This window comes from Oryx dammah, unplaced genomic scaffold (assembly GCF_014754425.2).
Source record: "Oryx dammah isolate SB20612 unplaced genomic scaffold, SCBI_Odam_1.1 HiC_scaffold_20, whole genome shotgun sequence".
In the NCBI taxonomy this organism is placed as follows: Eukaryota; Metazoa; Chordata; class Mammalia; order Artiodactyla; family Bovidae; genus Oryx; species Oryx dammah.
In genome coordinates, this window is record NW_024070204.1 from 59,192,602 (window position 1) to 59,264,690 (window position 72,089).

Here is a 72,089-nt window from a genome sequence, read left to right on the forward strand (position 1 = left end):
AATAAAGGAAAACAACAGAAAAGGAAAGATGAGAGGTCTCTTCAAGAAAATTAGAGATACCAAGGGAACATTTCATGCAAAGATGGGCTTGATAAAGGACAGAAATGATATGGACCTAACAGAAACAGAAGATATTAAGAAGAGGTGGCAAGAATACACAGAAGAACTGTACAAAAAAGATCTTCACAACCCAGATGATCATGATGGTGTGATCACCCACCTAGAGCCAGGCATCCTGGAATGTGAAGTCAAGTGGACCTTAGGAAGCGTCACTACAAACAAAGCTCGTGGAGGTGATGGAATTTCAATTGAGCTATTTCAAATCCTGAAAGATGATGCTGTGAAAGCATGGCACTCAATATGCCAGCAAATTTGGAAAACTTAGCGTTGGCCATGGGACTGGAAGAGGTCAGTTTTCATTCCAATCCCAAAGAAAGGCAATGCCAAAGAATGCTCAAACTACCACACAATTGCACTCATCTCACATGCTAGTAAAGTAATGCTCAAAATTCTCCAAGCCAGGCTTCAGCAATACGTGAACCATGAACTCCCTGACGTTCAAGCTGATTTTAGAAAAGGCAGAGGAACCAGAGATCAAATTGCCAACATCCTCTAGATCATGGAAAAAGCAAGAGAGTTCCAGAAAAACATCTTTATTGACTTTATTGAGTATGCCAAAGCCTTTGACTGTGTCAATCACAGTAAACTGTGGAAAATTCTGAAAGAGATGGGAATACCAGACCACCTGACCTGCCTCTTGAGAAACCTATATGCAGGTCAGGAAGCAACAGTTAGAACTGGACATGGAACAACAGACTGGTTCCAAATAAGAAAAGGAGTATGTCAAGGCTGTATATTGTCCCACTGTTTATTTAATTTATATGCAGAGTACATCATGAGAAATGCTAGACTGGATGAAGCACAAGCTGGACTCAAGATTGATGGGAGAAATATCAACCTCACATATGCAGATGACACCACCCTTATGACAGAAAGTGAAGAGGAGCTAAAAAGCCTCTTGATGAAAGTGAAAGAGGAGAGTGAAAAAGTTGGCTTAAACCTCAACATTCAGAAAACGAAGATCATGGCATCCGGTCCCATCACTTCGTGGGAAATAGATGGGGAAACAGTGGAAACAGTGGGTGACTTTATTTTTTATTTTGCAGCTTCAAAATCACTACAGATAGTGACTGCAGCCATGAAATTAAAAGATGCTTACTCCTTGTAAGGAAAGTTATGATCAACCTAGACAGCATATTTAAAAGCAGAATTGAAATAGACACATGTACCGCAATGTTCATTGCAACACTGTTTATAATAGCCAGGACATGGAAGCAACCTAGATGTCCATCAGCAGATGAATGGATAAGAAAGCTGTGGTACATATACACAATGGAGTATTACTTAGCCATTAAAAAGAATACATTTGAATCAGTTCCAATGAGGTGGATGAACCTGGAGCCGATTATACAGAGTGAAGTAAGCCAGAAAGAAAAACACCAATACAGTATACTAACACATATATATGGAATTTAGACAGATGGTAATGATAACCCTGTATGCGAGACAGCAAAAGAGACACAGATGTACAGAACAGTCTTTTGGACTCTGTGGGAGAGGGAGAGGGTGGAATGATTTGGGAGAATGGCATTGAACATGTATAATATCATATAAGAAATGAATCGCCAGTCTAGGTTCGATGCAGGATACAGGATGTTTGGGGCTGGTGTACTGGGATGACCCAGAGAGATGGTATGGAGAGTGAGGTGGGAGGGGGGTTCAGGATTGGGAACACCTATGGCGGATTCATGTTGATGTATGGCAAAACCAATACAGTATTGTAAAGTAAAATAAAACTTAAAAAAATAGAAGAAAAAAAATAAAGTTCATCCATGTATAAAAAAATAAATAAATAAAAGCAGAGACATTACTTTGCCAACTAAGGTCCGTCTAGTCAAGGCTATGGTTTGTCCAATGGTCATGTATAGATGTGAGAGTTGGCCATAAAGAAAGCTGGATGCAAAAGAATTGATGCTTTTGAACTGTGGTGTTGAAGAAGACTCTTGAGAATCCCTTGGACTGCAAGGAGATGCAACCAGTCCATCTTAAAGGAAATCAGTCCTGAATATTCATTGGAAGGACTTAGGCTGAAGCTGAAAGTCCAATACTTTAGGTCACCTCATGCAAAGAGTTGACTCATTGGAAAATACTCTGATGCAGGGAGGAATTGGGGGCAGGAGGAGAAGGGGACGACAGAGGATGAGATGGTTGGATGGCGTCACCGACTCAATGGACATGAGTTTGGGTAAACTCCAGGAGTTGGTGATGGACAGGGAGGCCTGGTGCGCTGCAGTCCATGGGGTTGCAAAGAGTCGAACACGACTGAGCAACTAATTTGAACTGATTCTAATAATGCAAGATATTTAATGTCAGAGAAAACATTAAAAATCTATCGTACTAACAGAAAACATTAAAGGTTCACAATAATAATAGAACTACAATACAAAATCATACTAATAGAAAACATTAAAGATCTATAATACTAATAGAACTACAACACAAAATCATACGATCACTTCCATCGATGCAGAAGGGCTTCCCTTGTCGCTCAGCTGGTAAAGAATCCGCCTGCAATGCAGGAGACCTGGGTTCCATCCCTGGTTTGGGAAGATCCCCTGGAGAAGGGAAAGGCTACCCACTCCAGTATTCTGGCCTGGAGAATTTCATGGACTATACAGTCCATGGGTTTGCAAAGAGTCAAACACAGTTGAAAAACTTTCACTCACGTGGATGTATAAAAGGCCTATAGAAAAATCCAGCTACTACATGTGCCAAAAGACTCAGTAGAGTGTAAATGATAGATGCATCGTTAATAAGGATAAAATATAAATCAGTTCAGTTCAGTCGTTCAGTCGTGTCCGACTCTTTGCGACCGCATGAATCGCAGCACGCCAAGCCTCCCTGTCCATCACCATCTCCCGGAGTTCACTCAGACTCACATCCATCGAGTCCGTGATGCCATCCAGCCATCTCATCCTCAGTCATCCCGTTCTCCTCCTGTCGCCAATCCCTCCCAGCATCAGAGTCTTTTCCAATGAGTCAACTCTTTGCATGAGGTGTCCAAAGTACTGGAGCTTCAGCTTAAGCATCATTCCTTCCAAAGAAATCCCAGGGCTGATCTCCTTCAGAATGGACTGGTTGGATCTCCTTGCAGTCCAAGGGACTCTCAAGAGTCTTCGCCAACACCACAGTTCAAACACATCAATTCTTCGGCACTCAGCCTTCTTCACAGTCCAACTCTCACATCCATACATGACCACTGGAAAAACCATAGCCTTGACTAGACGGACCTTAGTTGGCAAAGTAATGTCTCTGCTTTTGAATATGCTATCTAGGTTGGTCATAACTTTTCTTCCAAGGAGTAAGCGTCTTTTAATTTCATGGCTGCAGTCACCATCTGCAGTGATTTTGGAGCCCCCCCAAAAATAAAGTCTGACACTGTTTCCACTGTTTCCCCATCTATTTCCCATGAAGTGAAGGGACCAGATGCCATGATCTTCGTTTTTCTGAATGTTGAGGTTTAAGCCAACTTTTTCACTCTCCTCTTTCACTTTCATCAAGAGGCTTTTTAGCTCCTCTTCACTTTCTGCCATAAGGGTGGTGTCATCTGCATATCTGAGGTTATTAATATTTCTCCCATCACTCTTGATTCCAGCTTGTGCTTCATGTAGCCCAGCATTTCTCATGATGAACTCTGGATAGAAGTTAAATAAGCAGGGTGACAATATACAGCCTTGACATATTCCTTTTCCTATTTGGAACCAGTCTGTTGTTCCATGTCCAGTTCTAACTGTTGCTTCCTGACCTGCATACAGAGTTCTCAAGAGGCAGGTTAGGTGGTCTGGTATTCCCATCTCTTTCAGAATTTTCCACAGTTTATTGTGATCCACACAGTCAAAGGCTTTGGCTTAGTCAATAAAGCAGAAATAGATGTTTTTGTGGAACTCACTTGCTTTTTCCACGATCCGGCGGATGTTGGCAATTTGATCTCTGGTTCCTCTGCTTTTTCTAAAACCAGCTTGAACATCACGAAGTTCATGGTTCACGTATTGCTGAAGCCTGGCTTAGAGAATTTTGAGCATTACTTTACTAGCGTGTGAGATGAGTGTAATTGTGCGGTAGTTTGAGCATTCTTTGGCATTGCCTTTCTTTGGGATTAGAATGAAAACGGACCTTTTCCAGTCCTGTGGCCACTGCTGAGTTTTCCAAACTTGCTGGCATATTGAGTGCCACGCTTTCACAGCATCATGTTTCAGGATTTGAAACAGCTCAACTGAAATTCCATCACCTCCACAAGCTTTGTTTGTAGTGATGCTTTCTAAGGCCCACTTGACTTCACATTCCAGGATGTCTGGCTCTAGATTAGTGATAACAGCATCCTGATTATCTGGTTTGTGAAGATCTTCTTTGTACAGTTCTTCTGTGTATTCTTGCCACCTCTTTTTAATACCTTCTGCTTCTGTTAGGTCCATACCATTTCTGTCCTTTATCGAGCCCATCTTTGCATGAAATGTTCCCTTGGTATCTCTAATTTTCTTGAAGAGATCTCTAGTCTTTCCCATTCTGTTCTTTTCCTCTATTTCTTTGCATTGATCGCTGAAGAAGGCTTTCTTATCTCTTCTTGCTATTCTTTGGAACTCTGCATTCAGATGCTTATATCTTTCTTTTTCTCCTTTGCTTTTCACCTCTCTTCTTTTCACAGCTATTTGTAAGGTCTCCCCAGACAGCCATTTTGCTTTTTGGCATTTCTTTTCTATGGGGATGGTCTTGATCCCTGTCTCCTGTACAATGTCACAAACCTCATTCCATAGTTCATCAGGCACTCTATCTATCAGATCTAGGCCCTTAAATCTATTTCTCACTTCCACTGTATAATCATAAGGGATTTGATTTAGGTCATACCTGAATGGTCTAGTGGTTTTCCCTACTTTCTTCAATTTAAGTCTGAATTTGGCAATAAGGAGTTCATGATTTGAGCCACAGTCAGCTCCTGGTCTTGTTTTTGTTGACTGTATAGAGCTTCTCCATCTTTGGCTGCAAAGAATATAATCAGTCTGATTTCGGTGTTGACCATCTGGTGATGTCCATGTGTAGAGTCTTCTCTTGTGTTGTTGGAAGAGGGTGTTTGCTATGACCAGTGCATTTTCTTGGCAAAACTCTATTAGTCTTTGCCCTGCTTCATTCCGCATTCCAAGGCCAAATTTGCCTGTTACTCCAGGTGTTTCTTGACTTCCTACTTTTGCATTCCAGTCCCCTAGAATGAAAAGGACATCTTTTTTGGGTGTTAGTTCAAAAGGTCTTGTAGGTCTTCATAAAACCGTTCAACTTCAGCTTCTTCAGCATTACTGGTTGGGGCATAGACTTGGATAACTGTGATATTGAATGGTTTGCCTTGGAGACAAACAGAGATCATTCTGTCGTTTTTGAGATTGCATCCAAGTACTGCATTTCGGACTCTCTTGTTGACCATGATGGCTACTCCATTTCTTCTGAGGGATTCCTGCCTGCAGTAGTAGATGTAATGGGTAATGGTCATCTGAGTTAAATTCACCCATTCCAGTCCATTTTAGTTCGCTGATTCCTAGAATGTCAACGTTCACCCTTGCCATCTCTTGTTTGACCACTTCCAATTTGCCTCGATTCATGGACCTGACATTCCAGGTTCCTATGCAATATTGCTCTTTACAGCATCGGATCTTGCTTCTATCACCAGTCACATGCACAACTGGGTATTGTTTTGCTTTGGCTCCATCCCTTTGTTCTTTCTGGAGTTATTTCTCCACTGATCTCCAATAGCATATTGGGCACCTACTGACCTGTGGAGTTCCTCTTTTGGTAGCCTATCATTTTGCCTTTTCTTACTGTTCATGGGGTTCTCAAGGCAAGAATACTGAAGTGGCTTGTCATTCCCTTCTCCAGTGGACCACATGCTGTCAGGCTTCTCCACCATGACCTGTCCATCTTGGGTTGCCCCACAGGCATGGCTTGATTTCATTGAGTTAGACAAGGCTGTGGTCCTAGTGTGATTAGATTGACTAGTTTTCTGTGAGAATGGTTTCAGTGTGTCTGCCCTCTGATGCCCTCTTGCAACACCTACCGTCTTACTTGGGTTTCTCTTACCTTGGACTCTCGCTTACAATCCAAGAATTTTTCTCTTAAGGAACTCTGGTACATAGACCCCAAAATGTCTATGATAACATTGTTTATAACAGCAAAAAGCTGGAAATAAGCTAAATAATCATCAAAGTACTACATTACTGCTACATAACTACTACAGTAGTTAATACAAATTAGTTAGCATGAAATAGATTGGCTGTGCACCTATCTGCTAATTTCAAATACATGACTTTGTCAAACCTACTTGATTCCTTGGGCTTTTGGTGTTCCTATCTGTAAAATAAAGAAAATATCTATTCTGCAGTGTTACAGTCAGAATTAGAGTTAATATATGTGTAAAACTCTTTGCACAGTGTGGCGTAGGCACTCAGTTGATGATTATCTCATAAGTGCACTAATGCTTCCAAGTTTACTTTGCTAGGTTATAGCAACTAAAATAAATGGAACTTTAATAATAAGGCAAAAGCTATCAGATCCTTTTGATTATGTTGTCTTAGCTGAGGTCCACATCTCTTTTTTGCTTGAATTACTATAATAACCTCCTATCTGATCTTCCTGACTCCAGTCTGTTTTTTCTTATCAAGGGTTTTTCAAACCATAGGTCACATCCTGTTAGAGTTATGAAGTCAACTGAAGGCTGAGACCAGAATTTTAAACAATGAAACAGAACAGAAAATATCAATGCATCACATGCAGTGCAACCCTGTTTTGCTTTGTGAAACTGTTCTTTAGTTCTCTTTCTGTGTTTAAGTGTACTATTTGCTATGTATTTCCTATTGGTGATGAAGTTTGATGTCTCTGTATCTGGTCCGTTCTCTATAATTCAGCTAAAGTGATCTGTAATGCAAATCTGGTTATGTCACTTTCCAACTTACATAGCTTTGATGAAAAAAATTAAGCCCTTACACACAAGTCTCCTGGAGATCTTAAGCTATTTTTCCATCCTTGACTCCTGTCTATGGCCTCTGTATTACCCCATTTGCACCATGGTGATCTATTGGTAGCTCAATGAACAAGTTATACTGTTGGCCTTCACACCTTTGCACATGTGGGTCCTCCCCTTGGTTACCCATCTCCTCCTTCTGTGACCTAATATCTCTTGATTATACTGTAAAATTTAGCATATACCACTTCTTTCAAGAAGACTTCCCTAATTCTCTGTCTCTTCTGGGCTCTATAAGTGCCACGTTCTTATTGTTACAATAATACTTATGCCGAGTATAACAATTTTAATATATTAGCTGGTCTTATCTGCTAGAACATAAGTTTCTTGAAAACAAGGACTGTTTTTATTTAACTAAGAATCCCCCATGAAAAGCAGAAAATCTAACATCTCTCAGGACCCCAATATGTGATTACTCGTGCTTACTTGGGTGGCAAGTGAGAGATCGGGGTGCACTTGATGAAAATCTTAGGAATTTATCTGCTTTGTTTTATTCTGTTTTTCATGCCCCAAATTTGGTCTTTAATTGATATTCAAGGCAAAAAAAAGACCTTTTGGAGTCACTGATAGAAAAGCAGATTTGAATGTAGTTACCCTTTGATATATTACAATCTTTTGTCTATTAATTTTAACTAGAATACTGTAGTTATGAAACCAGTGCTTTAGTCTCTCTCTCTCTCTTGATTGTTGATGTCTGAAATCAGCTTGTTAAATAAAGTTCATCTGCAGAGACTCTTTTGTGGCAGCTGTCCCCAGTAAACACATCCCCTGCACTATAGCGTGCTAAGTCTTTTGAGCCAAAAGATATGTCAAACCATTAGTTATCAAAGAAGACATGACATGTAAGTAGTGAAAATTCCTTAAGCTAGATTGCATGTGGATCTGATATAAATGAAATATAGCATTACTCTTCAAAGATGGATTTTCTGGGTTTTAGGCTGTTTTTATTTCACATTTTCCCTCTCATTTCCTGTCTTTTGATCGTTTATTTATGGCTAACAGCTTTGTAACAGCACAGATACAGGGAGAATAGAGGAAAATCAAAATGTGTATTAAGTTCCTAATATTCATAAGAATGAGAGTTGAGTGCTCACCATTCACTGTCTGTCAGACACTATAATCAATGCTGTTCTGTGCACTGTGCATTAGCTCACACCAGCCCTGCAAGCCTTAGTTTGGGAAATTAAAGTTTGGCAAGATAAAGTAAGCTGTCACAGTTACATAATTAGAGCTGATTTCTCATTCTTTATATTTAAAATGCAAAAATATGATTGGATAGAAGGTAGACATGAGGAGCTAAACTGGGAATTTGAGTTTATGGTTGATTTCTTCAAAGAAACTTTTTCCTGCCCATGGGTTATATAGAATATTCTGGACAATGGGTATCCTACTGCACTTCACAGTTTTTACTTGTCTGGTATATTTTGCTGTACCATTAAGAAATTAATAAAAATCAAAAAACAAATCTTACTCATTCACTCATTTATTCATATTTTAGAGTCTAGAGATACAAGCAAAAATAGGAAACATTAGAATCAGTGAAAAATTTAGACATGTAAGTAAAAATTATAGCATTGTAATCATAGATACCTATGAACTGATACAAACAATAAGAGACAAATAGAATGAGCACTTAACTCTTTCTCGAGAAATTGGGGAAGACCTTTAGAAGAGGTGACACTTGAAATGAAGGATAAGAGATTTCTAGGTCATACCTTACATGCATGTTAAAAATAGGCGGAGCCTATGGTGACAATGGCCTAAAAAACTGCAGCAGAGAACAAACTTTTAGAAAGCTGATGAAAGCCATTGTCCAGAGTTAGAACACTACAGCTTCCAGGACATTTCCTATTCCCTAGGCTTTCAAGTCTGCTGAGATGACAAGTTCAACGTGAACCTGCTGCATGAATTTTGTGATGGGAGTTTGATGGTAGAGAAGGAAGGAAGTATTGGGAATGGAGAAGTTTGACAACTTCTGAAGTACTAGGTGCCTCATCATCTTCCTTTTTTCAGATTTCTGTGTTGAGTGGGTCACCATCATAGCAATGGCATTAGCTTGAACATTACAGTTCATTCCCAAGTAAAGTGATAGGGACTGGCCTCCTCCTGTTAGGGATTCACCCATCCTTAACTGATTCTGAATTTTCGATAATGGTATAAATCAGAAGAAGTATTATTAGCTACCCTTGAACTTCTTGGAAGTATCAGTTTAAGAGAGGGCTCCCAAAACCCTTTCGCTCTTATTTTTTTGTACACATGAAATAATGGAAAACAGTAGAATCAAGAATGGAACGCATTCTGCTTTCCAGTTGCACTTGGTACAAGTGCAAAAGAAGCCGCAGATGGAAGCACACAGATGGACTCCTGCTGCTGATCATACAGCTGTTTCTTTGTTGGTACAGAAAACCCACTGTGGGCGGGAGCAACGGAGGAAGAGACAATATTAGAATGCAAGGGCATTTTAATTATACTTACCATAATTCCAATGTTTTATTCTGTGGTGAATTGTTTGGGGAGTTGTCTTGAAATTAGAATCCAATCGGGCAAACTTGAATCAATTAAAGCAGTACTGTTTAGAAATATACAGAGAAGTGAATTTGCAAAAGATTTCCCAGTAATCTTGCTTTGTGATGTTTAGACTTCCTCTGGTGATTCTTAGGTTGGAGGGGAGAGGAAAGGAGAAAAGGCCCAGATTTGAAGGGCCCCATTTCTGTTCCCAAGGGACTTTCATTGGAGAATATCCTTAGCTCCTTGAACTTTTAAAATTCGAGATACTCTTATCAGAGGCGAGGCCTGCAGGGAGTGAAGCCAACTTGCCTGAAAGAAGTAATGTGACTCTAAGCTAGTTCTGCCATTCCTATTTCCAGGAATGGAAACTTGAGAGCCAACTAAGTAAGTTACTTACTAAGAAAGCTACTTACTGTCAGGCTGAATTTCATTTTATAAATTATTAGATGACTGCTATCTTCCAGGCACAGGATTGAGTGAGAGACACAATGTTCTTGTCCTTCTAGAGCTTATGGTCTAGTAGGGGAAACATTTATTTTGGACTAGTGAATTAATTATGTGATGATAAATGGAAAGATCCAAAGTAAAAGGTGATATGAGACCATGTGCTCAGTCGTGTCCAATTCTTTGCAACCCCATGGACTGTAGCCCACCAGGCTCCTCTGTCCATGGAATTTTCCAGGGAAGAATACTGCAGTGGGTTCCCATTTCCTTCTCCAGGGAAAGAGTGATAGAAGAGCATATCAGAGTGAAACTAGAAATAGATTGAAGGGACAGCAAAGGCCCTCCTAGGCAGCTCAAGGCTCACATGCTGAACAGAGTTATAAAAGTTAAGAAAGAGGGCAAAAGAGCTCCAAATACAAGGAACAGCATGTGTGAAGCCTCTATGGCTGAAAGGGTATTGAGTTGTTTGAGGAACTGAGGGAAGACCAATGTGCCTGGAGGACAGAGACTAAAAGAAGGCCAGGGAAGTGGGCAGAGACTGGACTAAGAGAGCCTCGTAAGCCAGACAGTAATTTTGTACTGTATTCTAAGAACAATGAGAAGCCAAAGATTTTAAGGAGGGGGGTGCACTTCAATGTGAATATTTTTAAAAGGTCCATTTGGCAGTTGTGCAGAGGTGATCTGGAAGGTCGCAAGTCTGGAAGCAAGCAACCCACTCTAGTATTCTTCCCTGGAGAATCACAAGAACAGAGGATCCTGACAGGCCATAGGCCATAGGGTGGCAAAGAGATGGACATGACTATAGCAACTTAGCACTCATACATGCAAATCTGAAAGCAGATTTAGTCAAGAGGTTCTGGTGGCACCTCTGATGATAAAAGTCTCATAGATCTGAGTCACATCAGTGAGGTTTGGTGAGTGATTAGTTATAAATTATGAAAGGGGAAAGGGTATTATATTTTCTCAGTGAACAAATAGGTATTTGACTGTGTAATTTGCAGACATTAAGACCCAAGAGAAGGATGAGATTTGATGAGTGGGTACAAGGCAGGAAAATTATAAGTTTAAGTTCAGACAGTTGAATCTGGTGTGTCTCTGAGAAATACCCAATTGAGTAGACAACATAGAAATGGAAGAGTGGAGGTGCTGAAGTGAGGTGGACTGAGTTTGTATTACCTATGCTGTCACTTACCATCCATGAAATATTGGATAAATTTAAAAATAATCTTATATATTTTCCCCATCTTTAAAATGGAGACAACTACAACAGCACCTCCCCTGAGTTGTGCAAATTAAATGAGAACATACATCAAACTAACAGTAGATACTTGAGGATGAGCAGGAGATGAGGTGGTGTAGGAACTGAATAATAGGCAGACTGATATGACTGATCTTTTTTTTTTTATCATTTTAGTTTTCATAAGAATGTATATCTTATCAATATTATATGTATACTTGAAAACAAAAGGATAAAATATGATAATATATAAAAGACTAAATTAAAAATGTGCATTACAGCACTTGTCAGAGCACTTGGTGAACAGTCACTAAATGTTAGCTGTCTGTAGACACTGGGAGCTGGAGCTCAGGGGGAAGTCTGGTCTAGAGGTGTGCCTTTTGTAGTCTTCAGATTCTGACAATAACAAAAGCCACGGCAGTTGATGAAATCCTCTGGAGAGAGAGCTATGTCTTCTGCTGTGTAAAAGAGAACCAAGGGTTAAACTTTGAGGAATTCCACTGTTAAAGAATGAATAGCTAAAGGAGCCTTAGAAAAGGAAGCCAGCAAGGCAGGAGGAAAACTGCCCATCCGGGCAAGGTGAGCTTACGTTTGAAAGAAGACATAAATCATATGGCATGTTGTTGCAAGCTGTAATGAGTGGAAAACTACAAAGTGTGCCTTGGACAAATTAAACTGGAGTCTTCAGCAGGCTCTCTGGATAATCAGGCAACAAACTTTGCTGAGAAACTATCTGGTTCTTTATTTTAAATCAAATCTTGGCTTGTGTCCTGGAAACTGGGCCAACCAGTTGGTCATCTGGAAGTTGAATCCATATTTCTTATGAGATTCTCTGTCTATTGGAAGGAGCTACTTAAAACTGAATCAATTTATATAAAATGAAAAATTATCCTTGATGTCAGAGAGGAAAACAAAAAGGTACAAAGAAAGGAAGTTTCATTCTTTTCCCTCATTAGTTCTGACCAATGTATAACCTTTAATTTTTTCAACAAAATTTATTTTGTTTCCTTGACTTATAATTTAATAGACAGCCATTCCTCTTCCTAAATTTCCTTTTTGTAAAAACTGATACTTTCCTCCTTAATATTTACAGAAGAATGATTTTCTGACCTTACAAAAAAGAGCTGAGTCTTTATTATACTATATATGTTTCCAAAGGGAGAGAAAGGTTTAATTCTATGCCCTGTTTTTCAGTTACATAGCATTTACCTTAGACACTAAAAATGCTAATATTTTTTTATTTTTAATTTTAATTAATTTATTTTTCATTGAAGGATAATTGTTTTATAGAATTTTGCTGTTTTCTGTCAAATCTCAACATGCATCAGCCATAGGTATCCATATATCCCCTCCTTTTTGAAACTCCCTCCCATCTCCCTCCCCATCCCACACTTCTAGGTTGATACAGAGCCCCTGTTTGAGTTTCCTGAGTCATACAGCAAATTTCCTTTGGCTATCTATTTTACATATGGTAATGTAAGTTTCCATGTTACTCTTTCCATACATCTCACCCTCTCCTCCCCTCTCCCCATGTCCATAAGTCTATTCTCTATGTCTATTTCTCCACTGCTGCACTGTAAATAAATTCTTCAGGACCATTTTTCTAGATCCATATATATGTGTTAGAATACAGTATTTATCTTTCTCTTTCTGACTCACTTCACTCTGTATAATAGATTCTAGGTTCATCCACCTCATTAGAACTGACCCAAATGTGTGCCTTTTTATGGCTGAGTAATATTCCATTGTGTATATGTACCACAACTTCTTTATCCATTCATCTGTCGATAGACATCTAGGTTGCTTACATGTTCGAGCTATTATAAATAGTGTTGCAGTGAACAATGGGATACATGTGTCTCATTCCATTTTGGTTTCCTCAGGGTATATGCCTAGGAGTGGGATTGCTGGGTCATATGGTGGTTTTATTCCTAGATTTTGAAGGAGTCTCCATTCTGCCTTCCCTAGTGGCTGTATGAATTTACATTCCCACCAACAGTGCAAGAGTGTTCTCTCTTCTCCACACCCTTTCCAGCATTTATTGTTTGTAGACTTTTTGATGAGGGCCATTCTGACTGGTGTGAGGTAATATCTCATTGTAGTTTTGATTTGCATTTCTCTAATAAATGAGCTATGTTGAGCATCTTTTCATATGTTTGTTAGCCATCAGTGGTTTGTGTGAGCTTCATATAGGGTGAAATTTGTGCTGAGTTTTTGTTTGTTTGATTGTTTTTCCTCTGATGGGCAAGGCTGCGTGAGGTGGTAATCCTGTCTGCTGATGACTGGGTTTGTATTTTTGTTTGTTTGTTGTTTACATGAGGCATCCCTCACAGGGTGCTACTGGTGGTTGGGTGATGCCGGGTCTTGTATTCAAGTGGTTTCCTTTGTGTGAGTTCTCACTATTTGATACTCCCTAGGGTTAGTTCTCTGGTTGTCTAGGGTCTTAGAGTCAGTGCTCCCACTTCAAAGGCTCAGGGTTTGATCTCTGGTCAGGAACAAAGATTCCACAAGTGGTTTGTTATGGCGTTAAGGGAGAGTAAAACAAATGTCCAAAAATAAGAAACCAAAGATGAACCCCAGACAAATGGCAGTTACAAAATCAGGCAAATAATAATTAAAATAATGGAATATACATATATACATATACACCCATGAGCAAAGTCAAAACAGTCCAACAAAAATAAAGTACAGTCTATTGATCTGGCAAACAAAGGAAATCAAAATTTATATTTACCAGTTAAGAACAAAAATATCTTAAGCACAAACTGGAAAACAAAACTAAAGCAAGGCAGCAAGTGGGGAATAAAGCAATGAAAGCAAAACTAACAAATATGTTCAGAGGAAAGGAGAGAAAGAAAGAATAGATATGCAAAGTTACAGATGAAGAAGACTTATATACATTAAAAATTAACTGCAAGGGGAAAAGAACAGTGGGAAAGACAAAGGAATAAATGCAGAAAAATATAATAGGTTTAAAAAATTAAAAATTAAAATTATAAAAAAGAGAAAAGAGAAAAAACAGAAGAATAAATAAAAAAGGGGAAAAAAGAAAAACTCCACAGAACTTCAAAAGCCCAGTGTAGAGGCAGAGTTTTATAGCAACAATAGAAAGTGTGACTGAATATACACATATACATATACACCTGTAAGCAAAATCAAAACAGTCCAACAAAAATTAAGTACAATAGATTGACCCGGTGAACAAAGGAAACCAAAAATTATATCTACCAGAAGAAAACTATTAAAGGAAAACTGGAAAACAAAACTGAAGCAAGGTGCCAATTGGGGAATAAAACAATGAAAATAAAGCTAACATGTTGAGAGGAAAGGAGAGAAAGAAAAGAAAGAAAGAATAGATACACAAAATTAAATAGAGGTAGATAAAGAAGATTTATATATGTTAAAGATTAACTGCAAGGGGAAAAGAACAGAAGGGAAAGCAAACAAAGGAATAAATGTAGAAAAAATAATAATAGGTTTAAAAAATTAAAATTAAAAAAAAAAAAGAGGAAAACTCCGGAGAATTGCAAAAGCCCAACGTACAGGCAGAGGTTTATGACAACAATAAAAAAAGTGTGTACAAGGAAAAAGAAAAAAAAAATCTTAAAAATTTAATTATAAAACTGACAACTATAACAGAGGGGGAAAGAAAGGGAAAAGAAAAAAGAAAAAAAATCCAAAAGAATCTACAGAACAAGTCAAAACGTAAGAATAATCAATGTTTTTCTTGAGTCACTGCTGTCAGAGTCCTTTCCTGTGCTCGGAATCGCAGTCCACCTCACCTCCCTAGGATGCCCTCCAGCACTGTGCTGATCTCTGGACCTGCTGTGGGGGCTGCTCAGATCCTAATCTGGTCCTACTCCTTTGTGTTCTTGTCTCCAATGTCTGCAGTTATCAGAGCTAGTGCGTTTTCTTTTGTGGGAGCTCTCAATGGCCTTTATATTCCATAGACACAGAGTCTGCTTAGTTGATTGTGTGGATTTAATCTGCAGCTTGTACAGCTGGTGGGAAGGTTTTGGGTCTTCTTCCTTAGCCACACTGCCCCTGGGTTTCAATTGTGGTCTTATTTCCACCTCTACATGTGGGTCGTCTACTGAGGCTTAGCTCCTGGGACTGCCTTTTAGGGCTCGGGCTTGCCTCTGTGAGGGCCAGGTGTGGAGGTGGTGCAGCTGCTTGGGTCACAGGGGTTCTAGCAGCACCAGGTACTCAGGGGGGTTGGCGTCTAGGGTAGTAGGAAATATAGTGCTCAAGAAGGGTATGGCAACCAGTATGGGCCAATAGCCTCCAGTATTCTTGCCTGGAGAACCCCCTCTCTGACAGGGAAGCCTGGCTGGCCACAGTCTACAGGGTCGCAAAGAGTCGGACTGGACCGAAGGGACCCTGTAGGCATAAACACAAGATGTGTGTGTGTGTGCTTGTGGCAACTCTGCTCCAGTGAGAGTTAAGCGTGAAGGTGGCACAACTGCTTGGCTTACGGGGACCCTGGCAGCGCCAAGTGTGCAGGGACATGGACTGCGTCCATGGCAGGAGTTATGGCCCCATCAGAGTCTTCTTTCAAGCCTCTTGTAGCTGGTGATCAGAAGGCCTCTTTGGCCAGTCTTTCTCCATACCTCCACCCATTCAGGCACTTAGAAGGGATCCCTTGCCTGAGGTTCTTCTCTGTTGTTCGGCTTGTCAGGCACTTAACGGGGCACCCTGGGTGGGGTCCTACTCTGCAGTTCAATGCATCAGGCGTTTGAGGGGCCCGCCTCTCTGTTGTTCCGCTGCTGATGCTGGCCTGTGGAGAGAGAGAGGCTATGGTGATGGCTCCACCCCCTACGCATGACTCAGCAGTATTGCTTTGCTTCAGTGGCTGCCCGGCTTTCCTCCACAGGCATTTCCCACCACTATCTCATCCCTCACATCCCCTTGAGCCGTCTCTCTGCAGTCAACAGCAGCCCTCGCCCTGGGATTGCTCCACAACCCCTAAACTCCAGCTCCCAGCCACTGCCCCTTCCAGGAGACTTGTGTTCCTCCCTGGCGTATGTATGGCTGCAGCAAGGACTGTCTGATTCTCATTCCATTTAGGCTGCCACAGATCAGCTGTTTCACTCTCAGCCTTAAACGTTTCTCCTCTGAGTCAGACAGTTGTCTGGATGTGGGGATCGGACCCCTGCTTTAGTTCCCCCCCTCACCGAAGGCAGGTCCAGTCCTACTAATACTCCTGATTTTCCCCCTAGTTCCTTCCTCCTACCGAGTTTTGCATGGTTCTATATATTCTTTTCCTCTGGTCAGGTACTCCTGTCCACTCTCAGCTGGTGTTCTGCATGCACTTCTGTGTCTGAAGGTGTATTCCTAATGTATCCGTGGAGAGAGATGTACTCCATGTCCACCTACTTCTCTGCCATCTTGTTCTGCAAACTGCTAGTTTTATTGAGGAGTAATTAACCCTAATCACACCATAGAGAGAATGGGAAATAGAAGAAATAAGTGGGTCACAATAAATTTGAGGTTTTAGATGGCACTGGGATTCCCTGATAGCTCAGTTGGTAAAGAATCCGCCTACAACCCAGGAGACCCTGGTTCAATTCCTGGGTTGGGACGATCCACTGGAAAAGGAATAGGCTACCCACTCCAGTATTCTTGGGCTTCCCTGTGGCTCAGCTGGTAAAGAAGCCTCCTGCAGTGGGAGACCTGGGTCTGATCCCTGGGTTGGGAAGATCTCCTGGAGAAGGGAAAGGCTATCCACTCCAGTATCCCAGTCTGGAGAATTCCATGGACTGTTTTAGTCCATGTTATTGCAAAGAGTCAGACACGACTGAGCAACTTTAAGACATAAGGCAGATGGCACTAGTTCTAGCTTCCTCTTCTGCTTGGATTCTGAGCAAAGGCACTTGAGGGACTAAGAGGAGGATGCTTTAAATAGCCCCTCCCACTCTGCATCAGTTCTGCTTGTTTTTGATGCAGCAGAGCACAGTGAACATCCTGCCTTCAGCACATTAAATTTCCTACTAGCCCAGTTTTGCTGGTTACCTACCCAGGTGTCTCAGTGGTAGAGAATCCACCTGCCAGTGCAGGAGACACAGACGACACGAGTTTGATCCCTGGGTCAGGGAGATTCCCTGGAGTAGAAAATGGCAACCCACTCCAGTATTCTTGCCTAGAAAATTCCATGGACAAAGGAGCCTCACAGGCTACAGTCCATGGTATCACAAAGAGTTGGACATGACTGAGTATGGCACAGCAACAGGAACCTATTTTTGAATCCCAGGCAAGTCATTTCCTTCCATGAACATCACTCTCCTAATCTGCTAACAGGGGATAATAATCCTGCTATCCTCATAAAGTTGTTAAGAGGAGTGGGTAAGTCAGCACAGGCAAAGCTCATGGCATATAGGAAACTCTCATACATGGCATGACCAACATTCTTAAATGTGAGAATTCCCTCAGTAGAATTGTTAATCTGTTTATTTTAATCTGTCCAAATTCATTTATGAAATGTCTTTCTACTCCCCCTAATCGCCTTCTCCCAAACTTCAAGACTGTCTTTATAAAGGCGACAGGTTTGGCCCTCCATCAGCAAATTCAGTTATACAAAATAAACTTTTTATTTTCTTCAAACTCAGCCTGATTTTTATTTGAGACCTTATTCTCCCGGGAAGGGTAAAAACACCCTCAATCAATTTAAGGATCTCTCTCCTGTCTTTTCCTTCTTTTCCTGGGATTATGCGTAAGTATGTGAAATGCACATAGTGCCAAAGCTTGGGAAGAAGGAGCATCTCTTCTTAAATATGCAAGGAATGGTAGCAGTGTTCATGCTGTAGCCTGGTCCTGACCATTCATCATCACTAGTTTCACTGGGAGGCCACAGTTCTTTATGTGCATGCTCTGTCTTGTCTGATATCTCCTCTAATTGCATGTGTGCTGGCACATGGAACTCCTTCCCTAAGGTAGAGAAGCTATGCTTTCTTCCCAGATTCTCTGAATTATTTGATCTATATCCTGAGCCACTAAGTTATTCTATGATCTTCTGTTTTTTTTTAAATTTTATAAAAACCAAAGACTTGCACATTATTTCTACTCTCCTACCTGACACATTCCTTTTTCACAGCCATAAATGCAAAGCTAATTACCCACTTGATGAGGGAAAAAGGAAGGGACTACCAGAGAAGGAAGGACCAAAGTCAATATCACGAATCTACTGTCTGCCCCTCAGGTCTACAGACATATTATGGAAGGTAATACTTTCTACCATTGGGCACACTGAGGTACTATGTAGTGAAAGAAATGTCATGCAGAATTTATGATATTACTTCTGCTTGGCAGAAGGACATTTTAAAAGTGCAAGTTTTGTTTTTCTTAAAATGGACCAGGACTGTACATAATGACTTAAGTTTAAAATCTTCTGTGAGTGATACAAGAGGCCTAATTACACAGACTAGTGAGGGGAACCTTAAAGTCAAAATCATCACACCTATCTCAAAGAGGCAGACAAGACCTGAAACATTATGTGTGCTTGGAAAATTAAACTCTTTTTCTCTGGTGTTGGAGCCTTGACTGAAGACCCAATTCCATGCTTTTTTGGCATTTTAGGAGTTTTTCTTGACTTTTTCTGGACCCAATAAATTCTGCAGAATTTAGCAAGAGAGAAAAAAAAAGTTTGTTGTTTTGCTCTGGTCCACTTGTAAATGTAGCTTTCTTGTTGCCCTTGGTTACCTCTTGTGTTAACAGTAATTGGAGGGAAAACAATTCACAATTTGGTTTTCAAAGAGGACAAAGGGATTGGGAAGCATTATTTACCTACTAGACAGAAGCAGACCTTGGTGGCCATCTGGTGTGCCATGTTTTTGGGTAATTAACATGCATCCACACTTCTATTTTGTTTCCTTTTTGAACTGGATCTGAAAATGTGTGCTAACAGACTGTCTGTAACACAAAGGAGCCAATGCTAAAAAATGATTATACTCATCCTGTTTCAAAAAACAATGAAAAAAAAAAAAAAAAAAAAACCCAAACTCTGTTTTGCCACCAAAGGCAGAAGCTGCCCTAAGGGCTGCCAAAGACTCTGGGTCCTGTATAGAATTGCTTGTTTGAGCCAGTCACCACATTTGGTGAGCAATCTTGGAGGCTCAGTATTCCCCATTCCTTTTCATCAGCCTTGTCACCCACAGCCTTAGGGGGAACATTTACACGACCGAATGTTCATGGCCACAGTGATACAGCCCCTTCATGGACTGGGTTTTGAATCTGGGATTAGTTCTCACTGGTTAACAGCTTGAGTTTGTTTTTCCAAATGACTTTATCATAACTATAAAAATGAGTGAGTCAACCTATTGAATGGTGGCTTAATATGTCTGTGTGCTGGCAATATATATTTGATTAAATCTACAGGGAGAAGAAATGACTTTGCCTGGAATAAAGCCAGGTGGAATAATTTAACAAATAGGTAAAATGTACAAGCCTAAACAATTTCTTTCTGGAAGATTTTACTTTATAATGTCAGTGCAATAGCTTCATCCCCAAAATATCTGGATGTATTTTAAGTCAACCTGAACGAATAGATGAGAAAACAGAGATTGTCATAGTGAATATAAGCAAAAATATATAGAGATGAAAATGTACAGCTGAAAATAGTAGCTCAAGGAAAAAGGTGAGGATTAAATGAAATTTCATTGTAGAATATTAATCTCACAGTGTGAAACTTTAAAGGTAAATTAATTTTTAACACAAATTGATATTTAATATTCAGTTTTTTAAAAGGTGGAAAGGTTAGCTTATTTTGGGTGAATGCAAATTGTTTACTGACTTAAAAGCAAATTATTTACTGACTTAATTCTACATTTAGATTTCATGTAGAATTATACATACTAGAAAAGAAATATTCTAAATTCATTACATTCCCCTTTTACACTTAAGAAAATTGAGTTTTAGAAACAAATTACTTGACTGTGTTCACTTGTATAGGTAGATGTTACATGTAAATGGACCTTAATTCATTTAGTCCCTCCTCTTCCTTTTGCCAATTATTTGATTAACCTAAGGTAGGTGCTTGAGTAGAGTGATGTGTAAGACAACGAGACCAGAAAAATCACCCTAAAAGTGATTATGTCTCATCAGTTCAGTTCAGTCGCTCAGTCGTGTCTATTTGTGACCCCATGGAATGCAGCACGCCAGGCCTCCCTGTCCATCACCAACTCCCGGAGTTCACCCAAACTCATGTCCATTGAGTCGGTGATGCCATCCAACCATCTCATCCTCTGTCATCCCCTTCTCCTCCTGCCTTCAATCTTTCCCACATCAAGGTGTTTTCAGATGAGTCAGCTCTGTGTATCAGGCGGCCAAAGTATTGGAGTCTTAACTTCAATATCAGTCCTTCCAATGAACACCCAGGACTGATCTCCTCTAGGATGGACTGGTTGGATCTCCTTGCAGTCCAAGGGACTCTCAAGAGTCTTCTACAACACCACAGTTCAAAAGCATCATTTCTTCGGTGCTCAGCTTTCTTTATAGTCCAACTCTCACATCCATACATGACTACTGGAAAAACCATAGTCTTGGCTAGATGGACTTTTGTTGGCAAAGTAATGTCTCTGCTTTTTAATAAGCTGTCTAGGTTGATCATAACTTTCCTTCCGAGGAGTAAGAGTCTTTTAATTTCATGTATGCAGTCACCATTTGCAGTGATTTTGGAGCCACCCCAAATAAAGTCTGTCACTGTTTTCACTGTTTCCCATCTATTTGCCATGAAGTGCAGGTCAGAAGGCAACAGTTAGAACTGGACATGGAAAAACAGACTGGTTCCAAATAGGAAAAGGAGTACGACAAGGCTATATATTGTCATCCTGCTTATTTAACTTCTATGCAGAGTACATCATGAGAAACGCTGGACTGGAAGAAGCACAAGTTGGAATCAAGATTGCCGGGAGAAATATCAGTAACCTCAGATATGCAGATGACACCACCCTTATGACAGAAAGTGAAGAGGAGCTAAAAAGCCTCTTGAAAGTGAAAGAGGAGAGTGAAAAAGTTGGCTTAAAGCTCAACATTCAGAAAACGAAGATCATGGCATCTGGTTCCATCACTTCCTGGGAAATAGATGGGGAAACAGTGGAAACAGTGTCAGACTTTATATTTTGGGGCTCCAAAATCACTGCAGATGGTGACTGCAGCCATGAAATTAAAAGACACTTACTCCTTGGAAGGACCAACCTAGACAGCATATTAAAAAGCAGAGACATTACTTTGTCAACAAAGGTCCGGCTAGTCAAGGCTATGGTTTTTCTAGTGGTCATGTATGGATGTGAGAGTTGGAATGTGAAGAAAGCTGAGCGCCAAAGAATTGATGCTTTTGAACTGTGGTGTTGTAGAAGACTCTTGAGAGTCCCTTGGACTGCAAGGAGATCCAACCAGTCCATTCTGAAGGAGATCAGCCCTGGGATTTCTTTGGAAGGAATCATGCTAAAGCTGAAACTCCAGTACTTTGGCCACCTCATGAGAAGAGTTGACTCATTGGAAAAGACTCTGATGCTGGGAGGGATTGGGGGCAGGAGGAGAAGGGGATGACAGAGGATGAGTTGGCTTGATGGTGTCACTGACTCGATGGACGTGAGTCTGAGTGAACTCCGGGAGTTGGTGATGGACAGGGAGGCCTGGCGTGCTGCGATTCATGGGGTCACAAGGAGTTGGACACGACTGAGTGGCTGAACTGAACTGAACTGAACTGATGGGGCTGGATGCCATGATCTTCGTTTTCTGAATGTTGAGTTTTAAGCCAACTTTCAGTCTCCTCTTTCACTTTCATCAGGAGGCTCTTTAGTTCTTCACTTTCTGCCATGAGGGTGGTATCATCTGCATATCTGAGGTTACTGATATTTCTCCCAGCAATGTTGATTTCAGCTTGTGCTTCATCCAGACCAGCATTTCTCATGATGTACTCTGCATATAAGTTAAATAAGCAGGGTGACAATAGACAGCCTTGACATACTCCTTTTCCTATTTGGAACTAGTCTGTTGTTTCATGTCCAGTTCTAACTGTTGCTTCCACCTGCATACAGATTTCTCAAGAGGCAGGTCAGGTGGTCTGGTATTCCCATCTCTTTCAGAATTTTCCACGGTTTATTGTGATACACACAGTCAAAGGCTTTTACATAGTTAATGAAGCAAAAATAGATGTTTTTTCTAGAATCTCTTGCTTTTTCAAGATGATGATCCAGCAGATGTTGGCATTTGATCTCTGGTTCCTCTGCCTTTTCTAAAACCAACTTGAACATCTGGAAGTTCACAGTTCATGTATTGTTGAAGCATGGCTTAGTGAATTTTGAGCATTACTTTGCTAGTGTATGAGATGAGTACAATTATGTGGTTGTTTGAGCATTGTTTAGCATTGCCTTTCTTAGGGATTGGAATGAAAATTGACCTTTTCCAGTCCTGTGGCCACTGCTGAGTTTTCCAAATTTGCTGGCATATTGAGTGTTTCACATAGCAGACAGAAAAACTCTGAGTTATAGAGATGTGGATATGGAGAACTTTGGGAATAGAGAAGAGTGCCTGAGTTGTGTGTATATGTACAACTGCATGTGTTGGGGACAGCATGCAAGGAGTTTGAAAGATCCACAGGAATTGAGAATTCTTAAGAAATAAAATAAAACAAAATAAGGCATAATTATTGCATTGTTTTTCTCCATTGGCTCCCTTTTCCTTTTTCTGATGGCACCATAAAAAAAAGCCACATTTGGGTCTAATTCTGAGTTCAAGATATCTGCAAGTAGAACTAAGGGGAGCCGTGGGTGAGTAGGTCATGAGAATTCAAAGCTACAGCTCCTAGGATTGTAATCCTCAATGCTCAAGGATTTCCAGTGCACACAAGTGAACAGTACAAATCGGGAAGTTGAGACAGGCAAGTGGGTGGGGCCAAAAATAGACTATTCATGTTCAAGACAGAATGGAATCAGTGGAACCTGAATTGGGTTATTGGATGAAATAGGTGGGGTTTGAACTGGACCTTGTCAATGGAGATGATTTGTCAGTGCTCATCCTAACCTGATGATTGCCTAAACAAACACACAGAGGTGAATGACTATGCGTTTGTCAAATTCTAACCTCAGAGGCTGCCTACCTACATCATCTCACAGGTGGGGGTGGTGGCGGTGGTAGTGATGATAGTGGCACATATTAAAACTACAAAACAGTGAACTAGAAGGACAAGCACATTTCCAGGGATGGAGGGCAATGGGCACATATGCCATAGGCCAGAAACCAGAAACATGCTTGTTAGGAAGAAGCTCTGTACAAGGTGGGTCTAACTCAAATGTAACCATTGTCAAGGACAGCATTAGGATGGGGAGGACTGTAGTCCTGTCCCTTGGAGGAAAAAAGCATCAATGAGTCTTGATTACTTCAGCCATGGGACTTCTCTGCTATTTCTTAAGGGTAAGGGGTATCTCAAGAGAAAAAAAAAAATATACGCTGATGGAATGATACAGGCAGTGACAGCTGGATCCAATGGGACTGCCAGGGCCAGGAGGTAAGCAGAAGCAAGTCTTTATAAAGAAAGGGGAAAGAATGGATGGCGTGGTAAGGAAAGGAATTCTTTTAAAATTTTTCTGAGAAGGAATCTTTTTGTGGGCATACTTTTTTCTAGACACTTAATAAATTTTTGTTTTTGTCTAAACCTCATATACTGTGATGAAACAAAACAACTCTCTTCTGTGCCTGCATATTATGGTGTCCTTAGGAAAGAAAAGAGCACAGAGTGAAGCGACTGAATCTTCTCCACCTCTCTGTGTCAGTTGGGTCCCCTGGAATAGAATACAAAGTAGAGATTTATTGAGGGTAATGATCATGGAAGATGAAAGAAGGAACAAGATTAAGCAAGGAAACCCTTTAGATCATGGTATAGATCTGCTACCTATGAAAAGAGAAGGGGAGGGATGGAGCATTACGTAGGAGGAATTTCAGACTGCACTGAAGCTCTACTTGGTCTTGGCCAGTCTGCTGGGTGCGATGGTACATGGAGCCATCACACACGCTAGGAAATAATGCCTTGATACCTCTACTATGCTGAGACATCAGCTAGAGACTGCCCAGGAAGAGACCTTGGCGCCAGTGTTGCTGATCACTGCTGACTGACAGATTCCGTCTTTAAGGCAGATACGGGCAGTGTACCTCCTTGGCTGCCACACAAGACTGGTAATAGGGTGTGTGGTAGCCAAGGAGACTGCCCTATAACTGGCCCTGGGGCCATATCCTCATTACAGCCTAAATCTTATGTTGTTATGCATAAAATGTCATCAAACAAAATGTTTAGTTTCCAGTTACTATGAAAGTCCCATAGAAAGCTCTCCTATTTTATAGAGTATTAAAAAAAAAAAAGAATCATTTCCTTAAAAGAAGTAATGTGTATTACTTCCAAATTTAACATTCACTGGGCAAGAAAAGTCTTGTGATAATGTTCTTTTTTAAATTAATTACTTATTTTGTTGAAGGATAATTGCTTTATAGAATTTTGTTGTTTTCTGTCAAACCTCTACATGACTCAGCCATAGGTATACATATATCCCTTCCCTTTTGAACCTCCCTCCCATCTTCCTCCCCATCCCACCCCTCTAGGTTGATACAGAGCCCCTATTTGGGTTTCCTGAGCCATACAGCAAATTCCTGTTGGCTATCTATTCTACATATGGTAATGTAAGTTTCCATGTTACTCTCTCCATGCATCTCACCCTCTCCTCCCCTCTCCCCATATGGAGATTCCTTAAAAAACTAGGAATAAACCACCATATGACCCAACAATCCCATTCCTAGGCATATATCCTGAGAAAACCAAAATTGAAAAAGACACATTGCAGCACTATTTACAATAGGTAGAACATGGAAGCAACCTAGATATCCATCAACAGATGAATGGATAAAGAAGTTTTGGTACGTATACAAAATGGAATATTACTCAGCCATGAGAAGGAACATATTTGAGTTTTAATGAGGTGGATGAACCTAATACAGAGTGAAGTAAGTCAGAAAGAGAAAGATAAATATTGTATTCTACCACATATATATGGAATCTAGAAAAATGGTACTGAAGAATTTACTTACAGGGCAGTAATGGAGAAACTGAGAATAGACTTGTGATAATGTTTTCAATCTCTCATGCTGCTCTGTTCAACTCATTTTATCTTGGCTTAAATTAGTAGAGAAGAAATGCAGTAATTTTCACCTGCCCTGAGACAAATAATTCTCCTAGCTTTCATTTCTCATTGAGGTTAAGATGGCCAAACCGATTTTAATGTTATGCAGTGGTCTTATACTTTAAAAAGTATGTGTACATAAATATGCATTATATTTGTTAGTGAATATATGATATATAGTATAGATTTATTCAGGAAACAAAGATCATGGCATCCGGTCCCATCACTCCATGGGAAATAGATGAGAAAACAGTGGAAACAGTGTCAGACTTTATTTTCTTGGGCTCCAAAATCACTGCAGATGGTGATTGCAGCCCCATGAAATTAAAAGACGCTTACTCCTTGGAAGAAAAGTTATGAGCAACCTAGATAGTATATTCAAAGGCAGAGACAGTACTTTGCCGACTAAGGTCCGGCTAGTCAAGGCTATGGTTTTTCCTGTGGTCATGTATGGATGTGAGAGTTGGACTGTGAAGAAGGCTGAGCGCTGAAGAATTGATGCTTTTGAACCATGGTGTTGGAGAAGACTCTTGAGAGTCCCTTGGACTGCAAAGAGATCCAACCAGTCCATTCTGAAGGAGATCAGCCCTGGGATTTCTTTGGAAGGAATGATGCTAAAGCTGAAACTCCAGTACTTTGGCCACCTCATGCGAAGAGTTGACTCATTGGAAAAGACTCTGATGCTGGGAGGGATTGGGGGCAGGAGGAGAAGGGGATGACAGAGGATGAGATGGCTGGATGGCATCACGGACTTGATGGACATGAGTCTGAGTGAACTCTGGGAGATGGTGATGAACAGGGAGGCCTGGCGTGCTGCAATTTATGGGGTCGCAGAGTCGGACACGAGTGAGCAACTGAACTGAACTGAACTGATAGATTTATATTTATTAATACACACACATATATCCCCTTAGAATTGTAGGCTGTGCTTTGGTTTACTGCTGATGCTTTGCTAATCGAACTAGTTAACATAAGAAATATTCTGGAAGGCATATTAGAAACTATACACAAGTGATTCTCAGTGCTACTTCATTGAACAATTAAGCCATGAAAATAGACACTCTGCTAAAAATCAAATATGAGTTTTAAGCCAACTCTGCTATTAACTAGATGGATGACCTTGGGCATGTCATAAAGCCTTCTCTGTAAAATGATGAGCTTAGTTTAGATGACATCCAAGGTTTTTTTATGCCTCAAGAGTCTTTAATAATGGTTTCCAAAGTGTTCACACTGTGCAGATCTAGGATTTCTTGAAAAAGTTAGTGGGTTGAGGGAAGGGATGTTCAAGGCAGAAATTTCCATGAACCATGATATAGGCCCCCCATCCCCCACTTCAAACTGAACAGATAGGTTTTTTTGTTTTCCATGCTGAATTTCAGTGTAAGATAATCATTTCCAAACACTTTAGTTTTTGCAGTCATCTATCTCTGATAAAAGGCAGGATTAGCTAATCAGGGAAAAGCAATGTGTTTATTTATTGGCTTAAACATCTTTATTTTAAAATGTGATATGCAGAAAATTGTGTAAGGTTATAGGTACTTTTTGCCTGTAAAACAATTTTTAACATTTGTACATGGAACAGATACCTATATAAATTCATCAAATCACTTGCTGAAACCACAGAATTTCCCTTACATCCTTTACCATTCTGATTTCACTGAGTCTTCATAATGTGCCTTATGACATCTTAACTATGACCCTGATCTCTGTAGTACTCCTTTCCTTTCCCTACATTTTCTCCCACCTGTGTATGCATCCTCAAAAATAAGATTAGTACTGCCTGTTCTTGAACTGTGTGTGAATAGAATAATACTGTAATTACTATTTTATGACTTGTTTTCCCTTGCATAAACATTTGTAAAGTTTGTATACTCTTCTGTAGTATATTCAAATATATTTTACATAGTATCCCATTGCAAAAATATAAAACATTTTATATATTCACTTTGCCAAAGATGGGTATGTGAGTTCTTTCAGAAAGTTGGTTATTATGAGCAATATTATAAGCATATTTTTATTAAAATATAGTTGACATATATCATTATATTTGTTTCAGGTATACAATATGATGGCTCAATATTTTTATACATTTCAAAGTGATCACCACAGTAAGTCTAGTCAGTGTCCACAACATTATTCAGTTAGAAAATTTTTTCTTGTGATGAGAACTTTTAAGGTTTACAGTATTTATCTTACTCTGTCTGACATTTTACTGAATATAATGCCCTCAAAATCTATCCATGTTGTCCCAGATTGTGATTTCATTCTTTTTTATGTCTGAATAACTTTCTAATGTATATGTGATGTTGATGTTGAGCATCTTTTTATGTACTTGGTAATTTGTGTGTCTTCTTTGGAAAATGTCTATTCAGATCTTCTGCCCATTTTTAAATTGGATTTTATTTTTTGCCTTTAAGGTGTTTGAGTTCCTTGTATTTTGAATATTAACCCCTTATCAGATATACAATTTATAAATATTTTCTCCCATTCTGTAGGTTGCCTTTTGTGAATATTTAACTTTCCTTTGCAGAATCTTTTTAGTTTTATATAGTCTCACTTGTTTATTTTTACTTTTGTTGCTTTTGGTATCAAATTAAAAAAAAAATTATCACCAACACCTATGTCAAGTAGTTTACAACTTCTGTTTTCTTCTAGGAGTTTTATGATTTTAGGTCTTATACTCAAGTCCTTCATCCATTTGAGTCAGTTTTTGTTAATGGTGTAGGATAATTGTCCAATTTCATTCTTTTGCATCTGGCTGTCACTTTTTTCCAACACCATTTATTGAAAGGACTGTTTTCCCCATTGTAAATTCTTGGTTTCTTTGTCATAAATTAACTGACCATATATGGCTGGGTTTATTTGTGAGCTCTCTATTATGTTTCATTGATTTATATGTCTATTTTTATGTCAACAGTTTACTGTTTTGATTACTATAGCTTTGTAATGTAGTTCAAATCAGGGAGTATGATGTCTCCAGTTTCACTTTCTCAAGATTGTTTTGGCTAGTATGGTCTTTTGGGGTCTTTTGAGGTCCCATGCAAACTTTAGGATTGTTTGTTCTATTTCTGTGAAAAATATTACTAGAATTTTGATAGGGATTGCATTGAATCTATAGATTGCTTTGGGTAGTATGGATATTTTTTAAAACTTCTTACTTTATACTGGAGTATAGCCCATTAACAATGCTGTAGTAGTTTTCAATAAAAAAAAAAAAAGTACTTTTACGTGAACAGCAAAGGGACTCACCCATATATAAACATGTATCCATTCTCCCCCAAACTCCTCTCCCATCCAGTCTGCCACATAACATTGATGTGCAGAGTTCCCTGTGCTATACAATAGATCCTGGCTATCCATCTTAAATATAGCAGGGTGTACCTGTCCATCCCAAACTCCTTAACTATCATCCCTCCCCATTCTTCTCCCTGGCAACTATAAGTTTGTTCCCTAAGTCTATGAGTCTGTTTCTATTTGGTAAATAAGTTCATTTGTATCAGGTCTTTTTAGATTCTGCACGTATAGGGGTGTCGTATGATGTTTCTGTTTCTTTTACTTCAGTTCAGTTCAGTTCAGTCACTCAGTCGTGTCCGACTCTTTGCGACCCCATGAATCGCAGCACACCAGGCCTCCAGCTCCATCACCAACTCCCGGAGTTCACTCAGACTCATGTGCATTGAGTCGATGATGCCATCCAGCCATCTTATCCTCTGTCGTCCCCTTCTCCTCCTGCCCCCAATCCCTCCCAGCATCAGAATCTTTTCCAATGAGTCAACTCTTCGCATGAGGTGGCCAAAGTATTGGAGTTTCAGCCTCAGCATCAGTCCTTCCAAAGAAATCCCAGGGCTGATCTGCTTCAGAATGGACTGGTTGGATCTCCTTGCAGTCCAAGGGACTCTCAAGAGTCTTCTCCAACACCACAGTTCAAAAGCATCAATTCTTCAGCTCTCAGCTTTCTTCATAGTCCAACTCTCACATCCATACATGACCACTGGAAAAACCATAGCCTTGACTAGATGGACCTTTGTTGGCAAAGTTATATCTCTGCTTTTTTAATATGCTATCTAGCTTGGTCATAACTTTCCTTCCAAGAAGTAAGCGTCTTTTAATTTCATGGCTGCAATCACCATCTGCAGCCCCCCAAAATAAAGTCTGACACTGTTTCCACTGTTTCTCCATCCATTTCCCAGGAAATGAGGGGACCAGATGCCATATTTTTTTTCTGAATGTTGAGCTTTAAGCCAACTTTTTCGCTCTCCTCTTTCACTTTCATCAAGAGGCTTTTAAGCTCCTCTTCACTTTCTGCCATAAGGGTGGTGTCATCTGCATATCTGAGGTTATTGATATTTCTCCCAGCAATCTTGATTCCAGCTTGTGCTTCATGTAGCCCAGCATTTCTCATGATGTACTCTGCATAGAAGTTAAATAAGCAGGGTGACAATATACAGCCTTGACATACTCCTTTTCCTATTTGGAACCAGTCTGTTGTTCCATGTCCAGTTCTAACTGTTGCTTCCTGACCTGCATATAGGTTTCTCAAGAGGCAGGTCAGGTGGTCTGGTATTCCCATCTCTTTCAGAATTTTCCACAGTTTCTTGTGATCCACACAGTCAAAGGCTTTGGCATAGTCAATAAAGCAGAAGTAGGTGTTTTTCTGGAACTCTCTTGCTTTTTTGATGATCCAGCGGATGTTGGCAATTTGATTTCTGGTTCCTCTGCCTTTTCTAAAACCAGGTTGAACATCTGGAAGTTCATGGTTCACGTACTGCTGAAGCCTGGCTTGGAGAATTTTGAGCATTACTTTACTAGTGTGTGAGATGAGTGCAATTGTGTGATAGTTTGAGCATTCTTTGGCTTTGCCTTTCTTTGGGATTGGAATGAAAACTGACCTTTTCCAGTCCTGTCGCTGAGTTTTCCAGATTTGCTGGAATATTCTTTGACTCACTTCACTCAATATGACAGTCTCCAGGTTCACCCATGTTGCTGCAATAACACTATTTCATTCTTTTGATAGCTGAGTAATATTCCATTGCATATATGTACCACAACTTCTTTATCCATTCCTCTGTTGATCAAGGACATTTAGATTGCTTCCATATCTCAGCTATGGAGATTCCTTAAAAATGAAAGATAGAGCTACCATATAACCATGCAGTCCCATTCCTGGGTATATATCTAGAGAAAAACATGGTCTGAAAGGATACATGCACCCCAGTGTTCATTGCAGGACTGTTTACAATAGTATGAGCCTTTTAAACAGTATTAATTCCTTCAATCCATGAACATGGAATATCTTTCCATTTATTTGTGTCATCTTTACTTTCTTTCATTAATGCTTTATAGTTTTAAGTGTATTCTACTAACATTTTTTAATGTGAATCCTAGCCTACATGAGCAACCATATATTTAGAGTATATACCTATGGGTGAAATTGCTAAATTAAAATGTTTACCTACATTCAATTTTACCAGATAAAGCAGTTTTCTAATGTTGCCATAACAATTTACACTCCTACCAGAAGAGTTCCTGATACTTATATCATTGTCTATGTTAACTATTGTAGGACTTTTATTTTTTCCCAACTTAATGGATAAGTACAACTGAAAAAATTACTCAACCTGATAGGGGACACATATACAAATTCATAGCTAATCTCAGACTTAGTGTTTAAAGACAGAATGCCTTCTCTTTAAGACCAGGAATAAAACAGATATCTCTTCTTGCCACTTCTATTCAACATGAGAGGAGGAACTAGGCAAGAAAAAGAAGTAAAAAACATCTGTATCAGAAAGAAGTAAAATGATCTCTCTTCACAAATGAGAGGATCTTGTATATAGAAAATTCTAAAGAATACACTGAAAGGTAATAGAAGTAATACATTAGTTTATCAGGGTTGTTGGACATGGTCAACATATAAAAAAATTTTTACACTGTCAATGAAAAATCTGAACGTGAAATTAATAAAATAATTTTTTGAGCAATACTACCAAAAATAAAAGTAAAATTCTTAAAAATAGATTTAACAAAAGAAGGACAAGATGCACATCTACAAAATTTTATTAAAAGAATTAAAGAAGACATAAATAAATAGACATTTCACATTCATGGATCAAAAGACAATATTGTTAAGATGGTAATACTTTCCAACTGATCTACACATTGAATTGTAATCCTTATTAAGTTGCATTTTTTTTAAGTAATTGTCAAACTTATCCTAAAATTCATATGGAATTACCACAAACCAAAAATAGCCAAAGAGTCTAGAAGAACATAGTTGGAGATGTTACACTTCTCAATCTCAACACTTACTATAGAGTTATAATAATTGAGACAGTGTAATACTATCATAAGAATAGATATATAGATTGCCATAATAGAATTAAGAGTGCAGAAATAGAGCCTTACATTTATGGTGAATTGATTTTCAGTATGGGTAACAAGATCAACGAATGGAGATAGAAGAGTCTTTTCAACAAATGGTGCCAGGAACTATTTATCTATGTTCAAACACATGAATCTGAATCTCTACCTCACACCACACACAAAAATGAACTTAAAATAGATCATAATTCTAAGGAAAAAGCTGAAACTATGAAATTCTTAGGAGAAAGCCTTGGAGTACATCTTTAAGACAAGTTAGGCGATAGTTTCTTATATATAATACCAAGAGCACAAATTACAAAAGAAAAAATGTATCCCTATAAATTAAGCTTCATCTAAATTAAAAACTTTTGTGCTTCAGAGGAAGCCATCATGAGAGTAGAAAAAAAAAAAAACCACAAAATGGGAGAAAATATTTGAAAATTATATATTTGACAAGAATATCCAGAATGAATAAAGGACTTTTACAAGTCAATGATAAAGACAAGCCAATTAAAAATATGGAAAAGAAAGTTGAATAAGACATTGGTTCAAAGAGATATAAAAATGGTCAATAAGCACATGAAAATATGCTCAACATCAGTATTCATTTAAAAAATTAAAATCAAAACCACTATAGGAAAGCGCTTCGTAATCACTCAGTTCAGTTCAGTCACTCCATCATGTCCGACTCTTTGCGACCCCAGGAATCGCAGCACGTCAGGCCTCCTTGTCCATCACCATCTCCCGGAGTTCACTCAGACTTATGTCCATCGAGTCAGTGATGCCATCCAGCCATCTCATCCTCTGTCGTCCCCTTCTCCTCCTGCCCCCAATCCCTCCCAGCATCAGAGTTTTTTCCAATGAGTCAACTCTTCTCATGAGGTGGCCAAAGTACTGGAGTTTCAGCTTTAGCATCATTCCTTCCAAAGAAATCCCAGGGTTGATCTCCTTCAGAATGGACTGGCTGGATCTCCTTGCAGTCCAAGGGACTCTCAAGAGTCTTCTCCAACACCACAGTTCAAACACATCAATTCTTCGGCGCTCAGCCTTCTTCACAGTCCAACTCTCACATCCATACATGACCACAGGAAAAACCATAGCCTTGACTAGACGGACCTTAGTCGGCAAAGTAATGTCTCTGCTTTTGAATATACTATCTAGGTTGGTCATAACTTTTCTTCCAAGGAGTAAGCGTCTTTTAATTTCATGGCTGCAATCACCATCTGCAGTGATTCTGGAGCCCAAGAAAATAAAGTCTGACACTGTTTACACTGTTTCCCCATCTATTTCCCATGGAGTGATGGGACCGGATACCATGATCTTCGTTTTCTGAATGTTGAGCTTTAAGCCAACTTTTTCACCCTCCTCTTTCACTTTCATCAAGAGGCTTTTTAGTTCCTCTTCACTTTCTGCCATAAGGGTGGTATCATCTGCATATCTGAGGTTATTAATATTTCTCCCAGCAATCTTGATTCCAGTGTGTGTTTCTTCCAGTCCAGCGTTTCTCATTATGTACTCTGCATATAAGTTAAATAAGCAGGGTGACAATATACAGCCTTGACATATTCCTTTTCCTATTTGGAACCAGTCTGTTGTTCCATGTCCAGTTCTGACTGTTGCTTCCTGACCCGCATACAGATTTCTCAAGAGGCAGGTTAGGTGGTCTGGTATTCCCAACTCTTTCAGAATTTTCCACAGTTTCTTGTGATCGACATAGTCAAAGGCTTTGGCATAGTCAAGAAAGCAGAAATAGATGTTTTTCTGGAACTCTCTTGCTTTTTTGATGATCCAGCGGATGTTGGCAATTTGATCTCTGGTTCCTCTGCCTTTTCTAAAATCAGCTTGAACGTCAGGGAGTTCATGGTTCACGTATTGCTGAAGCCTGGCTTGGAGACTTTTGAGCATTACTTTACTAGCATGTGAGATGAGTGCAACTGTGCAGTACTTTGAGCATTCTTTGGCATTGCCTTTCTTTGGAATTGGAATGAAAACTGACCTTTTCTAGTCCTGTGGCCACTGCTGAGTTTTCCAAACTTGCTGGCATATTGAATGCAGCACTTTCACAGCATCATCTTTCAGGATTTGAAACAGCTCAATTGGAATTCCATCACCTCCACGAGCTTTGTTCGTAATGATGCTTTCTAAGGCCCACTTGACTTCACATTCCAAGATGTCTGGTTCTAGATTAGTGATCACATCATCATGACTATCTGGGTTGTGAAGATCTTTTTTGTACAGTTCTTCCGTGTATTCTTGCCACCTCTTCTTAATATCTTCTGCTTCTGTTAGGTCCATACCATTTCTGTCCTTTATCGAGCCCATCTTTCCATGAAATGTTCCCTTGGTATCTCTAATTTTCTTGAAGAGATCTCTAGTCTTTCCCATTCTGTTCTTTTCCTCTATTTCTTTGCATTGATAGCTGAAGAAGGTTTCTTATCTCTTCTTGCTATTCTTTGGAACTCTGCATTTAGATGCCTATATCTTTCCTTTTCTCCTTTGCTTTTTGCCTCTCTTCTCTTCACAGCTATTTGTAAGGCCTCCCCAAACAGCCATTTTGCTTTTTTTCATTTCTTTTCCATAGGGATGTTCTTGATCCCTGTCTCCTATACAGTGTCACGAACTTCATTCCATAGTTCATCAGACACTCTATCTATCAGATCTAGGCCCTTAAATCTATTTCTCACTTCCACTGTATAATCATAAGGTATTTGATTTAGGTCATACCTGAATGGTCTAGCGGTTTTCCCTACTTTCTTCAATTTAAGTCTGAATTTGGCAATAAGGAGTTCATGATCTGAGCCACAGTCAGCTCCTGGTCTTGTTTTTGTTGACTGTATAGAGCTTCTCCATCTTTGGCTGCAAAGAATATAATCAGTCTGATTTCAGTGTTGACCATCTGGTGATGTCCATGTGTAGAGTCTTCTCCTGTGTTGTTGGAAGAGGGTGTTTGCTATGACCAGTGCATTTTCTTGGCAAAACTCTATTAGTCTTTGTCCTGCTTCATTCCGCATTCCAAGGCCAAATTTGCCTGTTCTTCCAGGTGTTTCTTGACTTCCTACTTTTGCATTCCACTCCCCTATAACGAAAAGGACATCTTTTTTGGGTGTTAATTCTAAAAGGTCTTGTAGGTCTTCATAAAACCGTTCAACTTCAGCTTCTTCAGCATTACTGGTTGGGGCATAGACTTGGATAACTGTGATATTGAATGGTTTGCCATGGAGACGAACAGAGATCATTCTGTCGTTTTTGAGATTGCATCCAAGTACTGCATTTCGGACTCTCTTGTTGACCATGATAGCTACTCCATTTCTTCTGAGGGATTCCTTCCCTCAGTAGTAGATATGATGGTCATCTGAGTTAAATTCACCCATTCCAGTCCATTTTAGTTCGCTGATTCCTAGAATGTCGACGTTCACCCTTGCCATCTCCTGTTTGACCACTTCCAATTTGCCTTGATTCATGGACCTGACATTCCAGGTTCCTATGCAATATTGCTCTTTACAGCATCGGATCTTGCTTCTATCACCAGTCACATGCACAACTGGGTATTGTTTTTGCTTTGGCTCCATCCCTTCGTTCTTTCTGGAGTTATTTCTCCTCTGATCTCCAGTAGCATATTGGGCACCTAATGACCTGGGGAGTTCCTCTTTTGGTGTCCTATCATATTGCCTTTTCCTACTGTTCATGGGGTTCTCAAGGCAAGAATACTGAAGTGGCTTGTCATTCCCTTCTCCAGTGGACCACTTTCTGTCAGACCTCTCCACCATGACTCACCCATCTTGGGTTGCCCTGCAGGCATGGCTTGGTTTCATTGAGTTAGACAAGGCTGTGTTCCTAGTGTGATTAGATTGACTAGTTTTCTGTGAGTATGGTTTCAGTGTGTCTGCCCTCTGATGCCCTCTTGCAACACCTACCATCTTACTTGGGTTTCTCTTACCTTGGACGTGGGGGTATCACTTCACGGCTGTTCCAGCAAAGCATAGCTGCTGCTCCTTACCTTGGGTGAGGGGTATCTCCTTACCGCCACCGTTCCTGACCTTCAAATGTGGGATAGCTCCTCTAGGCCCTCCTGCGCCTGCACAGCCACCACTCCTTGGGTTGCTCCTCCCAGCTAAAATGGCTAAAATTAAAAGATAGACAATACCAAGTGTTGACAGGTTTGTGGAGAAAATGAAACCCTCATATACTGCTGGAGGAATGTAAAATGATGTAGCCACTATGAAAACAGTTGGGCAGTTCTTCCAAATGTTAAACATAGTAATGTCATATAATACAGCAATGCCACTCCTAGGTAGTAAAGACACAAGAGAAGTAAAAACATGTCTGCCAAAAAAAATTTGCACATGAATGTACACTGAAGTATTTATTCCTAATAGACAAAAAGTGTAAACAACCCAAATCTCCACCACCTGGTGACTGAATAAACAAAAGTGGTATATCCAAAAAGTGGAATAGTATTCATTCATAACAAGGAATAAATTGCTGATACATGCTTACTGCAATGTGGATACACCTTAAAAACATTATGCTAAGTGAATGAAGGTAGTCACAGAGGACAAAATATTGTATGATTCCTTTTAAATGAGATGTCTAGGAAAGTCAAATTCACAGAGACAGAAAGTATATTGGTTGCAGTGACTGGGAGGCAGAGTAAAGGTGAAGGATAAAGGGGGTATTGGGAGTTAGGAGTTAAAAACATTCTAAGATTGGATAGTGGTGGTGATCATACCATTCAGTGAATATATGAAAGTCACTACTTGTATACTTTAAAGGAATGATTTTTATAGTATGTTATTTATAACTTAATAAAGTTGTTATATAAAAAGAGAATATTTTTAAACCTCAAGATTGAAAAATAATTCTCACATAGTTTCTTCTAATAGTTTTATATATTTGACTTTCATATTTAATTTTTATCTAGATGAAATTGTATATGGTATGAGATAGGTGTTCAAGTTAAATACCTTTTCAAACAGATAGTTATCCTGGAACTATAAAAAGATGAACTATATAAAGTTCATCTTTCCCCATTGATCCTTGGTGCCAATTCTCTCCTAAATCTAGCATATTTTTATTTCCTGAGTTTTTTTTTCTTTCTGAGCTCTCCCTTTTGTCCCCTCATCTATTTGCCCATTTTTTCTGCCAATACCACAATGTCTTTTTGTTATAACTTTATAATATATTTTGGCATCAGTAAAACATGTTGTCCCACATTCTTCTTTTTTCTTTAAGAGTATCATTGTTATTCTTAGTGGTTTCATATTATATGCATTTCTAAGCAAATTAAGGAGTTATCAAGTTAAAAAAGGCAGGCACATGTACATACACATGCGAGGTCGCTGGTATTTTTTATTAGTATGCAATGCATTTATAAGTCAAGTTTGTGGAGAATTAACATCTTTTCAAAATCTTCCAAATTATTTACATGATAGGTCTCCTGTTAATTTAGGTCTTAATATTTCCCAGTAAGGTTTTATAATTTCTCATCTGGAGGTCTTGTCCACCTTTCATAAGATTTACTCCCTGGTTCTCTATTGATATTTTTGATGCTGTGGTAAATTAATTCTTTAAAAAATGTTTGTTTTCTAAGTATTCCTGGTTTATAGAAAAACAGTTGACTTTTGTATATTTTGTATATTGAATTTTGTATCCAAGTGAAAATGAAAGTGGCTCAATTGTGTCTGACTCTTTGTGACCAATGAGTATCCATTTGTATTCAATGACTTTGCCAAATTCTATTGTTTGAAGATTTACATAGGATGATTTTGGATTTTCTTAATGCTTGATTCTATTATTGACAAATAGTGACAGTTTTTCTTCCTTTAAATTCTTATGTTCTTTTAAAATTTCTTAATTTACTGGGTAGGATCAATGTTGTATAGAAGTGAAGACAGCAGGATAGCAAAATAAAAACTTCCAATTTTTCACTATTAAACAGGATATTGGGTCATGTCTAGGTCTTTAAGCCTGAGGAAATAGGTTCTTATGATCCATCTCCATGGAGAGAAGTTCTTTTACAAGTCTCCGTACTCTCTACAGGCTTCTGAACTCTATCTCTATGGCCCAGCTGGAAGCAGAGTTCAAAGGCTTGATTTCCAGACAAAAGTAGTCTTTGAAACTTCAGCATCCCCCTTTATCCTTTGATTATAGACTTTCAACCAAAAACTAGCCAAGAAGTTCCCCTGTGTCTTTTTAGATTTATATTGAGAAAGAGTCTGAGTAAAGTCAAAATAACACACAGAGAAGATGATAACCTTTAAGATTATCCTAATCTTAATCTGTGGTTTCTGATATTCTCTAATAATGATAAATGAAAGGCCCTCTGAACTTCTACTTTCTTTTTCTTTCTGTGAATGACAGGCTTCATATTCCATTTTTTGGCCGATTACCAGTTAAAGCATTGAGAATCTCTTCTTTCCAGGACATAAGTCCCTTTCAATTGGGAGTGTAAAGAACCATCCCACGAGTTACAATTCCCTATGGGAACCATTAAACTTTTCTAGGATAACACTACTCATTTATAAAAGTGTAGGAGGTCTAGGTACACACCTAACCTTTTTTTTTTTTTTTTTTTTAATTAAGGTTGCTGACAGTGACAGCAGTCAGAACCTTCCAGCAAAAAGTGCTTAGGGCTGCCATGTAAGGCAACACTGAGCTAGATAAATCTTTGGCCCATCTGTAGTAGTAGTGTTAGTCTTTCAGTCATGTCTGACTCTTTGCAATTCCATGGACTATTCCATGGACTGCAGTCAGCCAGGCTCCTCTGTCCATGGAATTTTCCAGGCAAGGATACTGGAGTGGGTGGCCATTTCCTTAGCCTATCTGAGGATGGTATTTCTTATTAGAAGCTAGCCAGGTAATCGCCTCCAGCACTGTCGTTACTTTTCTTCAAATGAGGACATCTCTTTCTGAGCACTGCTTGGCTCCTGGCTGCATGGTTTGCCTCCTTAGTCTTGGCTGTCTGTGTGCACTTTGCCTTTCCACAGAGGATTCCTGTGTGTTCTTCCCTAGAGGCTTTCCTCGTGTCTGTATAGAAGCAGCTGTGATATTGGGGTGCATTGTTTAACATTAAAAAAGAAGAAAGTAAGTTAATGAGCAGAGACACTAATAGCTTTCCAGTAACTTGGTAATGTCTCCTCTTTTCCCTAACCGCTATTGTCACGCCAGGAGGCACCTCTAAATAACAATGATGATGACTGATGATATGGCTGTGCTTCCCAGGGCCCATTCATCACCGCAAACTCAGTTCAGTGTTACTTTGCCTGTGCTAGATGTGGCCTTTGAGACTGGCATTTGGCTGTGCTCCAAGCCTTTTTCTGGCTTCTGTCCTGGTGTTTTTATATATGATCTGCAGGTGTTACTGATATAATTTGTTCATGAGTTATACATGATATCATGCTTACTAATCTAGATTTTCCTGCAGTCAGTATAATATAAAGTAAATCTAAAAATGAAATCACTGATGATTACATAATGTAATGACATCCTAGAAATAGCTTGGTGTGCCTGTGTTTGAGATGAGAGCATATGGTTATCTCTAATTTAGGTTTGCTTTTGAGAATTAATTTAATTTGGAATGAGAGATCCAGACTAACATTTAGATTCAACCATATGATTATAATTTTAGAATTAAAAAGAGACATGATTCAATTTCTTGTGGATTTTGGAGATAAGGTGTTTCAAAGGAGGTAGAGGAGGATCTTGCCTTGAGATGTTCTGATACAAGCAGATGTGATGGATTAAAGTTAAGGATGGGTTTTATTCACACTGAATGTGAGTGCATTCTCCATGGCTGTTGTATTGATTTGTGCAGTTTGTTCTAAGCACTTTGAACATCTACTGTTTCCACCTTCCTCTCCTAAAACTAGTCTAGTTGGATAGAATATACCAAGCTACATATCAATAAAGAAGAATAACTCTTGGAAATATATCTGTAAAATAGCTTCATTTAAGAATTTCAATGTATCTAGGGTTATAATAAGAAAAATTCCAAAGCAAAATAACAAGCGACCTTAGTGTAAATTTTAAGCCCACATCTTCAAAGATGTGCATATAACAAAACAAAAACAGGGGGCTTCCCACCTGGTGCTAGTGGTAAAGAATCCACCTGCCAATGCAAGAGATGCAGGTTTGATTCCTGACTTGGGAAGATCCCCTGGAGAAGGAAATGGCAACCCACTCCAGTATTCTTGCCTGGAGAATTCCATAGACAGAGGAGCCTGGTGGACTACAGTCCATAGGGTTGCAAAGAGTGGGATATGATTGAGTGACTGAACACACAAAAACAAAAACAGGAGGGAAAAAGAGTCTCTGGGATCCTTGGCGTTAATAGAATGTTTGCCCTGGTTACATAACCTTGCTCTTTTCAATGAGCTATGTAGGAGAAGTCTGGTGAAAAACTCAGGAAAGCTAAATTAAATGAAATGTTTGAGAAAATGAGCCAGGACATTAGACTGAATGTGGATGCTCTCTGTTCCTAAAATATCTCATCTTTATTTTTATTCCTCACATTCTTCAGCTAGTTCTTAGACAAAAAATTTTTTAATACAAATGGCTTTTCTCACTCAAAAAATTAAATATTCCCAGTTGAGCAATAATAATTATATCAATACTATATAATATTGAGTTGGCTAAAAAGTTTGTTCAGAGTTTTCCCTAACATCTTACGGAAAAACCCAAATGAACTTTTCCATAATTAAGCCAACCTAATTAAGCCAACCCAGTTTGTACTGAACATCTTCTACAAATTAGGTATTATTATTAAATGTTTTACATGCATGGTTAAGAATCCTCACAACAGACAGTAGATTAGCTAGCATTTTCTCTGTTTTATAGATTTGGGTAACAGAGAGGTTAAATGTTTTGCTCAGGTCATGGGAAACAGATGGGCAAACAGTGGAGACAGTGTCAGACTTAATTTTGGGGGGCTCCAAAATCACTGCAGATGGTGACTGCAGCCATGAAATTAAGACACTTACTCCTTGGAAGGAAAGTTATGACCAACCTAGATAGCATATTGAAAAGCAGAGACATTACTTTGCCAACAAAGGTCTGTCTAGTCAAGGCTATGGTTTTTCCAGTGGTCATGTGTAGATGTGAGAGTTGGATTGTGAAGAAAGCTGAGCGCCAAAGAATTGATGCTTTTGAACTGTGGTATTGGAGAAGACTCTTGAGAGTCCCTTGGACTGCAAGGAGATCCAACTAGTCCATTCTGAAGGAGATCAGCCCTGGGATTTCTTTGGAAGGAATGATGCTGAAGCTGAAACTCCAGTACTTTGACCACCTCATGCAAAGAGTTGACTCATTGGAAAAGACTCTGATGCTGGGAGGGATTGGGGGCAGGAGGAGAATGGGACAACAGAGGATGAGATATCTGGATGGCATCACCGACTCGGTGGACGTGAGTTTGAGTGAACTCCGGGAGCTGGTGATGGACAGGGAGGCCTGGCGTGCTGCGATTCATGGGGTTGCAAAGAGTCGGACACGACTGAGCGACTGAACTGAACTGAACTGAATATAGCTGATAAGTGTTAAAGTAGAGATTTGGCTGGAGAGCTGATTGATTCTCATTCTACAATGCTATACTGCCTCTCCTAATAATATATAATGCATTTTATTCATTTACAGTAAGCAAATGCATCACACGTTCTTGGTTAATTCAATAACAATCTTGCAGAGGCTCTTTCTTTTATGTTTCACTTGGTTTAGAACATGTTGCACAGATTTCACCCTAAACACTTTATGAAACTAGAGAAGTTAAAGGTGTTTTCCTTGGCATTGTTCACTTGAGTGCACTGTTTCAAAGGTTGATTTTGACAACCCTTCAAATTTTGCATTTCTATTACTGACTCATTCTTTGATAGCAGACTGATTTACAAAAAAAAAAAAAGCCTGAATATTGAAATTCTATATTTCATGTTCTCAATTCATCTTTCGTCTCTCAAAAGACTATTCTAAATAGAAAAAGATTCTTATAGACCAGAGATTGAAACTGATGTATTTCTAGCAGTAGCTGTTTTCCTTCCTATAGTTAAATCACAATGAGTTTTATATGTTAGGTACATTTTCGCCTTTTTGATTTCTAGCCAAAAACCTGGGACTTAATTGTTAGCTTTTTAGTGATTGCCATTTATTTGAAGATGTTGACATTTGCACAGTGTTATAAGGAAAGTGATTGCACATTTAACAACCTAGAATTACCTCTTTTGTCCTTGAAAAACTCAGCCAAAAGCATCATCTCACTTTTCATTGTTCAAATCACATGATCTTTTATCACTTAGCAGAGAAGATGTAAGATGTGATTCTTTGTGCCAGCAGTGCTCTATTTTATTCTCCTTGATTCTTTCTAAAAAGTATATTAGGTAACTTATCTCTTTATCTCTGCTTTTCCCTTGCAAGTTAATATAGTTCATTTATTACTCTCCCATTTATATTCTTAGGTAGATTTACAACTCAATTTGTATTTTGAGTTCATGAACAAATGCTGCTAATTGATAGAGAAGACAAATTGGTTCCCTAAAAGAGACTTAAAATTTTTAGCAATAATCTAGCCCTAAATAGCCCATAAAATGTAAATCAACTTTTTCAATGCTGTGAGTATACTTCCAAGAAGGAATTTAACCCTCAGTATAAAAACAATTTGATGATATATATCAGTATAACAAAATAAGATACCTTCCCCCCATTCTCAGGGAAATTTGTTGAACCTTTGACCATAGGTATTTATTGTTTTTCAGCTTTTATAATACTGAAGATTCATTCTTCTCCATAAGGACATTGCATAGAAAGAGGAAAAAAAAAAAAAAATAAAGTGCCCAGTTAGAACTCTGAGTGTTCTGAAATACTGTAATCAAAGTCTATATGGTCATAATAGCATGGAGTAATCATTAAGTAAAAACAGAACCTCATTGGTAGTCACTCAGGATAATTCATTCAGGCCTGGGGTGGGAGGAAATGAGAGTAATTAGAATTTATTGCGTTTTCTTCTTCTCCTGTTATCAGCGTGCCAGATTACTTGAAATGACTTCTAACACAACACTGAACTCACCTCTCCACATAACTCATGCATATTCAGAATTTCAATTTTCTTAACTTTATATGTCTAAAGAGGAATGACTCATGATCTCTGAAATCGATGCAGAATTAAGGAACATAACATACATTGTTTGCTGTTGACGTACTCATGTTAATGACCATGTTTGGAATTATTAGTTTATAACCTAGTGGATGGATTGTGTGTGCTGTGCGTTCAGTTGCTCAGTCGTGTCCAACTCTTTGTGACCCCAGTTGCTAGACCAACCATCTCCCAAATCCCCTAAAACACGTTGCAGACACATAGATAGATACATAATTAGATAGACACATACAAATGTTAGGTAGTTAGAATAGGAAACAGGAGTCCAGAATGGTGGTGGCTAAAAGACAAGGAAGGGAAAAGCCGGTGAAAATAGAACAAGGAAGGTCTGAGGACTTAAGTGAGGACCTCAGGTAGAACAAACAGCACTCCTGGCTAGCCCAGTTTACATAGGGCAGGCCCAGGGGGGAGGGAAAAACATACAAAAAGAGGAGCCAAAGGGGCGAGGCTCTCTCTTCTCTTTTGATTCTTTGGGTCGGCATGCCCTCATGCCTTGAGGATGTATTTTCCTGTTATTTTCTAAATAAAACTGAGCTGTAAAACAGAGCTGTAACACTGATCTGTCCAAGAGCTATAACACGGTCTGTCTGAGAGCTGTGACATGCCAAGGGCTTTAACGTCCCTTGCTTCAAATTTTTGTTGAGACAAGACAGAACCAAGGAGATTACACTCCCCTAACACATATATACATACATAATAAGCCTCTTCTTATCTGGGGGTTCACTTTCCATGAAAGTCCAAAAATATTAAATGGAAAATTACTGAAATAAACTTCATGAGTTTTAAATTGCATAATATTCTGAGTAGCGTGATGAAATCTTATGCTGTCCTCCTCTGTTCCCCCCTGGGTATGAATTATCCCTTTGTCCAGCATATTCCATCCATAAGTCACTCAGGAGCCATCTCAATGATCAGATCCGCTGCCAACGTATCACAATGCTGGTATTCAATGCTTATTTTATTTGACAATGGCCCCAAAGTGAAAGGGTAGTTGATACTAAAGATTTGGATGTTCCAGAGAGAAGCTGTAAATTGCTTCCTCTAAGTGAAAAAGTAAATATTCTCAATAAAGGAAGAAAAAAAATCAGATGCTGAGGTTGCTAAGATCTACAGTAAGAACCAATCTTCTGTGAAACTGTGAAGAAAGAAAAAAATATTTGAGCTAGTTTTGCTGTAGAGCCTCAAACTGCAAAAGTTACTACCATAGTATATGAGGAGTGGTTTGCTGAGATGGAAAATGGGTTATAGTTGTAAAACAAGATATTTTGAGAGAGAGATCACATTAGCTTAATTTTTATTACACTGTATTGTTATACTTGTTCTATTTTATTTATTAGTTATTATTGTTAATCTCTTGCAGTGTCTAATTTATAAAGTAAGCTTTATCATTGGTATGTATGCATAGGAAATCAATATATTCAGGATTGGGTACCATTTGTAATTTCAAGCACCCACTGGTGGGTTTGAATGTATCTCCAGGGATAAGGGCTATCTACTGTATGTTTATACCTACTACTTCCAGCATCTCCCAAGACAAAAAGGAGAAGAAAATTAGCCTTTTTAAAATTTTACATTTCAAGAGACTGCATTTTCTAGACTTAAGACTGACTTTGTAAGGATTCAAGGCTTGTGAATAATATTCAATTCTGTAACAGGAACTGTGAATTTCTCTAAATTATACATTGAATAGGAAAAGTTTTTCAAAGCCTAAATATACTCATCAACCTTCTTATGTTTGGAAAATACTGGTAGAGCAAATGTGTTTTGATTTTTTTTTATATGTTCTCAGGAGGCAAAGACCCTTCAACATCTCATTTTCAATTCCTTGGAAAGAGATATTGGAGTCAATCTTTTCCAGGAAGCAGGAATCTCTATTTTTAGCCTCTGTTGATTAAAACCACATTATCTAAATAGGAAGAATGTGAACTGAGTGTACCTTTCACTCCCGCATAGTGCTCATCAGGTTTCCATGATACTGACAGGGTATACTTGTGAATAGATGTGTGGATAGTAAATCACCTTTATTTGCATTCACTGAAGAACATCGTTGGGTCGAACTGGGTCAGTTTTTCTTTGAGTTGTGCTTTTATTTTGTGCTTTTCAAGGGAAATTCAGTTAAAGTCTTATGTCATAAAAATTTCATTTTGCTCACATGGTTCTTTGATATATGTTCATGTAGGAAAAGTGGGATAGAGAAGAAAGTTAGTTAAAGCTAAAAAGAGAAAAATAAGAAATTATAACCTAGGTTTAATAAAGGGAAATTGGCATCCAGATGGAAGAAGATGAGATGCAGGGAGTGAAAAATAGTGAAAAATGACAGGTGGACGTGGAAGAGTGACATGAAAGAAGAACAATGGTTAGATTCAAATCAAGAGTTTTGTAGAGATGGAAGCTGGGAGGAAAACAGGAGCAGAGGGAGATCTTCTGATAGGGAAGGGTCAAGAACTTAAATGTGCCAGAAATTAAAAGCAGAGAATTTACCATTACTAAACTACTGGTGCCCCAGAACTCGATAAAGAGAACTTGGAAGAATAAAAATTGTCTGGTCGCAAATTCAGAGCCAGTGTTGACACTGTATGCTCAGGACAGTAGGAGAAAAATAAAGGAGAAACAGCTGTTGTGTAGATTTCAATGGCAAGAGAGAATGATAAGGAATGAGAAGACCCTAGGTGTTCCAAAGAAAAGGCAAAGCAGATTGCCACTCTCTCTGTGTTGAGGCAGGTGGTTTTTATGGAGGAAGATCCACCTTAGGAGAGAGCAGCTGAGTCAGCAGGAACAGCCAGAGCACGTGGAGGGCACAGTACCTGATTTTCTACCACATCTGTTGGCTACCTTACATCTTATTTCTTCCTTTTCTCTGAAGACTCAAAGTGCTCTCCTCCCCTCTCTGCAGGTTCTTTAAACAATGACAACTTTAAAAGGCTCCAGATGGCTTTGAAAAAACTTGAAAGTCATCCAAGGTGCACTGCAGGCCTTTGTAGACACTCTATGTGGAGCCAGCCCGAAGACCTTGTAGTTTTTCTGTTTGGATTTTGTCTTAGGGATGAGCTACAATTGCCAACACACACACACACACACACACTCACACTTAAGACAACCCCAGCACACACACACACACAGACACACACACTTAAGACAACCCCAGCACACACACACACACACTTAAGACAACCTCAGCCTCCCCCCCCCCACACACACACATACTTAAGACAACCCCAGCCCATGTATGCCCAGAAGCAAAAAGGCCACATGTACTTTTGCAGCCATGCTGGCCTTGGTGCTCATCACTCTGTACCCTGCTTGGCCTTGTTGTGGGCAGAAGGCAGAGGACACAGGGATCATAGAATAACTCATCCCCTACTTCTCAGATATCAGTTCATAACCTGCTCTTTCATTGGATTTATTGTGCTTGCATAGGAAATTTAACCCAGCATGGTTTCATTGGAGATATATTAGAAAAGTTCATAGACAACCAATTTTGCCTAGCTTTTGTATAGGACTATTTAAAATATTGTTATGAATTTTCTATAGGAAGTTAATTTCTTAAGTGCTTATGTCAAAAAGACTTTAGTAAAAACTAAGAAGCATAAGCAACTACGTTAGAGGATGGGAAGATGGCATAAAGCTGAATTTTAAATTCTGTTTTGCAAGGAACAAACTGAAGGATAGGGTAAAGATTGTTTGGATTCACTGGCTTCTTGGAAAGAAATAACCCAAAGTTTTAAGATAATACAAAAATGCAAGAACTTTGATGGGTAAGATACATTTACATGGGGACTTACATTCTAGAAAAAGCAAAGGGTGTATGAGAGAGAAAGTGGGATAGAGAGACGGAACAGAGGAGAAATAAAATGTTTATTTTCCTGATATGTTGATTGATTCATAACAAGATGATTTATGCTAAAAATGTATTTTTCAGGACATTCAGCCCTTCCATCAGCAGACAGGTTGGCAGGAAAGAACATGTGGGGTGGAGAGAAAGTTCCAGGTGTTACATGAGTGTTACTTTTGGTCATGTTTAAACTTATGGGGAGTTATTTTACTTTTAACACCATTGCAACACTAGTATATCTTGTGTCCCATCTGTGAACGTGAGACAGGAGGGCTGGATGGATACTTAGAGTGACTGGTTCAGTTGACACAACTGACTCAGTTGAAATATCTTGGCTGGGGTAAATTTGCAATTCCTTCTAGGATACTAATGATGAATGTCAGGATTTTTATAGCAATTCTAGTCATTTAGTCAAATGAAAAATTGCAGTAACATCTTCCAGTCACCATAGAGCCTCTGCACTTCAATTATAAATATTACCAGAAATCCTTGAAAGAATTGTGAGGTGCTGGGGGCCAGCGTGAGGAACTCCGCCCATGGCAAAGGTCATGAGGAAGGAGGCTTGGCATACGCAAAGGCATGATCAAGCCTCAGGAAACCCCCTGTTCCCGAGCATCTACCCCAAAACCAGAGTCTGTTTTATGCTCTCCCCCAAACCGTTTCTCTCGGAGAAGGAGTAAACGTGCAGCTCCAAGGCAATAAAAATTCTTGAGCGTGACAAGAGTGTTTCAGCTTACGGACTCCTCTGAAGGTTATCTAGCCCGCCTGTATAGGTTCGTCCGGCCACATGTGATTGTTTACAGGCTCCCAACCTGAGAGGCATGAGATGTTTTAGACTTACTAAAGGCAAATTCTTTTGGGGAGTTAGAAATTATTAGTATAGTGGGTTGGTTAGGAATTATATTGGTGAAGGGTTTTTCATTTGATGTGCCAATAATTGCTGCTAATTCCCTTCCCTGGGTGGGACAAGGATGTCTTAGGTCAAACCTCTCTGCTGACAGACTAGTTTGTGGGACAGGATTATCCATACTCCTGCCACTACGCACATGATTGTTTACTACCTCTCAACCATAAACAGCACAGAGAGTTTTGGAGTATTTTGAGAGTCTTAATTAGCATAGGGCTTTTCTCATTGTTGAGTCAGTGATTGCCACCAGGCCTCCATATCCTTAGGCACCTGGGAATATATTAATCAATGTATTTGGAATATAGAAAAGGAAATATAGTAGTTTTTAAGGTTAGCAATACTAGACTTTTTGAGTTAATGAATTTTCTTTTTTGTAATAGATCACTGTACTTTATTATAAATCCCTGTGTCCTTGCCATGTAAAAATGTAACTTTATCACTATCTTAAGACTAGATAGATCTTAAGAGGAGCACTGGTGAAAGGATTTTCATTTGTTGGGCTGATGTTTTCTGTTAAATCTCCATATTCCCTGCCCTTATAATGAATATAACTAGCATATAGTAGAAATAAGCATTAACCTTTAAGCATAGGAGAAATAAGTATTAACCTTTAAGATTAATCATGTTAACCTTGGGTTAAATAAATTCCTTTCTTGATTGTAACTCACTACACCCTCACCCTACAGGAATGTAACTTTATTTGGAGGGTGCTGCCTGGTTTAAGAAAAAACACCCTTGGAAAAAATAAGTTTTTTGGTTATCAGAGAGAAAGGATCATAAAATGTCAGCAGGTCTCACTCATGGCCAGAAGATGATGTAATATCCCTAAGACCTTTTTTTTATACATTTATGTGAAGCACCTGATTTTGATAAAGGTCAGGACTGCTGACCCCCACGTGACTCTGTATTCATCCCTATGTGTAACAAAAGGTATATAAACAAACCCCAAAATAAAGAAATCGGATCAGTTTCTGGAAAGACTGATTCCCCCATGTTGCTTCTTTCTTGCTCCCGTTTCTCTGGCTGAATTCCCATCTGGATTCAGCCTCCTTTTCTCCACTACACTATCTCCTACTACACTATCCGTTTCTAATCTCTCTCTATATCTGTAATTAAATATGTATTTTTCCAAAGACGCCGACGCCGTCCCCCCACCTTCAAATCACCCTGGATCCCCCCGGGCTGGACCCCAGCAGTGAGGTCATTGGGGAGATACAGTGTGATTGTGAGTGCTGCTTTTTTTGTTTCTTTTCCCAAACCCATACGCAAAAAGATATTCAGGGGATTAAGGGAGGCTTGTGGAAAAGAGGCCTAAAATCACATATTGGATATTGACAGGGTATGAGTATTATCAGGATGGTATTTAGACACAGGGAGGAATTTCCTTATATAATACAAGGATAAATATCACCAGTATCTATGGCTTTTTTGAGCAACTCACTGTCTAGTGACATGTGAATCTAATAGCAAGAGGGAAATCAAGAAGTTTGAGTTTTGTGAAATAAAGATAGTGTTTTCCTAACTTCAGACACTCATGTTCCAACAGCTATTTACTGAATTTTTCTTTAAATAGATTTGCTTACATGAACAAAAGAACTGGCCCTCAGGAAGGAGCTGGATGGTGAAAAAGGGATTTCAATTTACCTAGACATGTTGATATTTGTAAGGATCAGATGACTTCCCAGGTGACTCAGTAGTAAAAAATTTTGATTCTTGGGTTGGGAAGATCCTTAGAGAAGGAAATGGCAACCCACTCTAGTATTCTTGCCCAGAAAATCCCATGGACAGAGAAGCCTGGAGGGCTAAAGTCCATGGAGTCGCAAAAGAATCAAACATGACTTAGTGACTAAACAACAACAATTAAGCATCAGTTGAACTATCTTTGTTCTGACATATGATCCAATATGAAAAGTGTATGTTTGTTGCCTGAAAAAACAAAAATGTTTGCCCAGAGTTTGTGATAGTATTTTTTTTAAAGGATAAGGAAAAGGATCTAATGTTTTTATTTGGTCAAAGCCTGTAGAAGAAACCTAACAGCACATCTCCTAACAAAATTCATTGACTTGTCATGGATCACAGTAACTGATATTCTGGATCCTGTACAAAGGGTGATGAAGTGAAAACCTCAAGCAGTAAAGCCCTGCTTACCTGTGTGCCCAAGCAGAACATAAGCCTTTCTTGGAAAGCTGAATCAAAGCAACAGGGTGTGCAGAAGTTGTTCCCTCATGCAGGCTTCACCAGTTGCATTCCACAGAATATAACTTTGTGGGTTAAGAATAAACAAATATATATATATATACACACACACACATACATATATATAAAGAAAAATAAAGGAGAGAGGGAACAGTGGTCAAACTAGTTGGGATATTCTGAGTTCAACAAAGTCAGGCAGCCTAATGGAAGGCATTGCTAGGCTGCATGCTAAGTCACTTCAGTTGTGTCTGACTTTTTGTGACCCCATGGACTGTAGCCTGCCAGGTTCCTCTGTCCATGGGATTCTCCAGGCAAGAATACTGGAGTGGGTTGCCAGGCTCTCCTCCAGGGGATCTTCCTGACCCAGAATTAAACCCAAGCCTCTTTTGTCTCTTGGAGTTGGCAGGCAGGTTCTTTACCACTAGCACCACCTGGAAAGCCTATATGCTAGTTTTTCTCTAGAGATGTTATTTTGTCACTAAACTGTGTCCAACTCTTTGTGACCCCATGGACTGTAGCCCACCAGGTTCCTCTGTCCATGGGATTTCCCAGGCAAGGATACTGGAGTGGGTTGTCATTTTCTTCTCCAGAAGATCTTCCCAATCCAGGGATCGAACCTATGCCTCCTGCATTGGCAGGCGGATTCTTTACCACTGAGCCACCTGGGAAGCCCTTTCATGAGTATGTTTCGTGAGAGAATCTCCACCTGGTCAGCCTCTCACCCCGGGAATTGACAGGACTGATTATCAGGCAGACTCAGTTTGGAAGCCTTGGTGTATCTCTGTGACCTGCTGCGGAACCCTTCCAGATGGCTTTCCTGGTATGCAACACAGATGCTGGCTCTTTCCGAGCAAAGGCAAGGAGTTAAAGAGCAAAGTCAAGGGCTATGGCTCAGTTCATGGGCACTCGGCCAGCCATGTCTCTGGGCAAGGACAGGCTTTTCATGCAAGACATGCCATCTGTACTGTTGCCTGCTACAATGACTGATTTATCAACAGTAAAAAGAATAGCGAACTAGATTCCAAGTTCCACATTTAAGTGGCCTTTAATGGATATTGATACTTTTCTGGATCTCAGTTTCCCTCTTGTCAATTGAGGGGATTACTTAATCAGTCTTTGAAGTCCCTTCCTGCTCCAACACTCAACAATTCAATGGTCTCTGGATGTCTTTTCCAGCCTTATTGTTGTTTTAGTCTAAAGACAAAAAGATAAAACCCAGATGAGGAAAGAATAGCTAATGATTTGAAGATTGAAAGTTACTGACTGAATAATGGTTTTCATACCTGGGACGCAAAGTCTTTAAAAAGCCATCTTCCCTAATAAGTCTGTAAATAGATATGTGCAGACAAAATGCAAACACCACTGAGGTTTGTGCCTGGCGTGTGAGAGCAGAGCCCCATAGTACTATATGGTGCTTTAATTCTTGTAGTAATTTTTTGGTTCTTTAGCAAGGACAAAAAAAAAATTTAATTTTTCTCATTTTCGTGTTCCTTCAAATGACATCTTTGATCTACAGCCAACAGGATTCTTGAATTTTAAATCGAAGCTACTAGTGACTCAGACTTTAATTGGGCACACCTCTTGGCTGAGAAGATTAATAATTAGTCCACTTAACATGAGGGAACTGTGTACCCTCAAGCCTTCAAAATAAATGTTACAACAGAGATGGAGAGGAAGTAATTTATTATAATAACTCTCCTAAAGTTGCCCAAATGCAAGGATAGCAATTTACCATGCCGTTCTCACTGTCATCTCCTGCTGGCTCTTTATCCTGAACCTCCCTGTGATTCAAACTATAAACGTTCCAAGGAAGTGAGGGTGTCATAAGGGGAGGACTGCTCTGTGCAAGATGGGACAGTAATTCAACTAGAGGCAAAACCAGGCTTGGTTTTCTGACAAACGAGCATTGGAATTTGGAGCGCTAGGTGCTAGTGCTGAATTTAGCACTAATTAACAAGAGGATATTATTTGTCTATGCTTCAGCTTTCTGGTGTAAAATGGAGTTAGAAGAGAAAATCTGGGACTTCCCTTCCTGTTAGGGGAAAAAAAAAAGACAAAAAACACCCATTTATTTTAGGTCCAGGGAGTGGGATTAGGATGGGAAGGAAAGAGTCAATTAAATATCCACAGAGGGAGGCAGGAAATGGAAGTAACACAACCTAGCCTGGGCTCAGCTCTTTAATGGTTGTTTCTGAGCAGGAAAGCAGGGCATGACCCTGGGAGGGGCTTCAGAGATGAGAGTAACATCCCTTTCCCTAAAGCAAGTAAATGGGCTTTATTTGTATTGTTGTCATTCATAGCTTACCCACATTTTACATACATGTTTTATATAGTCACTACTTAGTACACACTAAAGCCAAATTACAATATATAAATGCAAATAATAAGTAAAAGACTTCTAAAGAAGAACAAAAGTGAAGCATCCCTTTACCTTATGACTGAGCTGAGTATTTGTTAGTGCTTTCTGTGTCATATTCTCCCGTTAGGACTTTTCCTGATCACCCACGTGGTAGCTGCTGCTTATCTGTCAGGCTTCATCTCCCAGCCATCTCCCCTTAACTCTCCTCGCAGCAATATTCGATTCTCTGTAGGTTCTCACATATGATATACTTTCTAACAAATCTGTGTCTTTCTGTCTGTGATCATTGTGTCTGGAATGCCTCCCCTGAGTCTGCTCCAAGAATTCCCACCTATTCATTCAATTTTATGTCAAATGCTTCTGGTGAAGCTTTTTCGCATCTCCCCCTGGCAGACTTGGATGTTTCTTCAGCCCTACTTGGATACACACAGTGTATCTCTGCACTGAATCTGTTGTATATTATACTAATTTGCATACCTGATATCTGATGGATTGTAAACTCTTTGAGGGCAGAGATTGAATTTCCCTGTGTTCCCAATCAACCTGGCTTTCCATCTATCCATATTCATCTACCTGTTCTGTTTATCTTTTCTCACTCTTTCTGGTGCAAAGGAAAGAGATGGCCTGGAGGAGCTGGGCAGTGGATAGGGTGCTGTATAAGCAAATGTAAAATAACTTCTGTTGATGGGACCTGGGCTGAGGTTGGTGGAGATGATGGGCAGCCAACCTGGTCACCATTACTATGTGGGGATGACTGGGCTTCCCTGAACTTCCCCGGTGGCTCATCAGTAAAGAATCCACCTGCAACGCAGGAAATGCAGGAGGTGTGAGCTCGATCCCTGGGTCAGGAAGGTCCCCGGAGGAGGGCGTGGTCACCCCCTCAAGTACTCATGCTGGGAAAGTGCCATGGACAGAGGAGCCTGGCAGGCTACCATCCATGGAATCACAAACATTAGGACATAAAAGAAGAGATTTGTATACATGCATGGGCTTCCCTGGTGGCCCAGACAGTAAAATATCCGCCTGCCCATGCAGAAGACCCGGGTTCAGTCCCTGGGCTGAGAAGATCCCCAGGAGAAGGGAATAGCAACCGACTCCAGTATGCTTGCCTGAGAAATCCCATGGATAGAGGAGCCTGGTGGGCTACAGTCCAAGGGGTCTCAAAGAATTGGACACAGCTGAGCAAGTAAGCATGCATGCATATACTAGGACTCAGAAAGTATCTAGAAATTATGACTTGGGTACTTGGGTTCTAGCTGTTATCTTCTTTTGATAGAAAAAATGCTATTTGTTATACTGCATCAAGTATAAAATTATTAACAAAGGACATGTTTAAATCTAGATTTATCAAGACTACAGTTAATATTTAAAGCAATTTTATCTTTCCAGTTTCAGGAAAAATCTTTCTCTCTGTCACACACACACACACACCCACACACACACCCCCACACACACACCCACACACACACACACACACACCAAAATACCCCTGACTTTCTTTCTTTCCCAGAGGGACTTATTCTATTTTCTTCCCAAGTACTCTCCCACCTTCATTTTCCATTGCTTCTTTCTAGGTCAAGGCCCTTGAAGCTAAACCAGGTTATCCCTGGTATCGTCCCTTCATTTGTATTGTGCTATACTCCTAGAATTCCGGATGATCTCCTTACACAAATCCTATTTGTCCTTCAAAAGGTAGTGCAGTTTTACTTCCCCCTTCAAGTTCTCCCTGGGCACTGTTGGTCTTATCGAGTTTCTACCAGCATTTCTGGCATCCAGCCTCTACATGCTGACTTAGCTCTTTCTTCTCGTTTTCTCCTGTGCCATTTATTCCTGGCTCACTTTCTGTGGGTGATAAGTTGTCAGATGGAGAGCAAGACCAAGGCTTAGCTCTTCCATACACAGTGTAGCTCCAGTATACTGTTAAGTATATAATTTTGACTTAATAAAATAGTTATTTGATGATTTGATTAATGACAGGGAAATCACCCACCGAGATTCATTGCCAACATAATTAAGTTTCAGTTCAAAGTGAGCTTCACAAAGTGCATTTGTGTCCCAGTCTTCAAAATAGGCAAAGAGAAAAAAATCATGACGATGACTTAACTTCTGAAATTCTCAGCTTTGAGAAGTATTCATTTAAGAGGAAGGTAACAGGTGAACTCCAAGGTAATCCAGGCTTGCACTTTGAGGTCCAGGATTAAAATAGCTTCAACACTGTGCATTCTAAGAACTAGCCAAAAGTCAGAGGTTTCCTTGTCATTTGAACTGAGCTGAATATAATTTTGTATTTCTTCACATAGAATCACTTCACATACTCAGATTCATTTATACAGCATTCTTTTTTTCCCAATTTAGAAAAAAGTTAATTTCCTATTAATATTTATAAGCATTTACAATGTTAATTACAATTACTTCAATATTATTCATTTTATAATTAATAGTTTTACTTACAAATCTCCATTTATGTCTTAAATTATTTCATGGATTTAGATTCTAGAGGTAGAATTTCTGGGTCAGAGCACATAAACCTGATTAAAGTTCATGTTTTGGAAAACAGAAAATTATGATTTGACATGTGATGGCAAGGATCAGGAATATTATGGCTTTATTTTTATAGGCTTTTTAGCCCCAAATCTTTTTCACATTTTTTAAAACTTAATCTCCAAGTTACATCATTTTACCTTAAGTGTTGTATGTGGAAACAGCTTTATCAAGAACTTATTTGTAAAGGATGCTGTGTAACTCATTTTGCCCACTCTGGGTAATACTCAGGGCAGTTCCACCCAAACCACCTCTACATTTTCCATAATGGTTCTTCAGTTCAGGACTTTATGAAGATGGAGGTAGGATTAGTTGATGAAAAATAAACCCAACAGTCTTTAAAAAATTTTTTTAATTTATTCGTTTATTTGTGGCTGTGCTGGGTGTTCCCTGCTGTGTGAGGACTTTCTCTAGTTGTGGGAGTGGGGCTACTCTCACAGGCTTCTCGCTGTGGGGCTTCTCTTGTTGCAGAGCATGGACTCTTGGGTGCAGGACCTTCAGCAGTTGTGGGACTTGGGCTTACTTGCCCCACAGCATGTAGAATCTTCCCAGACTAGGAATTAAACCCATGTCTCCTGCATTGGCAGGCAGATTCTTAACTATTGGATCACCAGGGTAGTCCATAAACCCACCATCTAATGAAAACTCTAGATCTGACTATAAGCTTAAACATGGCTATTCAGGGTAACTTGCAATATATATATATATATATAATTTTTTTTTCACACCGAGAGATCAAGGACAGTTATGAATATGCTTTCCATCCTCACTAAAACTGATGAAAAATTCCAGTCTGGTGCACCTTAAAAAAAGTGATCTCAGTTGTCTCCCCAGTATGAGTTCTTTGAGGGCCTCAAGGGAGAAGATTGTGTGGGGTTCACACAGGACTTAAGCAGATTTAGGCACCATCAGTTCCACTGCTGGGGGGATTTTGCTGCCCTCAGCGGGCTCCTAAACTGCTTATCTCTACCTCTCATCGAGGAGTGACTTCCTGTCTCTGCTGGGGTATCTTGCACTTCTCTGACTCTGTACTCCATGTTCTCTGGCTGGCTTCTCCTAAATTCTGCCTTCATGCATTTCCAGATTAAATTTTGGTTAATCAACAGCATAATTTTCCAACGAGGGTATGAGCTGAAAGTGGAGTTTTGCCATGATGTATAAACTTGGTTACCAACCACGTCACCCCTTCCTGTGCTCCCACAGGACCGAGAGCACGAAGAAGGGTTTAGACATTTCTACTGTCTTACCTCACAACCTAAAGTGCAAGGAGCTTCTTTTTTGTTTTGTTTGAATCCATCAAGTGCTTTGCTCAGTGGATACAAAATTTTGTTAAATTATTTGTTAAGCTATTGTCGAACAGTTGAAATATTTACTTAGCTATTTTTGCTCAGCATTTTGCTGTTTAATCACTTCATCTCCCTCTTGTGGATTGTAACTGTTCAAAAATATTAAGTATTCACTCAGTGCCAGTAATAAATTGTGGTGTGCTTGTGTCTTAGCCCATGGAATGCTGCTACTAATCTACATGTAGAAAGTGTGTTTTCAAACTCTAATTCAGAAATATGGTATCACCATAACTTTTTCAATTAACAAATATATTTTTATAAATAGATTGATAAGGACTTAAAGATTAATTCTAATTTCAATTTCCACTTAATGAATTTTCACAACTATATAAATACATGTAGTGCCACCTGGATTATATCCATAAGAATGGATATAATTATGCAGTGGTAAAAAATACAAACAAAAGAATTAGTGGTTTAAAACAACAAGGCTTATTTCTTACTACATGTCCTTGTGGTTTATAACAATAGGGCTTATTTCTTACTACATGTCACATGTCCATTTGGGTTGCTGGGGCTCTGTTTCATATTGTTTTCACTTAGGTTTGCAGGTTGACAGAGTCTCTACCTCCTGAGCATTGCTAATCTGTATAGGAAGGCAGTGGTGAAGCATTTGTGTTTTTATAGGCTTCAACAAAACAAAATACATTATTTCAGCTTATATTTTATTGGTCAAAGCAAGTCACATGGTTTCCTGAACTTCAAAGGATAGAGTAGCATAATTCATGTGCCTAGAAAGAGATGATTTGGTATACAAAACTAACAGTTCTCCCACTCGATAGTTTGCAATCAAATATTCAGCTCTTTCCCTCTGTCTGCCAAGTGACTTAACAGTACCAGTTCTGGAAAAAGAAAGACCAACCATAAAATTACTTGTAATTTCGCAAAAAAGTGTGGATAAACCAACTGTAGCACAACCAGGGGAGGCTTGAATCCAGTTTGAGAGAGTCTGATGTTCCAGTGGACAAGAGGTAGACAGCTCTTAAATCTTTGGGCTGGTTCTTTGATTTTAGATAAGCCAGAGTCTTAATACAAGAATTTAAACAGAATAAATATCAATCCCACACAAAAATAATAATGAATTAGAGCAGAATAAGTGTCATAAACCTAAAGTATCACTGAAGAAACCTGCATCTTAGAACATGCTCATTTGCTCTTCTATATCTTGAGCTCAGGAGGATAAAAGAAGGCTCATTGTTTGAAGCAAATAACATAAAACAGAGACTCGCAGTGTGTTTCCTTTGCCTTAACAAAGTCTAGGAATTTTTATGGAGGCTCTTTTATGGAAAACAATTATCCTTAACCATTTTGGGTCACATACTCCATTTACAATCTGACAATGCAGTTCAATGGAGGAAGGCTTGCCTTTTTAATAAATGAACTGATTTGGGCCTCATATTTTGTACAAAAATTAACTCAAACTGGTTCATGTGGTTAAAAGAAAAATAAAACTATAAAACTTATAGAAAAAAACAAAAAAATCTTTTGGATCTGGGGTTAAACTTGACACCAAAAGCATAATCTATAAAAGGGAAAAATGGTTAGATTGGAGTTCATCAAAATTTTTAAAAATTTACTCTGCAAAAGATTCTTAAGATAATGAGAATACAAGTGACAATCAGGAAAACATTATTTACAAATTACAAAGGACCTCTGACAAAGGACCATTATCTAAAGTATGTAAAGAACTCTTGAGGTTTAACAGTGAAAAACAAATTTAAAAATCTAATTTTAAAATGGGCTTCAGCATGAAGAGATATTTTGTGAATATAATATACAGATGAAAGATAAATGCACAAAAATAAATTTAACATAACTAGTTATTTAAGAAGTGCAAGTGGAAACAGCAATGAGATATTGGCACATCTGTCAGAATGGCTAAAATAAAAAATAAGACAACATCAAATTCAGGAAGGGTTCAGAGAATCTGATCACTCCTACTCTGCTGGCAGGAACAGTATAGCGACTTTGGACAACAGTTTGGCAGTTTATTATAAAACCGGCCATGTTTATTAGTTAGTTTGGGCTGCCATAACAAAATATCACAGACAGAATGGCTTAGAAATAAACAGAAATTTATTTTCTAGTAGTTCTAGAGACTAGAAATTCAAAATCCAGGTGTTAGCAGACCTTCTTTTGAGGCCCATCTCCTCGGCTTGAAGATGGCCACTTTCTTGATCTGACCTGTCCTCACGTGATAATTCTTCAGTTTCTGTGCTGTTTGTGTCCTAATCTCCTCTTATAAGGACACTGGCCATAATGGATTAAGGCCCATTACTCCTTGGAAGAAAAGTTATGACCAACCTAGACAGCATATTCAAAAGCAGAGACATTACTTTGCCAACAAAGGTCCGTCTAGTCAAAGCTATGGTTTTTCCTGTGGTTATGTATGAATATGAGAGTTGGACTGTGAAGAAGGCTGAGCGCCAAAGAATTGATGCTTTTGAACCGTGGTGTTGGAGAAGACTCTTGAGAGTCCCTTGGACTGCAAGGAGATCCAACCAGTGCATTCTGAAGGAGATCAGCCCTGGGATTTCTTTGGAAGGAATGATGCTAAAGCTGAAACTCCAGTACTTTGGCCACCTCATGCAAAGAGTTGACTCATTGGAAAAAACTCTGATGCTGGGAGGGATTGGGGGCAGGAGGAGAAGGGGATGACAGAGGATGAGATGGCTGGATGGCATCACTGACTCGATGGACGTGAGTCTGAGTGAACTCCGGGAGTTGGTGATGGACCGGGAGGCCTGGCGTGCTGCGATTCATGGGGTCGCAAAGAGTCGGACACGACTGAGCAGCTGAACTGAACTGATGTAACCTCATTTTACCTTATTTACCTCCTTAAATCCCCTATTTCCAAAAAGTCACATTCTGAGGTACTGGGGGTTACATTTTTAACATGAATTTTAGAAAAACACAGAATAGTTTGTAGTGTCATCATGCGTGTGTGTACGCGTGCTCAGTCACTTCAGTCCTGTACAGCTCTTTGTGACCCCATGGACTGTAGCCAGCCAGGCTACTCTGTCCATGGGATTCTCCAGGCAAGAATGCAGAAGTGGGTTGCCTTGCCCTTCTCCAGGGGATCTTCCTGACCCAGGGATTGAACCTACATCTCTTATGTCTGCACTGGTAGGTGAATTCTTTACCACTAGCCCCACACAGGAGACCCACAACTACCATATAGCCTAGCAATTGTACACAACCATTTATCCCAGGGAAAGTAAGATTAATGCTTTTAAAAAAATCTATACTTGAATGTTCATAGTAGCTATATTCCTAAAAACTGGAAACAATCCAGATGTCCCTACTAAACACAGTAGTACTTCCCATGCCATGGAATATGACTCAGCAATAAAAAGGAATGAGTTATTGATATACACACAATGTAGAAGAATCTTTAAGGAATTATGTTGAGAGAAAACAAACAACACCAGTTATACTATATGATTTCATTTATATAATATTATTTACAAGATAAAATAATAGCATGGAGACTAGTGATTTCCAGGGACTAAGAATTGGGGTGGGGGTGGGGAGAGGGTGGGTATGGCTATAAAAAGGATAACACCAGGAATTCTTGTGTTGGAAGAGTTCCCTGTCTGGAATGTATCAGTATTAAACAGATAGCTTTTGTTGAGTGTTTTGTTTTGCTAATTTTTACTTAAAGAGTCTTGCTAGGTGTTTATTAATGCTTTTGATTGTTGACAAAATCAATTTTTAGTTTTGTTGATTTTCTGTATTTGGGGGGTTATTTATTTATTTTTTCATTGATTTCTGCTTTCATTTTGATTTTTCTGTTGAAAGTCTGTCTCTGAGAGCAAAATCTCTGATGGATTTTACATGAGGATATTTATCAGAGATTAGGTCCCATGGAAGGGAAGAGTCTGAAACCTCATTGGTCAGACATAGAAATCTAACAGTAATGGAGCATGGAAAATGTCAGACAATCCAGTGAAGAGCTGGATGGGTATTTAGACTTTTAGCAATGCCCTGCATTGGTCAGAAATGTCTGAACTTTAGATTTCCACTGCTACCAGTCACTGGATATGAGCAGCCTGAGAAGGGTATAGCCTTGGCCGAGGAGGTTCTCTGTAATTGAGGCAACTCCTGAAGGAGCTGAGAGCCAGAGTCTATCTGCTGATAGCTGAGACAGTTTGTCTTCATTAATATTGATGGGCAATCTGAGTGGCATGTCTCTGGATTCACCACAATTTTCTTCCTTCTTTCTTTAATTATATTTTTTTCTTCTATTAAACAGTTGAGATGACCACTAGATCATTACTTTTACCCTTTGTTTTTTCTAATATGAGCATTTAAATCCAGTACATTTTTCCTTTAAGCACTGGTTTAGCATCATCTCAGAAAATTTGGTATGTTATATTCTCATTATTGTTTAAAGATTAGAACAGGTTTATTGAGATATAATTTACTTAAGAGTAAAATTTATAGTTTTATGTTTTTTATTATTTTTACTTCAAAATATTTTCTAAAGCTCATTGTGATTTCTTCTGTGACTCATGAGCTTTATAAAATTATGTTGTTAATCTCTAAATGTTGAGGACTTTCTAATTAACTTTTTGTTATTCACTTCCAGTTAGTTTTCATCGTGGTTAAGAAACACGAATAAGCTAATCATTTGAAATGTACAAAGAATTATCTAAAGGACACATATGTGGCTTACATTGTTATTATTTTGTGTATATTTGAAAGGTATGTATATTTTCCATTTGTTAGCCGTAGTGTATTTGAATATTAATTAGGTCAAGTTGGTTAATAGAGATTTTCAAATCATTTATACATTGCTATTTTAAATAGCTTGCTTCATCTCTGATTGAGGGAGGTGTGTGAAAATCTCCAATTGTGATGGTGGATTTGGCTGTTTTTCCTTCTAGATCTGTCAGTTTTGTGTCATATGTTGAGCTATGTTACTAGCTGCACATACATTTAGGCTTGTCACATCTTTGTGAGAAACTGAGCCTGCTATCATTGTAAAATATCCCTCTTCAGTATTAATGCCTTTATGGTATAACTTCTTCCATGTTTTCACTTTCCTTCTGTCTGTATCCTTCTTATATGAGAGTACATCCTTTGTGGATGACACATATTGAATCATGGATATAAAATATATCCATTCTAAACCTCCATCTTTTTTATTTTTTAAACTTTTTATTTTGTATTAGGGTATAGCTGATTAACAATGGTGTGATAGTTTCAGATGAACAGCTAAGGGATTCAGCCATATATATCTCCATTCTCCCCAGCCCTCCCATCCAGACTGCCACATAACACTGAGCAGAGTTCCATATGCTATACAATAGGTCCTTGTTGTATAAGCTCCATCTTTTAATTAGAGTATTTAGGCTTCTTTGTTTGATATATAATGTAATTACTGCTATGGTTGGATTTAAAGCTACTGTTTTGTGTTTTCTATTTTCTCAATCTTGCTTGATCGGTTTGTTACTTCTTTCATGCCTTCTTTCGAATTATTATTTTAAGTGTGTTTTTTCCCCTTTTTTTGCTGTGCTGGGTCTTCATTGCTGTGTGGGTTTTTCTCTAGCTGCGAAGAGCAGGGGCTACTCTTTGCTATGGTGTGAAGGTTTCTCATTGTGGTGACTTCTCTTGTAGAGCATGGGGCTCTAGGGGGCTCCTGGGTTTCAGTGGTTGAAGCATGTGGTCTCAGTACCTGCAGCTCACGGGCTCTAGAGCAGAAGCTCAGTAATTGTGCTGCACTGGCTTAGTTGCTCTGAGGCATGTGGGATTTTCCTGGACCAGGGATCGAACCTGTGTCTCCTTCATTAGCTGGCAGATTCTTTACCACTGAGCCACCAGGGAAGGCCCTATTATTTTATTTTTTAGGTTTTGTTAGCTTTTTAACACAGTTTTGTGTTTCATTTTAGTGTTTATGCTATATATTAAAGTATACACTGCTGCTGCTGCTGCTAAGTTGCTTCAGTCGTGTCTGACTCTGTGCGACCCCATAGATGGCAGCCCACCAGGCTCCCCTGTCCCTGGGATTCTCCAGGAAAGAACACTGGAGTGGGTTGCCATTTCCTTCTCCAACGCATGAAAGTGAAAAGTGAAAGTGAAGTGGCTCAGTTGTGTTCGACTCTGTGCGACCCCATGGACTGCAGCCTACCAGGCTCCTCTGTCCATGGGATTCTCCCGGCAAGAGTACTGGAGTGGGGTGCCGTTTCCTGCTCCCATTAAAGTATATATCCTTGATTTAATAAGATCTTGAATTAAAATTTTACCACTTCACAAATAATGTAAGAAGCTTTCAGCCCCACCTTCTCTTTTTGCTACTGTTTTCATGTAGTTTAATTTTATATATACTATAAATTCCATAAAACATTATTACTTTTGCTTTAAACACTTTCTTACAAAGTAAAAATTTTTATTTCATATTTACCTATGCATTTACTCTTTTTGGTTCTGTTTGTCTCTTTCTGCAATTCCATGCTTCCATCTGGGATAATTTCCTTTCATTCTGATGTCTATTCATTTAGCATGTCTTGTAGTACGGTTCTGTTGGCAACAATTATTCTCATCTTTTCATGTCTGAAAATGTCTTTAATTAGCCATTATTTTAGAAGAATATTTCTCTAGATATATAATTCCTGTCTGACAGTTTTTTCCCCCTTTCAACATTCTAAAATTTTCATTCCATTGCTTTTTGTCCCACTGTTTATGTTAAAACAACAGCTCTAAGCTTTTTGTTGTTCCTCTAAAGATAATATTTCTTTATTTTTGCTATCTGGTTGTGGTGATGGAGGGAAGAAGGAAAAAAAGTTAGTGATCAACTTTTATTTCCTCTTGGGGTGGAAAAAGCCACTGACTAAGTTCAGCAATCTCAGTTGTCTCATTGGCAAGAGGAAAGTCCCTTGGAAGGAAGGAAGAACTGTGGGCATGGTATGGTTGAGGTGGTGATGCTTATGAGTGACAAGAGAAACCTGGACCAGCAGATGCACTGAGCCCTTTGGTCCTTAGAGATGATGAAAACACATATGACCTTAGGAGTGATATGAGCATTTTCTAGGGCTTCCAGGAGGGGAGCAGTAAGTATATGGATCTGAATGAGCATAAAGCTAATCTTGAATAATGTATAAAGGAGATATTTCTTTTTTTTCGGTCATACAAGTTTTAAATGTGCCCTGCTTCCCTTAGTTTGACATGGTCCTAACAAGACCATAGCTGGGCACATACCTTAGAAGAGATCCCCTGAAGGACAGCTAAACATAAACTGTTTGTAGGAAGAGTTGAAACTGCATAGGGAGTGAAGACTATAGTATTCAAATGCTTATTGCATGGGTGAGGAATTATGCTTATTCTATAAAGAACCATAGATCAGAGCTAGGACATATGGATAGAACCTCTAATGAGAAAGATTATCATTTACGATAAGGAAGATATTTCCATGTTTCAACATAGTGAGTTCCCGATAATGGAAATAAAGAAACACTGGCTGGATGACCGCCTATTTGGAATTTTATTGAGGGGTGTAGCCATATTTGATGGTCTCTATTGCCTCTTCTCTGGTCAAGTTCCGTGATGGGCAACTGTTGGGATTAGTCATGAAATGACTTTGAGGTGATGTAGATGCAAAAAAAGATAACAGTAGGTATAGAAAGAGAAAAAAAATATTCCTTCAGTCAATACACTAACAAAAGAAGAGATGTCTGGTCTTTTCAGTGCCACCCATGTTGGATTGATCAAGTTTGTATTGCTAAAAATAGGAAACACTTTAACTGATTCATAATATGTTAGGAGCTGACAGTATCCCCAACTGTCATCTAATCCAGCTCTGTCATTTTACAGATGTGGAAACTGAAGTCCAGAGGAGTTGACTTGTCTAAAGCAGTGATTCTCACTGTGTAGTTAGAAGAATACTAGTCTCAATTCCTGGGGAACTTGCTTAATACATGAATCTCTGGTCTCCAATCTAGTGCTACTAACAAAAGAAATCCTTAGAAATGGAATCCCATAAGCTGCATTTTATCAACGATTGCAAGTTATTTTGTGCACACTGGAAAAGTGTCAGTCTACATCAGAATGCTGATTACTTACAGAACTCGAAGAAAGACTCAGGACTCTAAACTTCAAATCCATTATCCCTGTTATTCTAAATTGTCTACTCTTGAAATAAATCTGCCATCATCCCCTACAAACTAACTTCTCAGCCTAGAAACAGCCCTAGAAATTCAACTGTGTTATGAGTATAAAATTATTACTATTTATAAAAGGCAAAAGAATGGTTTGGAAAATACAAACAAAGTCAATAAAATCAGAATGAACTCCAGGATCAGAGGCCATAAATATTATTTTGATGACACACTTAGAAAGCCTTGGAGCAATCCTTTTCTGTCCTTGATAGAGGAACATAGGGAGCATGTCTTTTTGATCTGATCTAGTCAAAGGCTGTGACCTCATTCTAAAATGGAAAAAGACATGCTTTGGATACATGTTCATGTTAGACATATTAGCATATTTGTCATCATTTTAGAGTGCAACTGATGCAATTGGACTAAAGGACTTTGATTAACATTTTGTTAATTAAGCCTAAATTGTCATATATACACAATTAAGTGTTCTTTACTCATTTTTACAGCTTATATGGTCTGTGGAGATCATATCATAGAAACAAAAGAGAAGTGAAGAAAAATTAGATTTTACACTTACTACTGACAGGCTTTATTATGGGGGGCTTGAAAATCACTGCAGATGGTGGCTGCAGCCATGAAATTAAAAGATGCTTGCTCCTTGGAAGAAAAGTTATGACCAACCTAGACAGTATATTAAAAAGCAGAGACATTACTTTGCTAACCAAGGTTCATCTAGTTAAAGATATGGTTTTTCCAGTAGTCATGTATAGATGTGAGAGTTGGACTATAAAGAAAGCTGAGTGCCAAAGAATTAATGCTTTTGAACTGTGGTGTTGGAGAAAACTCTTGAGAGTCTCTTGGACAGCAAGGAGATCCAACCAGTCCATCCTAAAGGAAATCAGTCCTGAATATTCATTGGAAGGACTGATGCGGAAGCTGAAACTCCAATACTTTGGCCACCTGTTGTGAAGAACTGACTCATTTGAAAAGACCCTGGTGCTGGGAAAGATTGAAGTTGAGAGGAGAAGGGGACGACAGAGGAGGAGATGGTTGGATGGCATCACCAACTGAACGGACATGAGTCTGAGTAAACTCAGGGAGTTGGAGATGGACAGGGAGACCCGGCATGCTGCAGTCCATGGCTTTGCAAAGAGTCAGATGTGACTGAGCAACTGAACTGAACTGAGCTATACATTAGGAATAAATAGGGGATCAAACTGCAAAACTGAAAATGGTAAAAGCCCATCTGATCATGGGCTTTTAAACACCAATTTGGTTCAAATATATAGAGCTTGATTTAGCAGTTATGGTTCTGTATTGGAAGGAAGGCTACTTGAATGTTAACTATTAAGATTAAGAATGTTTACTATTAAGATTAAGATGTCCATTGATAACATAAATGCCAGAAATCAAGAAATTCGTTTTTAAATAATTATGTAAAGTTGAGAAAATCAAGCTTCACCTTTACTACCCATGGCTAACAGTCCAATCACACTTGTAATTAGTTGTTCCTGCAGGTGCTGTGTGCAAAATGCTTAACAGTCTTAGGTCTCTACTCTAATGGGTTTCTAGAAGCTTCCTGTTGTGCCAGGCTTAGCTCCTTAAAAGCTTCTTTCATATTCAGAAATCGAGCAGGCAATATGAATTCATTTTAAATGTAATCTGATGGCAAGAATGCTTTAGCAATATGTTTCTAATGGAGTATAGCTGTAAATTCATTGGAGGAAGAGGGATTTGAAAGTTAGAGAGTGAAAAATATTGAATTTTTAAAGTAGAAGATAAAGATCTAAAGTAAGGTGATAGTGTCCACAATAAGATTTGATCATAACTTATGAATGCTTTTAAGTAAAGGATAGGGAAGAATAGTTGAAAGTGAATTTAAAATTTCAAGTTTGGTGACTGGTACAATAGTAATACCATCAATGCTGCTGCTGCTGCTAAGTTGCGTCAGTCGCGTTCGACGCTGTGCGACCCCCTAGACGGCAGGCTCCGCCATCCCTGGGATTCTCCAGGCAAGAGTACTGGAGTGGGTTGCCATTGCCTTCTCCAATGCATGAAAGTGAAAAGTGAAAGTGAAGTCGCTCAGTCGTGTCCGACTCTTTGCAAGCCCACGGACTGCAGTCTACCAGGCTCCTCCATCCATAAGATTTTCCAGGCAAGAGTACTGGAGTGGGTTGCCATTGCATTCTCTGAATACCATCAATAGGTGTAGTAAATAAGGAAGGGGACCTGGATTGGAGTTAAGGATGAATTGGTTTTTAGATAAGGTGACTAGAGTAATGATTGTCTAGAATGCAACTAGAGATAAGACACTAGAATTTGTGAGAGATTAGGGGACTGGAGATATAGATCTGGAAATTGCCTGCATTTATATAATGATTAAAACCATGAGGAATCAGTTTTTACAGGAATGGAGAAAGAGAATACCAGGAATTGAATTCTGGGCAATAGCCATAGCCAGAGAATAGAAGAAAGTTACGTTCTTGACAACAGTAGAAGGGGGTTAGAGACATGGGGAAGATTCAGAATAATATACGTTATGAAAGTCAATGTTGAAGAGTTTTAGATGAAAAATTGCATATTGTAAAATTTAAGGAGAATGCATGTGGAGGAAAAAATCAAATATGGCAAGTAAATGTTGGGGGTTTTATGAAGAATTATGATAGAATAAAAGGAAGAAATTGAATATTATAGGGTGAGGAACAGTTTGGAGGGCATATAGAACAACAAGCCTCAACCTCTAATTTGAAGTGCCAAAGAGAAAACAATGAATTCTACCCAATGAGGAGTCAACTGAATTAAGCAGAGAGGAAACATTAATAAAAGAATGAAAAGATAGTTGCTGGAAATACCAGAAGACACAAGTTCCTGGAGAAAATGAAAGAAAAGAGACACAGAGCCCAAATGGACGTCTTTGCCGTGTTTTTTTTTTTTTTTAAGAAGAGTTATTTTCCCTAAGACTAGAGGGAAAGCTATGTACTGGAGCATAGTGACAGAGACAGAGAAGAGGCTGGGTGAGGGAATTTATGCCAAATGATGTTTTTCTTCCTAGTGGAGATGAAAGCCCCAAGACCATAGTTTTCATTTGGCTGCATGTAATATGAACTTGGTGACCTGTAGCTTAAAACATAAGTATGTTTCTTATTTAGTTAATACCTAATCCAGAATGAACAGGTTTCAAGAAGAATTTGGCAACTCAAAAATGGATCAGACCAAGCTCTGTCTTTCTACTCTGCCATTTTTAGAGCAATCTTCCTTTTGGTACCCAAGCTATTGCCTCATAGTGTCCGGTTGATAGTGTTGCCGATATCACATCCTCACACTTCCTTAAGACAGAAAGGAAGGCTCAAGGCAAAAGGTTTTTACTTTGTGAGACTTTTTCTTTCTAAGGATGTTGCTCCACTGTCTTCTCATCTGCACCGTTTCTAGCTAAAAGTCTGTTTTTATTCTTATTTTTGTTCTTCCGTAGTGTTTCTTGTTTTCCTCTGGTTGCCTTTAAGAGTTTTTCATCAGGTTCTCAGCAGTTTATTATGGTGTGCTTAGGTGTACTTTCCTTGTGTTTATTCTGCTTGGAATCTGTTGCTTTTCTTGGATCTGTGTTCTGCAGATTACATTCCACTTGGAAAACCAGCAACCATTATATTTTCAAATACTTTTTCTGCTCCTGCACCCTCCTCCTCTCCTGGGAATATCACTTGGTGTCATCTCACAGCTCAGTGATGCTTGTTCATTTTTTTCCTCTCTGTATTCTATTTTGGGTAGTTTCTGTTATTCTGTCTTCACATTTACTGATTTTTCTTCTGGAAAAATCTAATCGCATGTTAATGCTATTCAGTGAATTTTTATCTCAGATAGTATAACTTCCATCTCTAGAAGTTTGATTTGGGTCTTCTTTTATCTAACATTTCTCTTCTTATCATTCTCACGCTTTCTTCCACCTTCATCAGCATGTGAATGTATTTATGAGTTGTACTATATTTTATATCTATTTTTTAAATGTTTGCATTTGTTAAATATTTGGGGATTTTGTTCTGAGATGAAATTACTTGGAATCAGTTTGATTATTGGTTTTGAGCTTTACTAGGGTGGGTCCAGAACAGACTTTCCCCTAAGCCTGATTATCTCTCACTAGGATGAGCTTCCATGTTGGCTCAGTAAAGAATCCACCTGCAGTGCAGGATACCTGGCTTTGATTGCTGGGTTGGGAAGATCCCCAGGAGAAGGAAATGGGTTACCCACGCCAGTAGCCTTGCCTGGAGAATCCCACGGACAGAGGAACCTGGCAGGCTACAGTCCATGGGATCACAAACAGTCGGACACCACTGAGCGACTAACACTTTCACTTTCACTGCTCAATGCCCTGTGTGATAGAAGATCCTTAGTCTCTGGGTGATAGAAAACTAAACGGGTCCCAGCTTTGCATCAGCTGCAGGAATTATTTCATCTACTTCTTTCTAGTGACTTCCTCTTAGATTCCCCACATGCGTTTACAAGACTGTACTCAGGTAAAGACTTGAGCTTTACCCTCTGTAGGTCTTTGAGTTTTTTTGTTTACTGTGCACCTCTTTCCTCTTTGGGACTCTGCCTTGCATATTCTAAACACCTACTGAACTCCAAATTCTGTCTTCCCAATATAGGAAAACCACTAGGCTATGATTGGATTCTTCCTCCATGTTCTACAGCGTGGAAATTTTACATATGCTTCAACAGAAAACCAGAACTTTAATTTTCAAATTAGTCTTTCAATAAAGTTAAATGTTAGCTTGGTTCTAAAAGACAATTATTTAATTCAAGCTGTTTTAGCACATAATTTACTGCAACACTCTTCAAGTGTCCAAAGGCAGATGATCTTTTTGAAGGATATACATTAGATAGCCTTAATCACCTAGAGTCTATAAAACTCTGAAATGATCCAAAGTTTGATCCAAAGTACAAGTACATTGAAATGACTGGCTAAATAGTGAAGCAAGTCTTAGGTATGCAGTTACTGTGGGCTAAGCATGAGTCACACGGATGGAATTACAGAGAAATGCACATGTTTTTCTTGTCCATTTTACACCTGATCCGGAAAGCATAATGATGCCTTCAATTGCTCCATGGTTTTCAAGCCAGCATATTTTCAAATCACTCACTCTTTCTCTCAAAGTAAATTGTTTTGAATTTTCAAGAGGAAAAAAAAATCTTCATATCTAAACAGGCTTAGTGCTATGGATTGAGAGTGAGTTAGGAAATTAATTCTACAGAATATGCTGTCCATTCTAATCTAGCAATCTTGGAAAGCCAGAAAGGAGCTTAAGAATATCTGAAACCTTGTGAATTAAAACTCATTGAATTAGAACTTTAGATCCACATGTTTCTATAATATAATCATTGCTCACATTTATTTACATACTATTAAAATTAAATGAACATTGTTGGATTGCAGATGTTTAGATTTTGATAAATGACAAACAGCATTTTCTCCTTCCAAATAGTGCAAGACATAAAATTTATACTTTAGAAGAAAAAATATGAGATTGAGAGAGACTAACAGGAAGTGGGTTCATTCACTTTGGAATTCTATTTATAAACAGACCAAATCAGATGGACCCTAAGCCAGAGGGTGGCCACATCTTGATTCTATAAACACACACATTCTAATCACCTTTGGACAACATCTTTTTAGCCTTTGTTTGGCTTTATGCATAATAAAGTACATCAGCTATTTATATTCTTGCCAGTTGGCAATGATGGGCCAGGTTTGTGGGACTTTTTATTTTTAACAAAAATGTTAAAGTGACTTTATCTTGCCCTGATTCTGCTGTCAGAAAGCTAGAACTACTGCAATTTCTGTGTTTGAAGAGGCAATTGCCATGGATTGTCAGTGAATCAAGGACTTTGTTGCCTAAAAATACAAAAAGGGAAAGAAGGCATTTTAATTTCTTTATTAAAAGTCATTTGTGAAGACATGAACTTTTTAATATGTGAAGGCAGAGTAATACAGTATCCCAACAGTGCTGACTTTTTCTTTCCAAGCTATCTGACTTTCATTAATAGAAAAGAATACAATTATTTTCTTTTTTTTCATTTATTACTAGAGATGATAGGCATTCGTTTTTTAGTCCTCTCAGGATTGTCATTTCTTTTAGAAATGTCTCTTCTATATACTCCAGTTAGAGGTTCAGAAGAAGCTTCTGTATTTTGATATGAACTCACCCCTCTCAGAGCCTTGAGGCTTGTGAGGTTAAATTATTTGCTTTAGTTCACCTATCTGAAACTGGTAAACCAAAAATGTCATCAGTATTTCTCCAACTTGAGAGTGAGCATGCACCAGCTCTGGTCACGTGGTAGAGATGATACATTATACAACTTGGCATGGTTGATAGCCACGCCTACTGCCCTTTGCTGAAAAATGGGCTCTGGTAAGAGAATGAAGCCAAGGTGTGGTGCCAGGCTGAGCCAGCGCTTTGCATTGGGAACACTGTGTTTTGAATGGTGCATAGGCAAATCACATTGTATCCAAATTTGGGGGCTGATATCTCAGCTATGTAGTACCAGATCCTACACATGTATTTTAAGACCATTTTCACTTACTGTTCTTGAAAAGCTATTGTGAGCCATTTATAGTCATAAGCATAGAAAACCTCTAAAGGGATGGCTCCTTTAACAAATATTTATTGACTACTTATTTGCATTTAGGCCTTGTAGGAACATAAACCACACATAGAACAGTGTCAAGGAACCAATAATCTAGTAGCAGAGATAAGTAAAGAAAATTCACCCTGATCAAATATGTATGTGTGGTAACTACTAATCTCTGATGCATCAAAAGTGAAGTCACTCAGTCGTGTCCGACTCTCTGTGACCCCATGGACTGTAGCCCACCAGGCTCCTCCCTCCATGGGATTTTCCAGGCAAGAGTACTGGAGTGGGGTGCCATTGCCTTCTCCAGGGGATCTTCCCGACCCAGAGATCGAACCCGGGTCTTCCGCATTCCAGGCAGACGCTTTAACCTCTGAGCCACCAGGGAAGCCAAAGGATATATGAAAAGCATTGGGACCTCTAAACCGTCAGTCATGAAAGCATTATGAGTTTATAGTATAAAACTCATCCTTCTATTTCATAAACATACACAGTGGTAATTGGTGGCAGTCCCTAGACCCAGTAACTGCAACGAGGCAGAGACAATTGGAGATGGTAAATCCAGTCTTTCTTAGGTCTGTCTTACAGTGAGACCACTGAATTTGTATCTACCTGGAGGCTTTTTTCCATTTCCCCAATTCATAGTCAACATGAACAGTTTAACCTTCATCTTTATTGTTTGACCTATGAAAAGACCTTAGTCGTCTGCTGAAAATATTTCACTTACTGGCCAAAATTGTAAGTTAAAACAAAACAAAATAACAAAGAACAGTGCTGTATTTTCAGAGATTATTACACTCTCAGGGACTTAAACAATGCAGGGTTAGTGACCCTCATTATAGCCTCATTCAAGGCACTAGTCTTTCCCCTACAAAAAGCTGATGACAGAGTACTATAAACAAGTCAGGAATAATGATGATCACAAGATGTAGTCTTGTAATGCTGCACTAGATATAGTATCATCAACAGAAAAATTAAACAGAGCCTGTGGCACATGGTATATGACTACTGATCTTGCTAATGTTTATATTTTAATACTCATCAGGAGGGTGAGAGATAAGGAAGTCAGGGAAAGAGACATGTAATGAGACCTATGGAAATGGATCCTCCAAATAGTGAGGGTCTTTGTATTTTAAGTTAATCACTAGAGAACTTTTCTTTCAGAAAAAAAGCTGAACATCCTGTGGGAAGGGGATTCATCCTGTGGATTGTAGCAAGGCCTT

At 39.0% G+C, this 72,089-nt stretch overlaps 1 long non-coding RNA gene across 1 annotated transcript; it reads left to right on the forward strand.

Moving 5' to 3' along the window:
• The first annotated feature begins 14,744 nt into the window (after positions 1-14,744).
• Positions 14,745-30,894, forward strand: LOC120879603. Its single transcript, XR_005724836.1, has 3 exons — positions 14,745-14,884; positions 23,633-23,639; positions 30,884-30,894. It is a non-coding gene; the product is annotated as an uncharacterized LOC120879603 (long non-coding RNA).
• Positions 30,895-72,089: the final 41,195 nt, after the last annotated feature.